This window comes from Varroa destructor, unplaced genomic scaffold (genome assembly GCF_002443255.2).
Source record: "Varroa destructor unplaced genomic scaffold, Vdes_3.0 BEIS01000004.1, whole genome shotgun sequence".
Lineage (NCBI taxonomy): Eukaryota > Metazoa > Arthropoda > Arachnida > Mesostigmata > Varroidae > Varroa > Varroa destructor.
In genome coordinates this window covers 31181210-31252894 of record NW_019211457.1, presented here as the reverse complement: position 1 = coordinate 31252894, position 71685 = coordinate 31181210, and the positions used below count along the sequence as shown (strand labels likewise).

At 39.2% G+C, this 71685-nt stretch overlaps 6 protein-coding genes and 2 long non-coding RNA genes across 17 annotated transcripts in view; 3 read left to right on the top strand and 5 right to left on the bottom strand.

Annotated features, from left to right (window-relative positions):
* Positions 1-10694, bottom strand: part of LOC111248549 (uncharacterized) — a 35669-nt gene extending 24975 nt beyond the window's left edge. Inside the window, exons 1-4 of one of the 8 annotated variants that reach the window (XR_015325853.1) lie at positions 9303-10694; positions 8378-8563; positions 7712-7759; positions 2373-7050 (exon numbers count right to left, since the gene is read on the bottom strand). Coding sequence is in view for 2 of the 8 variants with exons in the window: in XM_022801010.2 (XP_022656745.1) it covers positions 578-646; positions 8378-8429 (121 nt within the window). In the remaining 6 variants the exon portion in view is untranslated. Of the gene's footprint in view, positions 1-577; positions 647-2372; positions 7051-7711; positions 7760-8377; positions 8564-9302 lie in introns of those variants that run through there. The other 7 variants (XR_015325855.1, XR_015325852.1, XR_015325856.1 and 4 more) reach the window with 7 other exon arrangements.
* Positions 10695-36339: 25645 nt separating this feature from the next.
* LOC147756081 (uncharacterized) lies at positions 36340-40170 on the bottom strand. 2 transcript variants are annotated; one of them, XR_015325862.1, is made up of 3 exons: positions 40061-40170; positions 38295-38369; positions 36340-38008 (listed from the first exon to the last, which is right to left on the bottom strand). It is a non-coding gene; the product is annotated as an uncharacterized LOC147756081 (long non-coding RNA). The 2 variants fall into 2 exon arrangements; XR_015325861.1 differs by lacking the exon at positions 40061-40170 and adding an exon at positions 38809-38979.
* On the top strand, positions 38605-39522 carry LOC147756082 (uncharacterized). Its single transcript, XR_015325863.1, has 2 exons — positions 38605-38743; positions 38974-39522. It is a non-coding gene; the product is annotated as an uncharacterized LOC147756082 (long non-coding RNA).
* A 6654-nt stretch (positions 40171-46824) lies between the features above and the next one.
* Positions 46825-49970, top strand: LOC111248741 (uncharacterized). Its single transcript, XM_022801611.2, has one exon. It carries the CDS (start codon positions 47311-47313, stop codon positions 48415-48417), a length of 1107 nt encoding a protein of 368 aa, XP_022657346.1. The 5' UTR covers positions 46825-47310; the 3' UTR covers positions 48418-49970.
* On the bottom strand, positions 49447-54674 carry LOC111248742 (transmembrane protein 9B). Its single transcript, XM_022801612.2, has 5 exons — positions 54208-54674; positions 52672-52758; positions 52256-52348; positions 51847-51947; positions 49447-50847 (listed from the first exon to the last, which is right to left on the bottom strand). The coding sequence occupies exons 1-5, from the start codon at positions 54387-54389 to the stop codon at positions 50687-50689; spliced, it is 624 nt and encodes a 207-aa protein (XP_022657347.2). The 5' UTR covers positions 54390-54674; the 3' UTR covers positions 49447-50686.
* Positions 54675-57532: 2858 nt separating this feature from the next.
* LOC147756080 (RWD domain-containing protein 4) lies at positions 57533-59506 on the bottom strand. Its single transcript, XM_086986254.1, has 3 exons — positions 59153-59506; positions 58360-58558; positions 57533-57966 (listed from the first exon to the last, which is right to left on the bottom strand). Exons 1-3 carry the CDS (start codon positions 59231-59233, stop codon positions 57680-57682), a joined length of 567 nt encoding a protein of 188 aa, XP_086842380.1. The 5' UTR covers positions 59234-59506; the 3' UTR covers positions 57533-57679.
* Positions 59507-60347: 841 nt separating this feature from the next.
* On the top strand, positions 60348-62841 carry LOC111248743 (pre-rRNA-processing protein TSR2 homolog). Of its 2 annotated transcripts, none has more exons than XM_022801614.2 (3): positions 60348-60629; positions 61208-61504; positions 62111-62841. In XM_022801614.2, exons 1-3 carry the CDS (start codon positions 60591-60593, stop codon positions 62255-62257), a joined length of 483 nt encoding a protein of 160 aa, XP_022657349.1. In that variant the 5' UTR covers positions 60348-60590; the 3' UTR covers positions 62258-62841. The 2 variants fall into 2 exon arrangements, with proteins under 2 accessions (XP_022657349.1, XP_022657348.1); XM_022801613.2 differs by having other exon boundaries at positions 60352-60734.
* Positions 62842-67278: 4437 nt separating this feature from the next.
* Positions 67279-69600, bottom strand: LOC111248738 (elongation factor 1-alpha 1-like). The gene is made up of 2 exons (XM_022801606.2): positions 69444-69600; positions 67279-68775 (listed from the first exon to the last, which is right to left on the bottom strand). Exons 1-2 carry the CDS (start codon positions 69496-69498, stop codon positions 67442-67444), a joined length of 1389 nt encoding a protein of 462 aa, XP_022657341.1. The 5' UTR covers positions 69499-69600; the 3' UTR covers positions 67279-67441.
* Positions 69601-71685: the final 2085 nt, after the last annotated feature.

Genomic DNA, 71685 nt, shown 5'->3' with positions numbered 1-71685 from the left:
TCCTGCTGCACCATTGATTCGTTGCTATGGGATGCTTTTGGCATCGGCGCTGTTGTCTCCTGTCTGGCAGGCTGGCGGGCGTTTGCTTAAGAGTATGCTTTCTGCGTAGGCAGTCCGCTACTACTGAGAAAGATTACCTACGCCCATCTATCAAGAACGTAACAAGACTGAATGATTCATTATTGAGCCACTAACTTTTATTTAAAGCCGCCACATTCGTAAATGGACATTTGTCATAAGAGTAAACAACGGATCATTTCTGATTCCGAATGAGCGCTACGTTTTGTCAGCTGTCTGCCCATCAGAAAGCTGATGGCAGAATGAAAGACAAGATTTGCAGCGTCTCCAAAGAACTTCCAAGAGTACGGTAGTCTGCGTAGCAGTGGCCTATTTCTAACTAGGGGCGAGCTGTGTGAAGACGACGTTAGACTAATAATAACTCAAATTGCGACTTAAATTCAGTTTTGTTGATTCTGTTAATTAAAACACTGGTTAAACGGGGATTCAGCACAAGGACGTGTCATGGAAGAAGGGCTTTTCTGCTAATTTACATCACATTCAGCGCACGTAAACGTACCTCTTTTTCTAACTCGACTGCTGAAGTCATCGTATTTGTCCGAACCACAATGGCATCCAATCATAGTTCCTGCAAGTTATGAACTTGTCCAGTTTCTGTATTGTAAGCAATAATCATTATACCGTAATATTACCGTAATAATACCGTAGATACAAGCAAACGTATCCTAGTCAATGAAACAACACATCCGGCAATAGCCGGAACGAATTATTTAAATTTGGCTAGGGATTAGATGGATTTGATGCTGACAATTTAGCTATTTTTCCGCTAGGTGAACCTTGCGTAAATTCAGTACGTTGCAGTGCTGTATATATAATATATAGCAATAGTAAGGCTACAGGCTAGTAGCAAAATTGTCGCATAGGACGATCTTGATACTGCTTGCCGATAAGATGCCAGCACAGAGATGGAGATTAATTGGGGCCGGATATCTCACGAAAGCCACTACGCAATGAGATATTTGACGATACCCTCAAATATAGATTTCATCCCAAAAACACAGACATCGCTCATAGTCCACTTTCGAAAAAATTTTCTGATCTATATGACCACAAGCTGCATCTTTGAGTATAGCAAATGTTTCGATACTGCCATTAGGCATTGCCTCAAAAGCCCTATTTCTTCTATCACGAAACGAAGTGTGTCTACGTCGGGTTTCGACCTTAGACCAAAGTGGTCACAGGTTTAGTACTTTGCAACAAAGTCACCACTGAACCATCCTGACAACGGTCTCTGTACGCTAATGCTTATATCTTCTTTATTTTTCAGTTTTATACGTAACTGTTCTATTAGGTATAGTATGCAAATCACGTATCTTCCAGGGGACGATATGATCATCAATCAACGTATTTCCTGTAAATAAAGCATCTCGTCATGTCAGAGTGCCAAGAACGTAGCGATAGGCTAAAACCGTGTCACGTTCGCTATCATGCCTGTTACGCAAGAGCATTCGAAATCATTGGTGGAGTAGGAGAACGCTGTAGTTTTTTTTCGGTTGAATACGCCACGCACAATTAGCACTATTCTGTGAAGGTCACAGACCGTTTACAATAGATTGTTGTATTGCTTACGAGATCCGCATACATCAATAGGCTATATATTATCAAGTGGTAGATTGACTGGATAAGCTGCATTTCATTACCAACGTGGACGTGCCTTTGAGCCAAAAGTTTGCTAGACGGCGCGTACCAGACAAGTGCTATTGACAATCGCTCCCTTCAATCATCACGAAAATTAATAGGAGTACGTTATTGGCAAGTTTTTGTCTGTCTACCCGATGACGCTACTTTAAAACGACACCTCGGTGTGTAGCGTTTCCCTATCATTTTTTTTGATGTCGTTTTGATAATCGATCGTGGAATCGTTTCTCATGCTTCGACAGAACTCCAAACACCAATTTTCGGGTATAAATATTTTCTTTTCGATATTTTGTTGTGTTCTCTACATTGTGAAATATCTGATGGAATTCGAATTGATAGCTTACAAATAGGAAAAAACAAAGTAATGTTACATTAAGAGCAACAAAAAGTACACTGACTTTCATCAAAATACAGACAAAATGAATTACAACGGAAGAATGCCCCGGCCGGCTCCATTTGTCAAAATAAGAGATAAAAAATCAATTAATTTTTTAACATGTCAACGCGACAACTGATCCTGAACTAATCCTTACCTAAGTCGAAGCAGGCACGGCAGCTTTCAAGCGTCAGTCTGTCAAGTCGGCTCCATCAGAGACTGTGGCTTGAGGGCAGACGACAACCCAGCCCGCGCCTTACTGCTCTGTTCGGCACTTGAATCAATCAGGAATACAGCAAACAAGGGTGGAAGCGAAAAGGACCCAACATTGATACTTGAGAAAAAAATGATTCCACCAGCGGTTGTAAAAAAAAAGTCCATATAACAGTTTGTCAAATTTATATCAGCTAAATAAAAAAACCGAACCAGCCTTAACCTAGGCGTCAATTCGCGACAGGCAACTGAGAGCACAAATGGGTTAATTCTTGGAGCATTCCATCTCCAAGCCCAACCGAGGCCTCGAGTACTGCGCATAACTTCATCGACATTTAGTTTTGACAGCTTTTTTATACGACACGTTCATCGCTGCCACCTGCCAAGAACTCGTAGTCAGTGAACGTTATATTTTACGTACCTATATGGAACGTGTTTGGGAGTCATGACGGCGAGACAAAAAACGCCAACAGTTTCTGCACACGCTGAAAGCAAGTTCAAACATCTACCCTGTGCGGTTCAGTTTCAATGAGTACCCCGAGCGATGTCCCCATTGTGGACGAGAATATTAGTTCCTTATAACGTTCTTCTTTTTTTATTGTTCGTTGACCATCCATATATATATATATATATATTTGAAATCTTTGATGGCATCATATAAGAGATGCCAACTAAAAGAAAAGGCGTTGAATATGTATTGATTTCTTTAAATAGAAATCCAGAGGACAATGGCGAAGTTAGACTGACAGAAGGAAAAGAGGCCGTTGCAACTGCCACACAAACTTTCTAATCAATAGAGAGATTTTATGAATAAGTGCAAGCCTTTATAAGGCTACACACTTTGAAGACTAACATCCGAAGAGAACTTATCTAGAATCTACTTATTGCATAGGACACGTGATACTATATTTACGAATGCTACCAGGTGAAACGTAATGGTATCTAAATCAGGCCCGAACTTAAATAGTGTCAAATCGGTTAATCCTAGCAAAGAAACGGACACAGCGCCTGAATTACCTGTCCCTCTCATCGCCGCGACAATCGATATTGCTCGTTCACTTCCACACACTCAAGCCAAACATGGCACTTAACTATCGAACTACTTACTAGCTAGAGTGACTTTAATTCAAACCGTAAAATTTACATTGGCAGTACATCTGTTTACGTTCAGTGAACCTCAGCAGACGTAACACGTTTAAACCACAAACATTGACGCCAAAATTAGGCGTCCTATAGTGACGTACGCAGCCACGGATTATCTCGAAACCCAAAAAAAAATTTGTGAACAATGTCTTTGGCGAGCTTCCGACGAACGCGTTGTCGAGACAGTGTATCGTGAAAATGTTTGATAAAATGCTCTTCAATGGCAATTACGTATTTTTGGTAATTGGCATTGGCGTATTTGAGGTAAATGTATCGTAGGGATTCGCTCTCGATACGTTTGTACGAATACTAATCTCACTAGAGTATTACGGATTAACAGAAAGAAAGAAAGAAAGCAAGCAAGCACGTTAAATGCTCAATCCATCCAATGTGAAATTTACACGATATAATCAGTAACACAAATTATCTTATTACACCCAACTGCGAGATTTCCCACCTCGTAACACCAGGAACCTTTTTATGTCTGGAACTTTTCGAATGCTGCGCGTGTCTACTTTAGCAGGTGACAAAAAACTTCGGTAACAAGATTCATTTAGCCCCGAAAAAATCTAGAAATAAAAACTCCAACTAAGTTAGCATAACGACCTTTTGATAAGGTACACTATCCAGTGTTATTATATGGTGCTAACAGAATGCTCATAAGCTACATCGTAACGAAGACGCGACCTTTCTGCCTTGATACGTCCCGCGAATGCACGGTAGATAATCCTCTATTGACATGAAAAGCTGCGCGCGTCTCACTGGGTGGCTTGCCGTAAAATTTGCTATAAAAATGCTATAAAATGAAAACTCGATTCAATAGCTTATTAGAAGATGTATCGCCGCCGCCGCCGCCACCGCGTACTTTTAGCGTATACGTAGAGCAACTTGCATTGGTAATGTGCCTTTGAGCATGTCATGTATGTTCGTTAATTTCAGGTAAAAAACCAGACAAAATTGCTACGTCATCGGCGCAATTATGCTGTTACTGTCTGAGACTATTAATCTTAACGTACATCAGCTGGCAGTAATGGCTGCGCCAGCTTAGCACTGGTAGTCTCGTAATTTTTTAATCAAATATAATTGCTTGCGTTATGAAATGCATTTCGTCGTCGTGTTCACAGTCTACCACCAGTTTGGGGGGTCACGACCCCACGCCGACAAACAGTTCGTCCTGGCTTGGCAATTTTCCACAGTTTTAACCGTAGCCTTGTCCAACATTGGTTAACAAGTCGAATATTGTTAACAAGTAAGTACCGGCATGTCATCAATTGCCTCCCATATCGCTAACAGTTTTGCAATGCACAAAGTGGTCAAGACGCTATTGCTCAAGTTTGCCAGACTGCGCTGTAGTTACATCAAAAATCGTGCCCCCGATCGCAATTTCACCCAGTCCGTTCTCTTCTGTTCATCGTTGCGCCCTTGTACCGTGCTAAACATTTGAAGTAGGCACTCCTTTTTTTTTTTCTCTCTCTCTCTCTCTCTGTTTACTGGAAGTCGTTAGTGTTTATTGACACGGATGCGTAATCTTTCGTCTGCTCGGATCGATGCAAGCCCATGCCTTCCTATGGTCGGTTTGTTTACATCAAATACATGGGAGAGTATTAGCGACATGAGTTTTACATCGATGTACATTTTCTACTTGAAACATTACCTTTCGAATAGAAATCAAGCCGTTCTATAGTATTTAAGCACTATGGCAACTTGGTCGTGTCGACAGAGGTCTGTCACTAGTGTTATGACTATTTATTTCTAGATTACCCAGCCGAACATGCACAAGATTAGCACGAAGGTAGACACTGAGGTGGCTGCTTTGAAACGATGTTGAACGTAAATATAAAACATAAAAATTGAAATATTTGCTTTTTACGCCATACATGATCGGTGAGAAATCAATTAGAACATTATTTTTTTTATGAGCTCATGCGTTTTTTTCAAGCAGGCTTCAAGCACCAATTCCGCCGACTGAAATAGAAATACGCGGCACGCTATTTGTTTGATCTTCACTAGCTGTACAGGAGACTTTTGGATGGTAACAAAATGATATTTAACATAAAATACATGGAGCTATTAGAATGATGAACTTTATATCGAGCCGTATTTGTTTGCTTAGTGGATAGAAAGCCTTTTCGATTGTTGACAATTGTTAGAGCCGAAGCTAAAAAGTAGAACATATCTGATGGAAATACATAGCGTTCTTTTCTACTGTCGCCTGGTATGCAGGCTTATACCTTGGTGAAGATAAAAAATCGTTGAATACCAACCTCGTTTAGGATTCGGATTTGCCCCTGCATAAGGAACACCTGTTCACTTTAATTTGGTTCGATTAAAAAATATTTCTCCTCAAAATAACTAACGTGTTCGACGATTCTATCAGATTTTTCTACAGACAACCATAGAGGTGAATAAGCTGTCTCAAATTTTTCATTTATATACATATTTAATTCTATATAAAGAATTTAAACGTCTTCAGTATAAATTGAATACTATCAATACGATAATGCTTTTTGGGAAGAGGTCATTGCGAATTTCATCAAGGTGGTCACTATTGCCGCTATTGCAATGCAACGGGGCAGACAACTTAAATCTGTGCTTAGAGGTCGTTTCAAGCTGGATGGGTCGATCCTTTGCCCATATTTGAAACGGCTATTTCACTAGGACATATTCTGCAATCAGCAACTACACTAACTTACATTACTACATGCATTCCGCCCCATCACTTCAATGGACGGCCGCTCGCACGCGAAACCATTGAGGCTCTTACGAAAACAAAAGAACGATCTCCTCTCATTGAGTTTTTCCCTATGTACGAGGTTCGTCCTATATATATGTATGCGCGGATACATCCGATTGATCGAACTTGGTTTCGGTTAAGATCTTTTGTATTCGGATGTCTGTCTGACGTTTTGCCTCTTTCAGCGAAAAACTATCAGAAAGTTTCGCACATAATGAACGCCGCGTCTATGTAGTGGATTGTATAATCTCTGTTCTTTACATTGTTGTACTGGTACATGTCATATGCAATTAATATATAAAGACTGCGGTATGAATCTTATAATTCTATTGAAATACAACGTTTTAAACCTACACAAGATCCGCAGTAACCAAAGATTCAAAATGGTTGAGATCCGTCAGTTTAATTCCGTATATGTATATGTAGAGAAAGTCTCCATTTCACTACTATAATCCTTCATAAACGGCCTTCATAATTCTAAAAGGCGTAGTCGACGTTTTGATATTATATATTAAGAAAATGCACGACGATCATGTCCATTAGATGCCTGCAACCATCCGTCCATCTTGTTTACGTCATATCTTCATATGCAAAAATAAAAATGCTGGTAAACGAATAATTATGGATTTCCAACATAGATATATATATATCGGTCTGAAGCGTGACGCGCCTTTGCTTCGTGCGCTGAAACTGAATGAGTTTCTAGATTGAAATCTGCGAATGTCTCCACTTAAGAGAATAGCGAACAGAACTGAGAGGCAAACAATGCCCCTGTGGTCATTGTTGTCACAATATCAATCGTAGACGTAAAAGCAACGAGTAGGTATTATCACGTAAAAGGCAGCTGGGTATGGATGTTTGTTATAGTCTAAAAATTAAATCAACAGGCAGCCAAGAGCAACGAATCAGAAATAGCAAATTGTCAAGTAAAATTTTGTTTAATCACAGAGAATCATTGCGTCTGCGACGCGCTTGAAACCCGGTCTATGTAAAATGATGTCCATGTAAACTTATATCGCAGACGATAACAACAGCCGGCTGAGAAAGACGAAAATACTGGGTAGGAAACAAACAGAATGCCAATAAGGAAAATCGCCGGCAATAGCTAACCATAATATGGAATATTGTGTGTTGTCAGCCGCTTACAATGATGTTACTTGTTGTGTTGTGCGGACACACAGTATACAAGGGTCACTTGAACTTCAGGGTATTTTATTTGGCTACAATAACCTTTAGATCTACCTATAGATAGGTTGACCGGGTCGGACGGAATTTGGTGGGAGAAGATTTAGCTAAATTGTATTTCGGACATATATATATATATAGTATTGTTGCTAGAAATCGACATGCGTCTAGCACGATAAGTCTTCAACAGGAACTTGAGTACACTTGAGGCTAGCTCATTCAGATTCAAGAGAGGTTTTCTAGATAAGTTGCTTCAGACGAGAAGGAACGCCTAGGTTGCGTCCTTTTGCCGATACGCTTTGATGCCAAATAGTATTTATTCTCGTACGCATACATTGGTATACCTTTTACATATTTGTTGACCGTACTGGCGCCCACTGGTGATATCTAAACTAAACATAAACAGATATCGACAGCAACAATGACAAACAAAGACAAAGACTCTGATGCAGTTAACCATCCAGCAAAAGGCTGCGATTATGTTACATTTTACCAAAGTACTTAAAAGCAATTATAGTTGAACGTAGCCTATGTGAAAGACTAGGGCTCAGTTCAGCTGACCGATTCGATTAGGCCATTAGAGAGCCTTAAACTGGAGCACACGTCGACGCAAATTATTATATAGGGTGCGTTCTACTTAGAAACACTGCCGGTCAAAAGTCACTTCAGCCATTGTTATCCAACTGGCAAATTATGGCTCTTTCAGCAATATCTTCAAGCAAGTGTTTACACGCACGAATTTCAATAGGCACTTAGGTAAATATCGGCAGCTTTCATAGTTGGTTGGTATATATGTTTATATTTTCTCCGATTTCTAAACAGCTTATTATGGTTCAAACACAAGCTATCTGTTGCGCTTAGCAACGATATACCTTTGAATATCTAACTCGAAAAGTGCTCTCTTCTAATGAAGCTTTGTGTGGATACATATAATGGACCCATATATTCTCAACAGTCGAACATGCCATATACTTAAGGCCACATACTCCTTACTAGTTTTCGCCACTTACCAACAGCAAGCGTAGTGACAGCCAACGTCGAAGTGTCTCCTGTGGCTGGCATGACGTTCTTAATCCAAAATCCGGCAGATGTAGGCAGCTGAAGACTCCCCTATTTCAGTTACCGTCACCGCTGCAGCCGTTGTTAGCGGCACCAACGTTGCCGTTCTTAACAACCACTTCTTTTACCCCTCACCACTGAATGGAAAGAGAAGAAAGAGGAGCCTCAGGGTGCGCTCGATTACGGCTCAAAGACGCTGCGGCCGCCAGCCGGCAGCTGATCTATAACACGCCACGACCGATGATGGCTTAACGTGTCTTACGGCGATAGCTTTTATCAGTGGCCCTTACGATACGCTAGGCGTTGATCGACCTTGCGTTTCGCGCACCACTCATTGAGCGTGTCAACAAGATATGTTCCGCACCGCACATATCACTACAGTTGCTATTGATGCTCTTGTTGATGTGCGAACGACTTTATTAAATATGTCGGAACCACCGTCCGTTCGACTTCATTCGTCGATGGATTCAATTTGTCGTTGAGCACAGCGAAGTCCGAGAATGATTGGCAGCCTATACTATATATATACAGCCAGTACTATATTTATCGAAGACCCCTCAAGCGATAGAAACGGGTAAACAGGTTAGGTAATACACAAACACACTGATACATAGACGAACACTTCAATACAGGTCACTGTGTCAGCGTACAACTGAGTTTATTCCCATAGCCGGTATGAGTTACCTCAGAATCTTCAAGTATTTTTAGCTATGCGAATGGTTCCAAGGAACATAATGTGTTGGGAAGGGCCCGGTTGCTTTGAAGAGTGCCAAGTAAGCAGTACAATATCGGCTGGACAAATAGTAGAAAAGTTATGAACGGTTAATACGAAACAATGATAGAAAATGGTTATCAAACCAATCGTGTGTAATTTACCTTTTTCTTTATTGCTGATGGTTGTCAATAGCGTTAGGCGTCAGGGCGTTAGGCTGAGTCATTGGAGATCGGACGTGAAGTTTCTGAAAGTAAAATTTCGGGGGTGCTGCCCCTTTCTACAAGTAACATTGAGTGCCGATCGTTGAACGAAGAACACCATGGTTTATTCTCGTAGCTTATCCACGCGTAAGTGATTCATTTTCGCAAATTCATATTAGCATTACTAACGATATAGCTACATAAACACATAATACATTGAAGATATATAAAGCATTCGCAAGATCAGGCATTGCAGCTCCGTCATTAACTATAGGAAAAATGGCTGTAAATCGTTTCAGATTTGCCAAACAGTTTTGGTTCAGCTTGCGTCGAAAATTAGTCCAACGCAATTACATTTAAGTATATTTAACAGGGGCCAACAGCCCATTTCTCTAGGTAAAAATAGACAATTGGGACACCTACCAGGTTATACGGTAACTATCATAAGTAATAGGCACGTAAAAATTTTTTGCGAAGTCTCTTTCCTCAAGCTAAAATTTTTTGAACGTCAACTCATTCGTTGGTGAGAAGGATAGTAACTTGCGCACAGTTCATGTCACGTAATTTATGTTTTTAAATCAAACAGAATTACAATCAATAAAAACTTTTCACGCAGTCTACCTGACAAACGGGTCAGCAGGACCAACTATGGACCACGTTCTTCTACCAAGAACTGGACCGACTTGCGTATTACAGTATCACGAATCAGTAGCATTTGTTTATTTACTCAGTGTTCGTCTATGGAGAATTCATAGCGCTGTGATGTCAAAAACGGGACAACAAATGGTAGAACTCGATTCGTCTTAGGTGCAGCAAGGAAACACGACAGCGCCACGCCTCCTTCCCAATAGAGCAAAAAGAAAGAGTCCATTGGTTGAACCACAAGAGACACTGACTATTACGGGTACTGACACGATGCCGCCTGCCGGAAGCCTGAGTAAAAACAGCTCTTTGCTCATTTGAAAGCCTCTGGCAAGTCTCCGGTAGACTCGGGTGGCTCAGTCGGTAAGCACTGACCAGACTCAAGCCGCGGGCTTTCCTTTCATTTACGATCTTTCTTTTCTAGCGTCCACCGAACGCCGCGATCTTTTCCCGTCCTATTCACCAACTTTTTGCGTCTGTAGCAAGTGGTGCTGACCAGCGGCGCCAGGTCCTCGGAGTACTCTACTAGCCACAGCATATTCACACTAAAATGTCGTTTTAGTTACACTGTTATATATATATATATATATATATATATATAGTGTATACAGGACCTGCAGTGGTATTCGCACGATCTTTACTTTTTGTTTCCCTTGTTCTCCTTTACTTCGTGTTTCTTCCAGACTATTCTCCAAGTGAAAGCGACTCGCGTTAGAAACGTTGCACACGGTCTTTCTTCCTAAGCGCCTCTGTTCATGGCGTGCGGTGATGATCTTTACAGCTGCGTTTATCCAGCGCTTCTTTTCCGTCGTCTGCTGGGGTAAATCTTTTGTTTAGACTGTAAATAGAGTTAAGCTCGGTGCGGGGACGGAAATCGATTGCTAATGTCTGATGAATTTGATGGCTGCTTATGTTAATTTGCTGAAAAAGTTTCCCGGCTTTGTCCTGGATTATAAGTACCACAGGTCGTTGAAACAATAGACTGGGTGGGGCAAAATGAGACAAGCAGAGGAGTGCAAAAGGCAGCGTATAAACATTTTGAGTAATTTCTCGACGTGTACACGTTTTCTTGGGTGAATATTCCCCTGTGTTTCACATCGATGACGATTTGCCAAAGCAATCAAATCAGTAGAAGGTAAAGGAGAATGATTAGTGAAGTTCAAAGTTATATCAAAGAAGCGTAAGTATGCTGTTGCTAGGTTTCCTGGGTTTGGCAACGCGAGCACAGCTAATCAATGCATTGGAAAGGGTGCTGCTCTTTAACGTTGACCCATAAAAGCCTGTCCCAGTACTAAGAAGTTGGGGAAGAACGTTCTTCGAGTGAATGAATTGTGCATAAAGGACAGAGAAGGAATTGAAATGTGACCGTTGCTACAAAACAAACAATGAACTATAGGAAAAGTTACTGCAATTTGGCATTACTAAGCTAAAATGAAAACTTCCGACAAGTAACCGATCAGAACAACCTGTGTGTAATTTCTAATGTAATATTGGCGAGATTTTAGTAAAAGGTCGACTAATACAAACTCAGAGATTGCTAGATTTCTAATTACGCTAGTTATTGAAGATTGGAAAAACCATCATTTTTTTTGTTTAAGTCAACTCATTAAAGTCATTAGCTACGATATCGTGATCGTTCTATATGATATCTTGATGAGAGAAACGTTTGTCAACAACATCCAATAGAGGCTGTTTATTTTTTGGCCCTTTAAAATCATCGAACAGGGAACTTGGTGCTTGCTTAAGCCTGGACGGCAAATGAAAGTCGTGTTTCATATAGTTTTAACAAGACTTTTTGTTACAGTTTATTAATGCTTCTTTATATGAGATTAGTTCAAATCAGAGCGGGTATCTTTTGCGTGGAAGGTAAGTTTAACCAGCAAGAAATACTAGAAAGTGGACAACACCAGCTTTGTAGTTTACACTTAATCAGTGATCGGTTCCTCTCGGCTTACTTTTTGGGACCGAAGGCAAGGTTCAAGGTTAGGATGATATGGCGCGATGTCTAGGGATTTTTTTTTATCTTCCGCCCAGAAACAACGAACTCGTCAAATTAGACACAGGTCTTGAGTATAAAGGTTGTCCCAGCAGCCTAACAAGCAGTCTACTCAAATTTCCTTTGTACATTTCCAAAGAGTAGAAGAAACGAAACAAGGAAATACTATACGAACCATTATTATTAGAAGGTAGATGAAAAGAAAAAGTTTTACAGGGAAAATAAAAATAGCGATCCTAATCCATTCTTAACGGATTCAGAATGCAAAGAATACACTCGTAAACCTTTATTTGTCTACCCTAAAAAAATTCATATAAGTACATGGATCAATTGAAAATACGGTTAACCGAAACAGAAGAAAAAATATCCATTGCAAAACTTAGCGTACTTCCCTCAAGCTCAAGGAAGCACGCAAAGGCACCTTATTTAGATTGAAGTACGTGCTCTAAGTGAATTAAGTTATATTTTGTTGTTGAAAATGGAATCTCAGGTATTAATCAAAATACGGTTAAACAAACAGCACAAAAACACTTTCAAGGTTGCCAGAAAGAACGGCAAAACTTCCTAGCGTAAGTTCGCTTTGCCTTACGTGTACGAATTAATTTTCCTCTGTCCTGCAGTTTCAACTACATGGCCCAAGAGCTACTTCAAATTTCAATGTATAGCTATATAAGTATCACGTCTCATATTGCCCTAAAGTATTGTTGGAGGTTGGCTCCTGGCATAAAGTTTGTTTACGTATGCCTTCAAATCTAAATTGCCATGTACCCCTTGTTTCCACAGTTTATTAAGCGAGTTAACTTTTAAAATATAGTATAAACCTATTCTTAAGCTGTAATTTCCTAGAAACTGGAACAATGCGTTGTTTCCATTACAATATGGGTGTCAATGCATTACTTTGTGTATTTAAAAGAAGCATGCATTATATAGATCCGATTTTCTAGTTTCGGGTCTATTCATGTTTCACATCTGCTCATATTTGCACATGATGAGACATGATAATTGGTAATTACATACGTATCTGGATAGGTTGTGTGGGTCTCTAGCTCTGCGGCCTGTGTGGCCCAAGTTGGTTACCCGCTAAAACAGCTCCCCTCTAAAAAAGTAGAAGAATAAATAAGCTGTTCGCTGACGCAGACGACCGGAAAGCCATGCTTGACGAAGCATCAGGATCAACTCCTGCCAGGAGAGAAAGAGAGTGAACTCATTCCATTGCGTTCAGCAGACCTAGTAGGCTTCTGGGTTTCTTTCTCCTTAAAACATTATCTATCAATTAGTACAGCTTCAGCCAGTTTTTTTTGCTAGAGTCTAACATCGTGGGGACAATGAGTTGTGAGGATATAGCCGAAAAATGTAGTTACATGGTGCTAGACAAAGGTAATACCGTAAAAACATAACCTTTTATGAGGATCGAGGAAGACCAACAGAACTTGTGAGCAGAAGTGAATCTACCTAAAACAATAATCAAAAAGCAGCATTATTGCCACTGTTAGTAGATGTCATATTTGCATGTGTGTAAAGTGACTATCTGTTGCCTTTATGGATGGATCATTGTGACAATGTAACAACATCGAATTTAAAAATGCACACAAAAATTGATTTTCAAAAATATTGTGTGAAAAAATGATCTTAATCGAGTAAAGCCTAGCACTGCATAGCCACACAAAATTTCAGTGACGACAAACAAAGAAATATATACATGATCAAACTATCACTTCCAGCAACGGAACATCCAGTTTGGGATTCACTTACACCTTTGTTTAAAACTCACGAGAACTTCTATCTATTAAACACGGACGCTTGTTTTTTCTTTTTACGCTCGTTGGTAAATTAGTCTCTTTAGCACGAAACCATTACAAAAAGTATACGGAAATACACACAATAGGCCACTATAGCAATGAATAAAATGTATTTTATGACGGAACTACTAAGCTGTAGCATTTTTCAACGCAGTGGTTGATTTACGAGCCTTCGAGATCCCGGACTATATAATAAATATGTTGCCCTTCACGCCCGGTACCATCGGGAAACGTTACTGCAGAAACAAATCCCAGACTGCATTGTAATGCATGAAATGCACATTCTAAAGCTAAACGGATTTTACCTGAAACAGCAAGTTGCATCTTGTTGATCGAACGCTCTGACGTCAACGTGTTGGCGTCATCAAAGCTTCACCAGGATATGGTCTATTCAGCCGATATTATATGCTTCCTCTATGAAATTCAATATCATAAAGGAAGAAGAACGTCATTGACCGTATGAATTGACAGGAACTGTAGTGCCATCGACGAGGAACATATCGGACGCGGACTGCACAGGCAACTGCATCGTAGCGACCGATTTATGTTAGTGGATATTAACACTTATGCCCACGCGAGTCCTGCCATAATATTTTCAGCCAGTGGGTCACTGATCATTAAATGAATGAGCAAAATGTGTGCATAAATAACTTAATCTTGATTAAATGTGTACATTTATTCGATTGGAACTATTTGGGCAATCGTCCACGATCTCAATTTGATCCCTATGCGCTATCCGATTCCAGGCCTATGGGAGAATTTTTCGAATTTCATTTCGATATGCCCATCCTAAACCGTAAGCGAAATTAAGCGCTAAACCGGCTTCAAGTTCGGATCTTAGGTTAGCTAGGGAATCTCTTGCTAGACGATGAAGCGGCGGTTGTTAGCGTAAAGCACACTTAATTTTCTCTATTTATACGCATAAACGCACCTTTCAAATAGCCCTCTTTAACTATGATAGGATTTTACAGATTGAATGTATCTGAACGAATATGGGAGACTCTAGGTTTATTATGTTTGACGTAATTTTGATAACGAAAGCTTTGTCGTGATGTCAGGAGCTCCTTTTCTTTTTTCTCGACTGTAAACCCAAACGACTCAATACTGCTGCGTGTATTGCCTGTGTCAACGAATAAAAATTAACATAATGATATAATAAATATGTAATATAATATAATAATGCGATTTAAGGAGACGTTAGGAGGAGAGAGAAGTAGGACTGCGTGCGATGATAGTGCCATTAGAGATGGAAACTCTACTAACTAATACTGAAGCGGGCTGACATTTAGAGAAAAAATCAACGCTTTTTACGTGTGGGATGATAGCGAAATACAAATGTAGATGGTCCTGCCAGTTTCACGACATTGAGACTGGAATCATTCAGCGATGATATTCCCCAAACGTAAGGACTAATTTTCAGCGTGCCAGCGTGTAGCAAGTGTAGGAACGGTAGGGGTCTCATTGATAGAAGCGTACAGGTGCAAGACGGCGTGTTTACGACGATTGTGATTTAAGTATATGGCTATATCATTACGGTGCGTCTTCATAGCTATATATTATGTTTGTTTAATGTTTGTTATCGGGGAACATGACAATCTTGTACGGTTTTTGGGACTATCAATGAACGTAACCATGCCGGAAATTTTCGATTTTTCGAAATTTTCGGACCGAAGCTAGGCGCATTTTCACTCTCAGTGTACAATACACACATAGCAACGGTTTCTATCGTGAGCCTTACACTCTACAGGTCATGCTACGGGCTTTTTCGCAACCATAGTGTTTTAATAAACATATTATGCAAAAAAAAAAAAAAATTATTTTTTAATCATGTGTTGGATAGTCAACTGAAGTTTGACTATCGAACAGCTGTGGTGTGGTCTCCTTCAGAGATATGCCATCTGCCTATTAGTCTGTGCCTTTCACTCTGGGCAATTGTTCGCTTGCTATAAAGAGTGTATTTAAATGTGAATGTACGACAAAGTGTTTATAACGATGGTTAACGTCCCAACGCCACGGACTGCTCAGAGTTACAGTAAGGCAACTGATAACGCTTAAACACCCATGTCTTAAATGATATTTTCTTCGGCCAAAAGAGTGAGAGCTTTAGGCAATCTACCGTTTAGCCCTATATATATTTATCATATCTTTCATCTGTGTATATTTAAAAAAAAATCGCGTACACTGTGATGGTCGGTGACGTTAACGTTGTTAGCCTGTGACACTTGTATGTATTCCTAAAGTAATAACATGAACGCTATGAGATTATCAAGTTCTTTAGAAGCATGCGGCCTTCCCTTAGGTGCGTTTGCTACAGGCACTCGTGTTTCTGTGCGCAGTTCACTTAAGAAAATAACATAATTACGCGAAAAAATCGAAACATATTTACACTGACACAATGAATACATATTATAGTTTAAATATTTTTCAAGCACTCGTTTATTCAACAGCTAGTAGAGAGTGCAAAACCTTTATAAAAAAAAAAGCGCAGATATGATAACGCTTAAGAACACGTCATCCATCAATATCTCATGCACTACACAAGACTTCAGAACCGGCAACGTTCAGCGGATATTTTACTCCAAACGGATTTGATATTATTGGTTTAGTGCACACGGAAAATCTAAGCTCGAAGTTCTTCCTTGATCCCGAATCACTTCAGCCAGATGTTTTCTGTAGACGCCGACGAGAGTGTTTTGAAAAGGGGCTGGCCACTGTAAGCGATTTTCGGTACTTGGTCAAAATCCTACAGCATTTTGAAACATTATTATATAGCAGTTATGAGTCGTTTAAAATATCAGAGGTTGATGCTATTCCTCTTCTGATACTTCGACACAAAAGACGGCCAAATATGCCCTTCTAACTTGATACGAAACTTTTCGAATTTGTAGGAACTGTATCAAAGTTGAATTAGAACATTTTGCCTATGCAGTCAAGTTTATTGATATATATATATATATATATATATAGACAATAAGCGTTAATAACCGAATCGAGCTGACCTACATACTAAGTTTAAAGCCACGATGTCTTTTTATTCAGTATAGATAGGTAGAAACAAAGCTAGCAATGATAATGTAACACTTTTGCAGATATCACGCATAAGTGTTAAAGTTCAGTGTGCGTGAAAGCAAACAAAGAACAATGTTTCGCAAAAGGGATAATTCGCATATTTTCTGTAGGATCCCCATAGGACATTTCCTACAGTAGTTGTGTGACTGCAGGCGCGCATTAGTATTTATAAAAAGTATATATATATAACCCTATGTAAAATAATATGATTGAGTCTTCCATACGGCCCACTATGGTGCGTTTATTTTAACATGTGGTAATAAGACGCAATTTTGAAACTGTCGTTTGATTTTTTCGTGCGGCACAAGCTGATCCTGAAGCGCATTGCACGTGTTTGCGTTTGTCCTGGATTAGATTCGTTAGGAACTCACTCTTTAACGTTAAACAGTACTTATGTTTCTAAATACATTATTCTCTGATGAGATTCAATTTATTTACGGCACTAAGTAGCTAGAGACCTGATGTAAACATATACCAAGTTTAAAAATCATTCAATTTTATCCGTTCCCTAATTATCTCTGGAAACCAAGTAGTTTTTTTTGTGTTTTATAATGTGAGCAGATATTTTAAAAGTATGCATAATAACGGGGGATATATACTGATAGTGCGAGGGGAAATACCAGTGGGAAATTTAGTAGACTTTAGCTGCTTCACTTCAAGTGCAACAACACAAAGGGCTGAAATAAACAAAAGGTTCATAAATAAAAATAAAAACATTTCCTTACATTGTATATATGACGGCAAATAAAATATTTCGAAAGTTTCTAACTGGAGAAATGCTAGAGAAATCCTTACTATATTATATTATTATTATTATTATTACGATTAGGTTAAAAAAAGCTCCCGTTCAAGTCTACAAATGGCATAAGTGGCGGGTCGGCTCATTGTCTTTAGCTGAAACATTCCAGGGGGCGTGGTTCCTTTCAGTTGTTGTCGGTCGGCTGCTACCGTTAGAAGTGGTGATTGTATGCACCCAGTATACATATCCGCCATTATTTTTTTCCACTATTGTTGTGTTGGTAAAACTGCTATCAAGAACGAGGAGAACTGTTTTCGAAGCTGAAGGAGAGCGTGCAGTAAGTGTTACCACTCGTCAGTTCTGGTTTAACCGTTTTAGGATTGAAGATTTCAACCTAAATAACAAACAAGACTCTAGACGATTTCGAAAAGCAGGTGACGGCAAGCTTCAGGTATCCTTTGAGCAAAATACGGCGCAGTCGACCCGAGCTGCACTGCTGGGACATAGATACCCAGATGAATATTATCAACAGTATAAATACATTACGAAAGGCCGGACAAAAGTGCAGTTCTATTAACTCGGTGAAGGTGACAAAAAACAGTCCGAAAATATGTTTTTCGTTGCTTTCACGACAGCAAAGAACGTAACTTCTGTTTAAGAACGGCAATTAAAGACTGATCTTCTTGAACAACTCCAAATACAAACCAGAATGGTCAGACCCTGAACCCCTCTAATTCGACTCAACGAAGAACTACCACAAAAAGCTGCACCTCTGCATATCGTGAGACGAGAAAAGTGTTGCACTATGAGCTATTTAAAGCTCTGGAAGAAGTTATAGAAAACCGTCGCGTAAATTAATATGACAGTCTAGGTTATGAACGTGACGAAAAAAGCACTACTGGCAAAGGGCAATGTAAATTAGTATTTCGAGATAATAACTACAACAATACACCGCTTACTGCTTTGGTTACTCAGTAGCTGCTAACGGACCTTCAAAGATAAATTCTGAGCCACCTGGCGTACAATCCAGGTATCGCTCCATAAGGCTATCACTTGTCTTGGTAAATGCAACGAAGCCATGAAGGCACTCACTTCAGAACAGAGGCGTCAAATGAGTTCACGAATTGATCGCTTCCAACAATGGAGCCCTTTCTCTTCGCCTCAACTGCTGAGAAGATAGGCGAAGATCGTAAAAAGCAAATAACATTACTCTGAATAAGACGCGTTCACTTGTTCACGAAAGTTGCCATGAATTAAAGTGGCTAACAAACAACAGAAGCTTTTTTCAACCTAATACTGTTGAGATCTACTAAGGGGTGATTATTGATAAAGTTGGCTATTAAGCTTGTTGTAATCAACAAAGCTTTGCTAAAGCAGCTCGATGATTCAGAGCGAGATTCAGACCTTGTTGTAAAGTGTAGCAATCATGCAGGCGCCATTATCCACTATAAGCAAAGCCATCTAATTATGGTTATTGAAGTTCGTGAAAAGTGTTGAATAGCATTAGAATGTGAATTCTTTTTGCCACCGTTGACTGTCAGCATCTACTCTCTGTATACTGAATCACCACGGATCTTACCCATAAGGTGTTATCACATGTGTCAACTAGAAGGGGGCCGACCGACGACATAACTGGTCCGTTTCGGCTTCCCACAGAACCCTGCGAAGAGCAGATTTACGTAGCGGGGTGTCAACCCCAACGCGAAATTCTGTATGCTATGTTTCTTTTCATCGGTTGTTGGCTATCCGATCTGTCCGATAAGTGAGATTTGACCCACGATGCCTGTGCCCCTTACACCTGAAGAAATGTACGAAACGTGTTGTTTGTTGCAACGGTTACTGCATCCGCCACTGCTATTTAAGCGTTGTTTTATGCACGAGACTTGGCAGGTGCTCGTTATAACCAGTTATGATCCCTGCGACAGCCGTACCAACATAGATTAAAAAAAATCACGTACCAAAAATCGTTTTGGCCCCCAGCGCGTTCACTAGCATAAGCACAGAGTACGCAAATGTTGACGACGCAGTAATGGGGTTTTATTCTCTTATATGATGTAATTCCATTTGCTAATTTTTTTATATCCTGTTTGCGTGTCTCCTTAGGACATTATAGACGATACTCAATAATAAGTCAACGATATGAATTATTAGAATTATCTAGTTTTTTTCTCTTATCATGACGTGTCTATGTCGAGTTCTACTTTGGTAATCCTCTCCTCCTCAACGGGCGACATAGCCATCTTCAAAGAATGGCATCCAATAGCGACCACTCGTTTATTTAGTTAGACTGTCAACGGTATTATATTTAATCCCAAAAGCTCTCTTTCCAAGAATACTAGTACGAATGCCTGTTATTGTCACTGTTATAACTAGCACTCCGTTACGACTAAACATACATAAGAGGCCAAAAAATCGAAAGAAATACGTTGGCTTTTTCTTTTCAATAAGCACAATAATTTACCCTTGAACGCGGCTTGTCAGAGTCGACATATTTCTTTTAGGTTATGAGTAAATATCGCATATAGAGGTAGCCCAGGTTATTCTGTACTGGCCATGTGGATTCGTATAACCCATTGAATTCGCTACTGTTGTCAAGTTACTGGACGTATAACAAACAGAGAAAATGATATGGCTCTCAGTTCCAGATGGCGCGCGAATTTATACCAACAGAGAGACGCAGTATCGCGTTTATCTTCAAACAATAATAGGATCATTCTAGTAAAGAGGGTGCGATCCTTAACGTGCAGTCTATCATCTCGAAGGCTACCGTCCCAAGAATGTTCTTGGAACGTCTGAATAATACGTCTGAATAATAAGAACGTCTGAAGCGGGATTTGAACTTGGCGCCGTGTGGCACTGATTGCTTGCGTAACGCTAGTGGCTGGGGACGCTGTGAGAAGCCATGTTGTGTTCGTAAACTTCAGCGCTTCGCTGACAGCTGGAAAGCTGACTGATATCCAAATTTCGGAGAATTAAGCGTCGGATACCGATCGCATCAAAAAAGATCTTAAGGACTTGATCATAATGGACGACTCGAGTATCCTCTCAAAACAGGCATTGGCATACGTGTGCATGACTATGAATAATTCATTTGATGGGCTTGAGGTTTTAGCGTTCACGTCACATTTGATGGCATTCCCTTATTTGTTTCTTTGAAATTATAGAAAGAAAAGGTTTACTAACTACTCGATAACAATCATCATCGTCGTTCAGACTTGCCATGCACTATATGCACGATGTGGATCAATAAAAAATGTAGTGCGTATGCGAAGGAGGTTCTATAAAGGTGCTGATCTCTGAAAGGAGTCGATGAGATAGACTTCAAGATATTTCGATCGTTCTCTGGATAAATTTAGTAATATTAGAATATATTTATAATGTAGCCGTTTTCAGATGGTCAGAAGTGAGCACATATACAACATTCAGTGACCCCTGAAATATAAATGGCAGTCGCGTTAATATAGTTTGGTATCTACGTAGCATAGTAACAGGCTTTTTTTTTTTTAAATTAATGCTTTAAATCTTCTTTACCTTTCTAACTTAAGGCTTTGATTTGACACGGTCGTCTATAGATTTATCAAATCATTACAGATAATAAGCCAGTTTTATAATTATGATTTTAGGATCTTTCTGATGGTTAAAGAGCTTATGTGATTATGATCGCATATTTTTAATACCATGTCGAAAAATCCGAGCCGATTTTACAAAGTGCACAAAAAAATTGGAATTTTTTCTTTATTAATGAAACCGGAAGAAGCCCCTAGTAGTCAAAGTAGTAACCGTCATGATCTATACTCCTTATTTACTTACTTGTAAACCTCTTAGCACGTAAATTGTAGCTTCTTTAGCTTCTGGCTTCTTTAAATTACTGTTCTTTAAGTTTACTAGCTAAAGACCTGTATATCAAACTAAAAGTCTCCAGGTAATAGCTCGCATTACTGCACCTGGCTTGTCTAGAACGTACTTTATTTATTTTTTCCGCAAATTAACTAGTCGAAATTAGTGATTTTCCGCTATTTAGCTATACATAATCCTTAGTCGCTCCTTCATTGTGCTAGTAGCGACATGTTTCAGTCTTCAGTGAAAGATCATTGATAGTACATTATATAAAAGCCGTCTATATTATGTAGTATCAGTGATTTGTGATGTTATCGTCTACGCATTTCATTGTCCATGCTATCCACAACTCACGGTGTTGCCAATCTTTGGAGAACATATAATTTTTTGTTATGTCGAACGAGTTATAGCCTTGAAATCTAAGCAGGACTTACGAAGTAAGCTAGCGGTTTTTAACATAGTGCCTCTAGTATATGCGACATTGGGCTCTTTATTGATGAACAACACGGGTTGACCATTGAGCCCAGTAGAGGTGTTTATGGACACGTTTCAGAGTTTACCCCCCTCCGACAAAAAGCGCGCCACGTCCTAATGTAAACTGGGAAATAATGTAATTTTGTGTATGTTCGCATTTTTTGCTACATCTAAGGGTGTGGGATTCAGGAATACTGACATGTTGAAGATATACACAATTTACATCTTGAATCTTTGAAAAGCTAACATGTTTATGTCTGTATATAAATGTAATCAAATATATAATTCATACAACGCATCTTATTTGAACAACAGAAATTGTTCTCCATATTAATTATTCCGACGTCTAGGCAGATTAATTCAGTTCGATTACTGTTGTAAAACTATCTACGCTGATGGGTTGTTGAAGGGTGTCGCAGACATAAATCCTCTTCCTACAGGCAACATCAAAGACGGGTATGCTTTCTTTGAAACCCAAATAATCATTTCCATAAACACAATTTCGTACTCAACGGAACTCCTACCTAAGAATACTAATACATTTTTGGCAACCGGCATTGATACTTCATATCGGACCACTGCAAATTGAATGTATTTGTACGAAGTAGATTTTTTTTCTTTAAACAATCTGTAACAAACAATTTAAAAACAATCTGAAATTTTTTCTAGAAGAAGTAAAGGAGACATCAATTTTTAGTGAAAAACCATTTTTAAATCTGCACATATATATTTTTTGAAAGATACAAATAGCTCATGGAGGGCAGGGCTGTTGTCTGTCCATGTCACCACTGGAAATTCAATTGTTTAAAAGCATTCGTTTTCAACATGCAAATATTTATTTGGGATGAGATTGTGGTAAAATTTTCACACACTTCACCTCTGCCAGTGACATTAGCACAGCTCACATTGCCTAAAGACTATCTTTACATTGACGATATCGAGGCATCTTAGAACATGACTTAGCTGAACCTTGGATAAGTTTAGGGACCAAATTTATAACCCTATTTATGGAATTTTCGTAGTGTTACTCAGTCAACCTCACAGATGCAGCAGCAGGTAAACGAATAGGATAGAAACGTCCTGTAAAAACCATCTGTCGCCTTAATATCGCATGCGCACACCAAGTGATCTCTTGTTTGTCAACATCTAATGCTGAAGTAGAATCAGGGTACTTCGTACATTGAAGTATCCTGCAAAGCACTATTCTAGCTCCTCGTTGTTTGTTGTGAATCGCATAACTGATGCACTATTGGCAAACAAAAACGGGACAGTATGGTGGTACAATTATGTTACTTTTCTCACAAAGGTATTTGAATAGGATGGTTTCCGTGCAGTGCCCCTTTACACAGAATCAAGAATAAGAACCTCCACTGTGTGAATTATTTTTTTGAAACACTTCTGCGTCTATCCGGCACCATGTCCCTGATGGCGTAATGTCGGCGCAGGCTAAAGCTTCGACAAAACAACTGTCGGCCTCCCTCGAGTTCCGTCTTCAGGGTTAACTGTCCGAAAAAGACCATGAACGTTACACCTTAGTGAATAGTAGCGGTAAATGAAAATGACTGTTAAATTCAAATGTGTATGTGTGTGTGATGATATGATTACCTGCATGCAGTGTCGACCGTAATAGCGCGATCGATTACATACATAAAACATGATCTATTACAACCCTGTGCGCTAAGAATTGCCCAACCACAGATTCTTCGATGAATATCAGGTTTATATTTATTGTTTGAAACAAACAATATTTCTCCAAACTGTCAGCTTTACGTAGTCGTTTATTACTAGTAGGACGCTTACCAATTACCAAATGCCAACAGAATATATCCGGGAAATACGAAAGGGGTCAGAAGCTGGCGAACTAAAACATGTGTTTCTCCGTAAAAAAAAATAGAATGTTTCTGTTACGTTCAACGATAGTCATTCAACGTTATTCAACGATAACATTACGTCATTTATAAGTGAGGATATAAATGGGATATTTTTTGCTATTGAACTAATCAAATGTGGCATATATTTCCTCAGAACGACCGATATATCGGCTTAAACTTGTACGCGTTGATTATTTGGACATTGTCGACATAGTTATTCTACAGAATGCTCGGACTGAAGTTTTATGAGTATCATTCGATAACTTAGACATATTTTTTTTGCGTATGGTGCGTAGTCTCAGTACGTTGTGCTTCAAGCTGCACAACACGTTGAGCCAATACGATTATGAAGACGTGTTCCCGCATTGTTCTGCTTTTTCTTCATCAACTTTGAGGTTCTCGCGTATTCTCCACATAAAGTATTAGCGATCGGGTCTTACTTCTTAGTTCGTTCTTCAGGGTACTTGAAAACTGGCCCCCATATGATTCCTGAGTATTCTAAATCAGGATGCTTGTTTATGGATACAGTTAGTTAGTCCTTGATTTTGATGTGGAGATTTTAAATGTACCCCGTGCCAGTTGATTAGAGACAATAAAATGTTTGCTTTATTGTGACAAGTGTCAAGCTCTTAGGTTTTTGGAAGAACAAACGTACCAGATCAGCCATTTTAGAATCCACGTGTTTTAAGCTAAAAGACTTACGACTTACGAGTGATGGTCCCCTACCTATGAAGGCTGTTTAAAAATTAAACATTTCCATAAATACATGTTTCCTAATGGCATTTAACAATTACATGAACTAAATAAATAACGTAAATAGGACAGATGCAAAACACTATCACTAGTATGCCTATTTTACTACATTTTTTCCACTATTCATTATATGTACAATCTGTCCTCTTCAGATATTTTTCTTCATTGTAATGAATGTCATAACGTAGATTTTCTTGTCATGCAAAATCGCATCTTCTTATTGTCGAAGACATCATCTTCATCCTTAAAAAGTGTTTTTGGTTTTCATGGCCAGCTTGCCAATATTTCTGGTTAATAATTCTACACATATCACGGATATATACAGAGCTGTCAATTTTGCTGAGGAGTTTTGAAAGTCGGCTTACTCGTCGACCCTGAACTTGTTCGTCAGCCAAAGCCAATGCTAGCTATTTGGGTTTCTTTAGGTAAGCCTTAGTGGTAAACATCATATCTAATAGTTCATATTCAGAGGACTATTCTGAATATATATGCTCGAGTGATCCTGTTACGTGTTGTCTGTCAATCGCGACGATACAGGTCGTAAGGCAAATAATTTAATCGACACATTTGTGAGGGATAGACGCACGCATTTTACAGTTGTTACTAAGTATTAAGTTGCAAGATTACTTACAACTGGTTATCGTCGTGCTGAATTATCACATGTTGCGTTTTTTTATTTGTGGTAAATCTCTACGGTTGTGTAGATAAGAGATTAAACAGTCTGCGGTAGAAGCTGCTGGTAACCAACTTCTTCCTTTTTAGATCGTCCGATTCCTAATTTGCCCTAATGCCATCATACGTTTTCCATATCGTTTCGCAGCGCACAACATCGACACGACACAGTCGAATAGGCCACGGTCTTTTGCTGACTAATATCTAAGGCACTAAATAGATAGCCACTGTCAAGTCTGGCTCATCTTATACGTAAAATAAGTTCTATTCTCGTTCCTCGTGAATCTACATATGCCATAGTATTTTCAACAGGTCTGTTTTTATGCATTAATATCATTGAAAAAAGCTCGGTTGTTTCCCGATTCAACCGATTAGGTTATGCCTAAACCACTATTAACCTGAATAGAGAGTCTGTTGCAGCAGCTGTTGCACTACGGCATGTTTGTCTCGGACCTTGCAATATGCTCTAACCGCAAAACGTTACTACTTCAACGTATCCATACAGGTACCAAATGTAATTTTTGAAAGTTTCTGTATGCGTTACACGTTTTTTTGATATATAACATGTGCGCGAAATACTACATTGCCATAACGGAAGAGCCTGCTTATCAACCTGTGCCTTAAAGAGAAACCGATCCGTTAAGTGATGTCAAATTCTCATGGATTCTACTTGTAGTAGTAGTAAAGTAAAAAATATTAAAATTCGTGTCATTACCAACCATGATAAAATCTTGAGATAACTATACCCGCAGGAAAAATTTCGCAGACTATTCGATATATGTTTTAACTCGTAATATGGGGTCTTCAGCATACTTCATGACTGGTTTGTCGTTAACTAGCCTACGTCTATATATGTGAGTGTGGAAGCGATCAGCGTGCGTGCGACTACGGATAAAGGCTGCATAATCTGGTACGCCTGTTCCATGGAAGCCAAATTTACTTATGATAGATCCCGAACGATTTAAAACTGCGAAGACTAAAAATATTTTTGATTTGCCAATGGTGGCACAATTCTACTTTATAGGCTATCGGTCATCTTGTCCTCACACAATCTTACGTTTCTCGTATAGAGTAAATCCTAGTTTGCTTGTATTCAGTGCTTCTTATGGCGGCTCCTCCTTGTTTCCTCAAAGTTTGCTGACACATTAAAGATCACAATCATCATCTTCGTAAAAAGTATCGTTCTCTATTGAAGGGGATGCTTTAGTGGGTGATCGCTGTATTGCTGGGCCTGTTGAACTACATCTATTTCAAATTGCGCTAAACAACAAAATGGTCCACCGCTATGGTACGTACCGCCTCTGGTTAGAACTCTGCCAGTTTTTCTATTTCCTCAGCTATTATTTGTATGGCTCTGCTGAGCTTTTTTTTACGAATTGTGCCTCCATATGCCTTAGTAGGCACTTCGGATCTTGGCTACTCAGCAGGGCCAATATCGTCATTCTCAGATTTGTTTGCATTCGTTCTTACTGACAAATAAACACTGGGTCTCTCTTCAGACTATCGCGCATACCGTAAACACAAGTTTGTGGCAGCCACGTGTATTTTGTCGTGTAAAGTGGACGCTAAAGTGGTAAATCACATCGATGTACTTCTCGGAGGAACTGATTGGCACATTCGTGGGGAATTAATTACTCCCAGAGTACAAAAAGCTTTATACATGATTGTCGGTAAGATCCTTGAAAGAAAGGACTTGTCGCCGCACGTTGGTGCAATGTAGAATATTGTGAACTTTAGCCTAATAATTTCGTTTATTATACGACTATTTCCAATGAAAGTAACGCATAAACTTCTTGATTACTTACCAAATAGATGTAATACGAAGTTTGCCTCTCAGATATTCGTCGAGGTCGTTGGACGATTACGATACGAACGGGACGTGCCACGGGATCGAAAGATTTCGTTGAAGCTGTCCTTCAAGTAAAATCAGCTACTCTAAGCTCGTGGATTTCTTCGAGAGTTGATCCCATTAATAACCGTTGTTACTTATGATACGTCGGTTGCACCACTTACAATGCTATTCCAACCTTTAGCAGCACGTCCCCACCATCAACAAACGATCCTCCACGAAACTGACTCAGTCATAGGGGGCAAAGACTGCCTCAATCGAGCATTTGGAAAAATGCTTTTTACAAACGCATTCAAAGCTGAACTCTACAGAATGGTTCCCGAAGTGTCGCACATCACTCGGAAAATCACGGCTTCTGCAACACTCACAGGCTATGACCTTCCAGCTGGCACGAACATGATTGGTTTGCTGCATCAGAGAACTGGAATACCTATAATTTCAAAAATCCAGAGATGTTCGAACCGAAGTGATACCTTGGCGGCTGCAACAACTTCAAAAAGCTCCAGTGTGGATGTGTTTTCGAGAGGACGCCAAGCCTGCCCTAGAAAAAGCTAACAACTATTAGCATTTTCATATATTTAGCTAAATTTTTTTAGCACCTTGAAGTGCGATTAGTAAAAAAAACCACACATTGAAATTACGCGGGTCTAGCGGTTTCATAGAATTGGAAGTTGCTTACCAGAAACTTTGTTTTTTTTCCGACGATCTAATACCCCACCTAGACGTTATTCAAGATCGTACAGGAGTGCGTTGAAGAAACGGGAAAAACCCGGAAAGCTGTGTAATCTAAACTGGAGTCTTCTGAGGCTTGGGGAAACTGCTAAATCGTGTCTGGCTTAGCGATACAACTAGTATATGGCCTATTTAGTCTGTAAGTATAGCTCTCGTTACACTAAACATTGTTTTTTATGACAAGAACAAACTAGAACATTGTTCATCTTCAGTGTCATACAAAAAGCAATGAATAAAAACCAGTCATCACTTAGAAATTTTTCCGAAGCAGTCGAGTACATTAATCTCATTTATCGCTTAATAAAACAGTCCGAGTTATACATAATATAGTAAATTATCTTACCTGGGGAGAAAGAGTAACGAAATAAAATTTCTGGCTTCTGCTCTAAGACTTCTATCGCTATCTTCTGGCTTCTAAAAAAACAAATACACTATACAAATATGTCCATTCTGTAATCCGGCTTATTTTTATTCTATATGATGATTTTCTTAATATAAAAACAGTGATAGTCTTCTCGAAAAGCTAATCGCGAACTTTGTGGCCAGGTCGCTCTTCTTTATGGCCAGTTTAAGGCTTTACCAACTTTGAGCATATTTTCTCCGCACTCTATAACCGCGCGGCCAAGGCAATGGGGGTTGTGCTATGAAATTGCATCTATAATAGGTGTGCGTTTTTCGATGGCTAGCTCTTTTCGACACTAGATTATATATTCACACCGTTTCGAACTTAGATAATCTTACTGATTCATAGCGCTACCCGCTTTCTTTCGACAATTAGAAAGTGACCGACATTGGTGTGTCCGTATCAAGCCTTTCGCTTCGTCGCGTCGTGCAAATTCAAGATCTTCCTTCGGCAACCTTGTCATTAGCAGAATTGAGATAAAAAAAAAAACATAGATATATGTAATTTTCGTTTATATATACAATAATCAGATGTTTGTTGAAGGATAAACCAGCATAGTGGACGAAATTTTGCAGTTAGGCCAAGCAACGTATCGGCATAATATACGTGAGCCGGCAATGTTGTTGTGGTGTGACGAATGTTGGCAGGGAGTTCACCGGGCATCACCGGGCAGGCTGTTGCTATTACTACTATTTGATTTATATCCTATTGAAATTTATACGTTATACGAGTATGCTAGCGAGGCTGTCATACAGGTTCCAGAAGATGTCATCCAATTTAAGGAGAGCACGTTTGATCAAGATATATTCGAATTTCGAATAATATTAGAATATGTCATATTTAATAACATAATAGGCTACCCCGGTGCATTGCAGCCTTCTTTGTTCAATTACTATGTTTATTAAGATTTGTGCTGGACTGCCAGACATTGTACCAACGTAAACAGACAGAGTGAGAAGTAGTATATTCCTTAAATTTATTGCAGATATTGGCTCGTACTCGTAATATGGTTTTGATAAATCGGCTCTGAGCTTTTCCGTTTATTTGTATTCTGTTCTATATGACGTCGTAAATAGAATTTAAATTTATACCGTTATAAAAAAAAAAGTTCTCGATTTACTTTTTACACGGGTAGCATTCACATACCGGCACAGTTTTTTTTTTTTTTTTCATTTCCTATATCATCAGTGGTTTATAAGAGCATAGGCGTAGAGTTATTTACCAGGTTTTAATGGTAGTTTTGCTATGTTTCCGCGTAAATGAGATTTATATAAACACATCTTAGACACGATGCTGAAGTCACAAAAAGACCTAACACAAGTGTACTCGGTATAACCATTCTATTAAGCCAGCTAATTATATTTGCCGCACACATCGGTCATTCAAGAAGAAATCCCACTGATTTTCTTGGACCTAACTCTGGTAGAACTCTAGTGGATATGGTAACGCTGAACCTTTGAAAGAACGCTCCTCAAAGCAACTTCATGCGCGAAGTGCATGTTGTATTGGTCTAACCCATAAAAAACCCTTATCTGGTTTACTTTTTTTTATTACTCTCCTCCGGTATGATTAGTAGCACAAGTTAGGTCAACAAAAGCGGAGACTCAAAACGTTATGAGATATAAGAATACGGAGAAGCTTTAGGGTGTCTGGTTTTTCCACGTCAACCTGAAAGATAGCCACGGTGAAAGACAGTGATTTACTGGCCCATCAAATCGTGTGATATTGAATACAATTAATAGCGTCGTAAGAAGTCATCAAAGTCATTCTTTGTAGCAAATCGATACATCCATTAGAGGTCGTTTGAATTCGGTGTTCCATTTATAACAATCCAAGTAGAGCCAGCCCATTTACGTGATTAGGTTATCGGTAGAATGAACATTTGGTCGCTGCAGAAGGTACTACGTTTGTGGCGGTGTGAGCTGCGCTGACAAGTTATCGAAACCCAGCGATTTTGATCAATTCATGTTTTTCAACTGCAAAGACCAATTCGATGTCCCCGGAGTGAACCACCAACTTGATAGGGATTGTCATTTTTAAAAAATCTGTAGAAAAATAGCTTATATTCCTTGTCATTTGACTGGTAAGGCTAGTGATTTTCCTGAAGATCTACAGAGGGTAGCTGTGGTCTATGACCGACATCAGTTTCTTCTGACTGTTTGCTGGTGGACAGCTAGAACAACGTGACAGTTATTTTCTAATCATTTTTTGCTTAAATTTTAAAAATAGTGATATATTCGTGTAACTTTCAGTGGACCACTTTAGAATGAAAATCACATGCTTCAATTATCAAATTTTATACAGTAAATAGCCTCGATAGATGAATTAGATGAGCAATTATTCTTTATCTCTGCAGCTTTTTAGAAGAGATTTTCCCTCAGCAGATAACAAATAGGTTTACTTTAGTTAACATCAATTATTATTTGGCACCCAACTTGAGACTCTGCAGCGCGAACAACAAGTGTTCCTTTCATAGCAACTTTATAGCCCAAAGGCCTAGTCATTCGTCAGACAATCGGCCTACGAGAAAAAAATTGATGCTACTTTATAAAATAGCTATCCTTGGCAACTTTAGCCTTTCGATACGTTTTTCTTGCCACTACAATACAACACAGTGTTTATTAGATGTACCCGGTGTGAGCGAAATGCTTCTATGTAAAAGTAGGTAAAAAAAAATTAGATGCACAAGCCCAGATTACGTTTCATCGATGACCTTTAATAATCTCGTTTATGAAACGCATTTGATATCTTTGAATATCAATTTATTTGATTGGGGGCCGTTTTGTTATCAAATCAAAATGTTACCTTGTTAGCTAAAATTATTGATGATGATGATCGCGAATATTCGGTTTATTGTAACATAATAATGGTTTTTTGTTGCAATTTTAGCAAAAAACCAAATGGTATATATTCTTGCTGGCATCCTGTTCACATTTGGCCTCTGCTTAATCAATGTATATATTTCTTTTCGCCGTAAAAGTGCCAATGTACTTTTTCGTATATTTCATTACCTTTATTTTATGATTCATTTTTATATTAACAGATATACTGTTTCTCACTTAGCTAGAGAAGAGAGAAAAACATGGCGTCAAACAACTCGGCTAGCAAGCTGTCACAGGTTTCATTTGCCAGTAGTCGGGAAAGGCGGCAGCTGCCGTACGAAATTTCGAAAATATGGTTCGCGCTTAAGCTATCATCACTGATACGACCTTTACCGTGTGTAGCATACCATTGTCGTAGAAATGCACTACTTTATCTTATCTGTCAGACTTTTTCTACTGTATAGTTTTATATGCTCGACGTAATGGGCAGTATATAGATTCTTGGAGAGCATGATGTCCCTATTGAGCACTCTGCTAGATTCTTCCATTCCCATCAAATACAAGTAGTCTTTTTCGTACGCAACGAAGATTAATGAGGCAGGTGTCCAAAATTACCGTCATGTAGTTAGATAACAAATGCAATTTTATTAATTACTGTTAAATCCTAATTTACTTAATTGTAATTAATAATAAAACTTAATAGGAAAAAAAATGAAAACAGATAATGCGTATACAACACGAGATACGCTATTAAAGTTAAAGCACGAAAGGTATTTAGTTTTATTAAAAGACTAAAAATTATGAGTACCCGTATTCAGGCAAAACGCGGTTAGTTTCTACTGAATAAACATGGTACGGGTTTACAAAATTTATTATAACAGCTCCACATCGTATTTATCCTAAACTTACATAACGATATTGAGCAGCTGGTAGCTACAAAATAAAGTTGTGCGCCACAAGTTCTAACGTTTTGATTTTTCCTAAAAGAAGTAAAATTTTTTAAGTTCGTCTGACAGGCTCACATACGACACCGCTAGCTCCGCCGGCCATAACCGAGCAAACACTCAAATAACAACAGGGAAAGCGAATACGCTTTACCAGACCAGTGTCTAAATTACTCAGTCATTATAGGTTAGGCGGCATCATACGTATCAGTTAGTTTGAAGTCGTAGCAGTGATTCCAGTCCTAAAATAAGGATGTTTTTCCTGTCAGAGCGGGGTGGAAGTTCTCATCTTAGTATAAACTAAAATAATCTAATTTCTGTGACTCTAATCTTTTCTTTTTTTTTTTTGAAAAATTCCGCTATGTTAAGTAGCTGGCCTCGGAAGCTATAGCAGACAAGGCAGCTTTGTACAGGCGTTTGGTAAGATTATGATGGGATATTTTATGTCTGTTTTTAATTCATTCAAGTGCAAATTAAGTATTGATATTTTGTAAAAACAAAAATGCCAAATAATTCTTCTAAAGAAAAAAAAATTGAACGTCTTGCGACAGTCGAAGGAGAAAATTGTTTCGCTTGGCAGGAACAATAGGACAAACACTACTGTTTGGCTTGGGAAGCGTAAAGTTACGCATCCTCTTGAATGAGAAAATTCAACTCAGTATGGTGTGGAAGGCGACTGACTTACACAGAAACCACTTATCGCAGTGCAGCTTAAAACTACTGGCGTCACTGATTCGGATATCCGAATAATTCGATTATATCCGACGCATGCTCTCCAACCATTGAAAAAGAGGCATAATTATCAAACCTTATGTAATAATAGTACACAAGAAATTATTCCAGCAAGTGTCTGATGTTTGCGCTCGTTTCTAGAGGCCTAGGGATTTTAACGAAGGCCGAAGTCAAAACGAAAACGCGTAACCAGGAGGAAACAAGACACGGTTTCATCCTTTCCTATGAGAGCAGTACCGATACGCTGTCATTCGTGTAACAGTGCTGTAAATTCTAGTTTTTACTGCCGTCGTGTCGTTCGTTGCTAGACAAAGAGTTCCTTCAACAGTAAATTGGATTTCATTATTTATACAGTAAGATGCCATCTCTTTATTTCGGAATAAACCCTGTACATTCAGAGACAGTCTTTTCAATTGCTTAGTAAGAGATATAATTTTTGGTAGCTGTGTTCCATACGCAACAACTGAAGCTTAAAGGTAGGAAAATAGAACTGAGAAAAAAAAGATAATTTATTTCATAAATGTGATCATATTACCACTGCTCTATTTTTTGTGAGTTGAAATCACATGGGCCGCTCGGATCAGCCGCAATTGTGTTCAATGAGAATCGTTACGTTAATCTTTAGGCATGTGTGAAGTTTTTTAGCCCAATGGAGCCATCTTCTCATACACGAATTTGTTACATAGGCATCAAAATTATTATACAAGCCTATATAATCCTGAATTACTCACTCCTACAATCACAATGCGATCTCGGATGGAGCTGACGAGAGCACTGATTTAAGACAGTCTAAAATAGTCTCGGAATAACTTCAGGCGATAACTAACGAGCTCTGCAGTTACAAAAGGATCGTATCTTTTGAAATTTCCTGTGAGAGATAAATAGCTTACAGCTAAAATGGTTTTCCTATGCAGATCGTCGATGTACCCAATGAAAGATACTGTACCCAGTTTAAACCAAATTTTCATTCTAACCAATTAAAGAATTCAGATAGACTATCGATTTCACTGTCTCAGAACCTATTCGAGTCCTTAATCATAATAGCTGAAAGTAATACCTAGTATAGTGTTGCATCAATCAGCAAATCGTTACCCCACCTATGGTACTCAAAATAACACTAAACTTAACAGATCTTTGAAAAAGACCCTACTTGGGACAAAGGATGAATTAACCGAGCAAACCGATATTCTGGCTTGTCTAGTCGATAAAGCTGAACTATGATGGTATGGAGACGGTTGGTCTCTAAACACTGATTATCAACTAAGGTTTCCTTCATATGGCGTTACTTTCGCAAAAATAAGTTATTTGGTTGAATACGACCGCCTTACGCTTTCTTGGTTTTCCCCTTTAGTGACAGTAGCAATTGTCGCAACAAAGCTTCTATGTTATAAAATGGGGACCGTAAGAGTCAAAGATTGTTTTCCGATCAAATAAAGGCCGAAATTGGCTAAACATATGCTATTATGAAGTTCGTTATATAGAGATTACATTGTACCTAGTAACTTCTTGCGCTACTATTTCAACTTCCAGACAAGCGCACACAGCCGAACTCAGTCAGGTAACAATAAGTGACACCACTAGATTCCACTAATAAATGTTTGAAGTTGTAAGTTCAGCATAGCCGTTAAGTACTGCCTAAGACGGCCGGTCCCTAGCACGAAACGGAACACACTTACATTCTGCTTCGAATGTGTACTTTCCGTATGCCCTTAAGTTCAGCAGGCAAATGCGTTTCCACCGTATCGGTATAGGGATGCTAATAGTAATAACTTTTGTTCTTGAAAGATGGGAAAAATATCAAAAATGAAAAAAGCAATGCAAACGGTTTCTTCTGCAAATTTGGCCTCGGTTATCCCCGGTTTCAGACATAGCAGTCCTTCCGAACTGTAGTAATTCCTTCGAAATTAAAACGTATTTCAAAATTGTACTGGGTTTTTCATACAGTTCTGCGCCGATAGAGTCATCTGAATAAAACAGTATTGGCTAGTAAAAATCGAAAATGTCGAAAACTCTTTTTAAATTAACGGTTTCAATTTTGGTGTACACTTTCCTCTTTTGTTTTGTTATTAGATTCACAATACCGAAAGTCAGCATTGTCATCTAACGGAATCGCCTTCCGCCGAAGAGGATGCCTTGGTGCATTGTGGTTGTGCTGTTGATACTAACTGGCTATATTTATTTTAAAGTACGTTACACAACAAGAGCTGGTGCGCCAACGTGGTACGCACTTCCTCTTGTTGGAATTTTGCCAGTGTTTTTATTACACCAACCTCTTTTCAAATGGGCCTTCCGATTTTTGACAAAAGCAATGCTAAAGGTCTGCCTGACTTGGCTACTAGTTCGAATTAATGCGATTCAAGAGATGCAGTTGAAGAACAACCGTCAATCCAGACCATCTGCGCCATTTTTTAACTTTATTGGATCTTTCCTTGCTGATAAAGAAACATTACGTATACTTTGATGGCGGACATCAAGAACTCACATCTGCTCATCGTGAGCATCGAAAACTGTCCGTGGCAGCTATGTATACGTTGTCACGTCGCGAAATGGAAGCTAAGGTGTTAGACATAGCGGATGTACTTCTTGCGGTAGCCGAGAAACGCGCAGGACGTGATCGGCATATTCATAAGTAACTTAATTTTGCCAAAATTCAGGAAGTCGTTTACATGACAGTGGGTGCAACTTTTGAGAAAAAACATGCTACAACATGTGGTAATTTTCCAAAATTTTGTGGTCAAGTTTGCCCCGCTCGTCATGATGATACTGCAGATAGTTCCAGTAGGAATCCACTGGAACTATCTACAGAATGGGTCGCCATCTACTTAAACTATATAATGCAGAATTTTATCGTCGAGTCTTCGATGAAGTTGTTAAAAAAGCTGCAGGACCAATGAAATGTCCGAGAGGATCGAGCTGACGCAAAAGACGTTATCGAATCAGTTTTACGTATCCTAAATATCAGCGAAAAATTGTCGAAGAAATCGAAACGATCATCGGAACAAAGCCTCCCTCTCTCGACCACTATGACGAAATGCACTTCACGAAAGCATTTACAACCAAACGATTTAGACTGTTCTCTCCGGTACCCTATATATTTCGAAAGTCGACAGCCCCCATGACACTTGCAGGCTATACCATTCCGGCCGGAATCAACATGACTGGCTTTGTCCCTACCGAAAACTTGAATCCTCAACGGTTTGACGATCCAACGGTGTTTCGACTAGAACGGCACCTTGAACCTGCGGTAAATTTGTAAAAAAGCCCTACGTGGACATATTTTCCAGAGAGCAAACAGCCTGCTATGGAAAAATGATTGGCACCATTAGCTATTTCACATTCTTAGTGAGGTACTTGCAGCATTTCGAGGTAAGGCCTGCCAAAGGCCACACTGTTAAGTTCTATGAATTCGACGGCTTGTTGGCGCCCGAAGTTCCTCCACAGAAACTTCGCTTTATTCGACAACCAAATGCACCGCCTATCCGTAACGCGGAGCTGAAGACCTGAATCTACGAACTTCTCACGGACTGCATCAAAGAACTAGATGAAACTTGGAAAACTACACGGAATTAGCCTACTATTAATTGATGATATTTTACGCTGCATAAGTTAGCAATGTTGAAAGAAATATGGCATTCATTTTGTAGAAGTAAGCAAATGCTCCGGCTTATCACTTTCGATCCATAACGAGGTCTTTATGAATTTATGTCATAACATTATTGCTCGAAGTTCTTTGCCTTAGCACATCAATTTAACCAACGTCCGTTAATTTCCACACTTTATATGAACAATTTTATTTCCCATTCATGTGGCCGAATTTCTTCTTGATGATTTCCGTAGCATCTGAATTATTACGCAATCGTTCGTTGGAATCTCTTGGTCGTTCGAATCTTCGTTCAGATTTATCTGACTACAATCTGACTTCTTTCACGCTTGCACAGCAAATGTGATATTTTATTCTCCCTCTCTTTGGCATAATCCCACACACCCTCTATAATATAATTGTATTTAGTTTTCCCAATATTAGAGTTAAGTATACCTGCCCTTCAGTTCACGAAAAGGCCAGACGCCGGGCAATTGAGATAGAATTCCTTTTTAATTCCATATCACTTTCTGTGTTCCTTATTAGTTATCAGTTTACCTTTCCTGTTCATCTGCCCGTTCTATTTCCATTTGACAGTTTTGTCTGTTGTTTTTCTTGACTCAGCTGCTACATTACACAAAAATAAAATGTTTTGATTTTCAATATCAGGCGTATAAATATAAGGAGTCAACTGCAACAAACAAAAGTCATGGAGATCAGTTGAAAATTGACCAACTTATAAAATGCTATCAGGACCTTTGATTTAAAAAAAAAAAAAAAAAAACTTTGCTTGCAATACCGTTGTTTCTTAATGAATAATCGGCCAAATTAAGGTACTAGGATAACAGATTTCCGTGGAAACCTAAGGACATAATTCAGAGCGTTAGATAGTTAGTTTCGATTTATAAGTCCCCGTGAGACTGCGTAATACTATACACATAAAATAGCATAACTAGGCTGTATAATGTTGTGAAATATAAATATCTCACCTTAAATTGTGTTATACTTATATCTGAAATCAGTCTCTGTGTACAAAATCATTATTTTTTATTAGTGAGACTGATATGATGCAACTTTCCTCCCGTCTGGGTACCAAAATACTAAAAAATGCTTTGTATGTCTAGATCTTTTTCGTCCTTCTTTTGCTTACTTTCTAGCCATTTTTCCTCTGATTATAATAAACAATAATGAAATAACCTCTTCGATATGGCATTATTAACCTATCTTAATAGAAAGGGTCTAGATTTTTCTCTAACAAACGGTAAGGTAAGCGTGCCAGTAGCTTCTTTGCAGGTAATTCGTACTCCTTTGTGCCACATCATTGCTACCATAGATGTTTGGTCATCTGGATAAACATGTGCTTATGCCTGTGGACGCGTCTGCAGGGTGCATCAAGCAACCATCTGACACGTTCCTTGCATCGTAACAACACCATCTTTTAATTCGGTTTCTATAAAAAAAAAAAAAAACGCTTCATAGCACTTTCTATAATCGGATTTTAACCATCAACCATACAATGCTAAGGAAACCAATCGTTTACAGAAAAGAAGAGTGTTAATAACCAGATGTGTTTTACGAATTCGCAGCGAGGATTACATTGACCTTTTCACCATGTCCTCTCGGGCGTGTCGAACTAGTAGGGTGTGTCGAAACAGACAGAGATGAACATGGTGCGCATTATCATCTAGAAGTTTTCGAGAGCCAATTGATCAGGTCCATGCTATATCGTTCAGCTACGAAGAAGTAAGCTCACCTGTAAACATACATTTTGCAAACATTTAATGGATGCACACGTCTATGTATACTGTTCTCAGTATAGTTTGGCATCGAAACATCAAGCCAAAAGATGTTTTCCTACTGGATGGGACCACGTAGAATCGCGCTTAAATCCGTCTGCTACCGCAATTATAGGCCGCTGTTGCACCATGATTGGTAACGCTTTAATGGACAAGCAAATATATCTGTTTTTATTGTTCTTCTAAATAATAAAATGCCTAGAGCAATCGTAGCAACGATAGATATCTTAATCAAACACTGACCTTTTCAACTTTGCGTCTCCCACTGTTTACGTCCGATCTGCCACGTTACTATGATGATCCTTGCCAACGTTGCCACTAACGAGCAAAAAGCAGCAATCAACTGATTGTGAAACACGGATGATATATTGGAGTGTGCTACCTCGAGCCGACCGGGTGCAATGCGTCTAATCCCATAACCCTAAACTACCCGTCTTTGGTGGATTTTTTAATTGTGGTGGACGATACAGTTATTAAACACGGACGCGTAGACAGAACGTTGTTGACATGTCGATAGGACTGAAGCGGCATACTATACGAACACCATCAGACATATATCGTTAAAGTAACAGACTGCTAAATTTCGATTAACGGCATTACATAACGTGGATAGTGTTATGACCCAGCATCTCGGCCAGAGCATGCTTTACGCATTGGACAAAAGAGCGGCTTGCATCTGCCGGAAAGGAGTGGTAACGCACGAATTTCTGTTGTCACTTTCAGTTTGTCATTCTAATGCTTGCTCCCGTTTACTTACGCAGAGCTAATCTATCCTGCATGTTTCCAAGGGCAATCAACGGATCGATATATATATCGTTGCGTCCATATACAGATGTATCTTTTAGTTAATCATTTTCTAATCTTTCCGTAGGTTCACGTAATAGTATAAAAGTTGTCTTCAATGACTGTATCGATGTGATAGGTGGATGTTGGTCCTTGCGCACCCGCGGCTTGATTACTCGACAGGAACTGAGTCAATGTGTGGGCCATGTGATACAATGTAGCTGATACAAGTCTGAACATTGAATCTCGCTCGTCAGGCTGTGACGTAGACTACGCTATAAGAAGTCCGACTGTACCAAAGAGCAGTTTTCTTCGGGGTAAAATTTGCTATCGAAGCCGCCGATCTTATGAAGACACAAGTCTAGTACTGAGGGAGTGCATACCTCATGTTTCCCACTTATACACATGGACACAAATAGTCATAAATGATTGGTTTGTTGGATCGCATAGTTGATTGCTGTGTCGTATGGGTTTGTTCTGGAAGTGAAGATAGTAATTACAACGGATGGCAAACTGCTTGGCCAGAGCCGAAGCATCTATGCCCATTAAAATGTAAACTTGCGTAGCGTTCGCCGTAAGAATCAAGAGCACGGAAATTCACTCGTCAAAATAGGTGACGAAAGGCCAATATGTTGTGAAGTAGAGACAGTTGCTCGTAATAAACGTTGATGAAAATTTATAATAATCATCTTTCCGTATTTCGAATAAGATACCGGGGCTCTTCGCAAGACGTTCCCATTTAGACACAAGGGTATTGACGAGTTCAATAAAGACTAAAAGAAAAGGCACCTGCCAATCGTTCTACGTGGATACAGCTAGACATGTCGGAAATGAAAGCTGCGTCTATTACGATGACTCGTTATTTTTTCGTTTCTCGAAAAACCGAACGCGTGCGGTGTGTATAAAAACACCAGAGATCTCAGACATGCTCGTAACGTCTCACCTTGTTCATCCATTGACTCCTATAACCGCATTCGGAGTAGAAGCCTATCGACAAATGGTACACGACGAAATTATCATCAGTCTATCAATAAAATGTTTAGAATTGTGTAAGCACCTATACATTTGATAAGGTTCACGTACTTTGAGCTTTTGGAAACGTCGTAGACAAACTGTCTAATGGACGCAATTACACATATTTTACATGATTTCGGAAATCGCGGGTTCTTTCATAATCCGCATAATAATAATAAGCAAAAGAAGAAGAAGAAAAAATAGTGTGATACCTCACAGCATAGCGTTTACGATATTCACGTAGTGCTATCCTGTTTCTGTTACGCTATTATTTATCACAAAAAAACTTATCACCATATGGCTGATGACTTCAATAAGTGATTTATGACTGGAGATCGTTCGTGACGACGTATCTATTGCTTGTTCGGTGATATAATGCAAGGAGTATAGCAGTGCAGCATGAACTTCGTGTCGCAGAACCTGCCACATGCTTTGGTAAGCAGAACGTTGGCGAGACCCGCAAACAAACAGTGAGCTTGTTCTGAACTATCTCCAAGGTGTGCTTTGCGTTCCATGTAATTCTACTTTACTAAAAAACGTAGCTTTTGTTTTTGATTTTTTCATTATCCTTAAAAGGTCGGCTTATAAAGCGTTTTCAATACTTACAACTTAAATACATTTTTGATATGGTATAGGGGAACTTAGTAGGGGTATACTGCGTATAAAATACCCAGACACAAATCAATTTCATTACTTAAACCACTGCTATTGGGACTAACAGAATCCGCGTTTTTATACATACATCTGAACGTTCTTCACGCATAAACGTTACTTATAGATGCAATCGAGCGACTGCACTGGGAAAGCCCGATTTCTGAAAAGTATTGGATTCAATATAAAAAAAAAAGCGGTTCGTCGTTGGATATGGTGTTGCGAGTTTTTGTCACAGTGAGACACTTTGCCTTCTCAACGCCAGCGACGCGTCTGAAGGAAAAGCGTCCAAACTCTCTTCACAAATTAACTATCTTTCTTAGATTGCGCGGTTACACTAGACAACACTTTAACGAGCAACAACAGTGAACTGTGATGACAATCAAACATGTCGACGTCTAGGTACACTATGGACTTACGTTAACTATTGCAAATATTTATTTCTAAATATTTGCAACGGTTAACGTAACAGTTTCTTCTCTGGGGCAGGCAAAGTGTTCGAGAAGAGATTGCCAATCGAACCCACCGCTCACTAAACGTCCGCAAATTTATTGATTAGTAACTTAATTATTATACTCAAATTATAAACAAAGTCACCTATATGTCTATAATATGGAGTTTTATATATATGCTATGCGTAGCTCAGGCAGAAGAATCGCAAAGTGAAACTATGAACTACGGAAATATACGACCAGAACATTATGGGTCGATGCGATACTATTTACTGCCGCAAGCTCAAGCTTATTTGTTTTACTAATAGTAGCCTATTGATATGAAATTTCACTGAAGATATCCCGTTCATATAACATTGCCGTAGTTTGTTTCAAGCTTTTTTTTGGCGAATTAACGCATATGAACCTATCGAGAGCAACTTTCACAAGCGTAGATTTTTCTATATAATTTTTTATTAATTAAGGAGATTTGAATATTATTGAAGACATTTTCAATTAGGTTAAAGCAATCCGAACACTGTATATTTGTCATATACTACATGGGCAATTAAGTGCGATAAGCGACAAATGGATATTACGAAAATGTGTATGTTCGATGTATATATTATAACACAGTGATAACAAGAGTGGCTGTCACTTTTTTTTGCTTTTGTGATGGCCCTTGGAGGTTTTCTATCCGTAGCAACCATATCAACATTTAAAATTTTAAATAACTTCCTACTGATCTACCTCTCAGAATTCTAGATAAATATGCATGGAAAATCAAAAAGGATAACGTAATGGATGCTTAAAATTGCTGGTTGTTGCTTCACATCGGGGCTGAGCCCTACACTAATAGAACCGCTCTAGATAAACAGCCCTCTGCTTAGCCCAGTTGTACATTTCTTCGACCAGTTTTGCCGGTGGCATAACCGGCGAAAGAAGTTTTGAAACGACATTATCAAGTAATGTTCGAAAATCGCATGAGAAATGTATTTTTTAATTTCTTGTTCCTTATAGCTTGCAGTGTAAAGTGTAAATTATAAGCATTATCAAAGCAATTACTAATCGATGAATCTACATGCAGCATGAAGACGCTAATATAGCATTTTACCGATTCTTCGTCTGGGGGAAAAACTAAAAAATATTAATCTTTTTAGACCATTATTCTGCAGTTCAGCTTGATGAAATGTGGAGATAGCTATGAAAAAGACTAAACCAATACATTTAATTACAAACAAAAACAGTTCTTTCTTAATTCTTCTTTTTCTTATGAACTCCATATTATTTTCTTATGATCCAGAATGACAAATGCGCAGATTGGATTAGCAATCAAAAAGCAAGAACACATAGTAAAACAAATAAAAAGATACCGCTTTCGCATGGCCAAACTATTGATTTTTTTCTAGAAAGAAAACTTCTAGAAGTGGGAAACGATCTTTTCGATATCGTTTAAACCCGTTTGTCGAGCACTAAAAGTATCAGATGTCCGGGGTAGCGCCATGGCGAGATCCGAGCAATGGCAAGGTAATTCAAGGAAGCACCTTTCCGGCCGACAACGATCTAACCCACACATCGCCCTCGCACAGCATGAGATGAACGCTATTGAACAATAACTATTATGAGTGTATCCGCGCAAATATATAAAGAGTCACATACTGACGAACGGTATCAATGGATCTTCCTAGGCCCAAGCGAGTAAAAATGGTGAGGATTAGAACCCGTACACAAAGAGTGCAGTGAGTGAACAGCATCTGAAATGCCTCTCTGCGAGGCGATAACTGCATTGTTAGCGGGCTTCACGGGTGCTGCCTACACAAACTTTCACATAGTGTTAAGATGTTGTTGCTACGAGATATTGATGAGCCTTCACGACTAATGTTCGTTAGCGTTGTCAATAACTCAGCGAACATCTTCAAGTCTCTGACTTTATTATATCCGAACAAACTCTCACAAGTGCTGGTACGAAGTTGATTTCGTAAACATAAATGTGATAACCTAAGTGAAAAAAACGAACAATCGATAAGCTACTGCAGTCGGAATAAAACATCGAATAAAAATAAATGTGACTTTTCTAAATAAAAGCTACTTTTTTTTTATTGTTCTCCTTCCTTAGTGTAAACTCGAGCCACCGAAATATCATTTGCTAATACGAATATTTAAGAAAATTAAAGTTTCAAGCCCGCGACTGCGGTTGAATAGAACTGTTCTGGCTAATGTGATAATTTATTGGTTATTATAAACATGACACTACATCTGAACAGGTCAACACAAGTTTTTTAATGAAGTTATCTAATAATATTTGTGACCTTTAAAAGAGCTTCTAGTGTTTTCGGTGCTTTCGTCTACATGATAGTAATTGCTTCAGCAAGACACTTCAATCAAGAAATATCTTTTGACCACCATACAGAGCCGTTTCTAGGACCATTCGACTTTCCTCGCTTTAGAGGATCTTACGGGAGCTACAGTCCCGGAAAACCCCTCTCCTATCGGATACACAGAACATTTAAGAGGCCAAAGACCTGGGGAACTAACTGGACCGGGTTTCCACCACGGTTACGATGATGGCAACCATGGCCGAAGTTACAGTAGTGATTTCCATGGCTCTCCACCGTCATACGAGTTCTGTTACCATTTAGAGGTTGGTGACGGCGTTCACCGCTATAGTCAAATTTCCAATGGACGTAGTGCACGAGACCAATACACAATTCAGCCTGCGGATGGCCGAAGTCGCCACATGGAGTATGTTGCATGAAGGGTGGCCAGCGAACCAAGGTAGATATAAATGAACTGGGTCAAAAGATTCGGCTGGTGCTGAATGCCGATCAACGGCCATCGCTGGAATAGCAATTCAGTTTGGGCCTGGTTCTTCAAGTAGGTTATTACGACAGCTCCGGATATGGCCTTCATCACGGCGGTCCCGGCAACCACTTTAGTACTCACCATTATAGAGGTTGGTATGGATCTCACCACGGAGGCTACAATAAGTGGTGATCCGAGTACTCTCAAAAACAGTACATAGCTGTAAAATGTATATAGTTTGTGCACTTCTAGCAAGTAACTGATAGACCTACGGACTCCACCAAATACTGTTATTCTGAATGGCACGCACAACAGTAAAGAAAGCAGCTCATTTTTAAGCGAGGACTTATGACCATGTAAATGTGTGGGTATAAGTTAGTCGAGGTAATTATAAATAATGTGCGCTTTATTATTGCAAAGGCAATAAACTTGCAATGGCTTATGAACACCTATACAACAATGCATTTTGGAAAAGATCCAAAAACTTTTACGTCTACGAGACAATTGATTTCTTGGCTTGCACAAAGAGAGTTCGGTCGAACAATACATAGGAGGAATAAACACGTATAGGGGCATTCTCAGCAACGTGAATAATTGTCTTAGCGGTGACTCTGCGACCAATTATAGATGTACGTAGGCTCAAATAACAAATACTTGGGAAGACTGGACATGCAATAGCACTTTTTTTCTACTCCTAACAAGCTTCACTGGTTCAGCTATCAAATAAAAAAAATTTCGTACATTTAATGTTTTCGAATTACATCTTTATTACTACGTTAAAATTTAATATGTATTAAATGCCCTAAGTATTAAATGCTTGTGGTTTAAGGGGAATAAACACTGTATATTTGAGTCACAAAAGTGCAGTTAAAAAAACTTCCGCTTTTTCTTTACAGTGTTACATGCACCCTCTCGTTGGGATTGTGGCACTAATAAGCGCTAGAATTAGAACTATAAGGTAAGAAGATGTGAGACAAGGTAGATATACATCTGGAAGAGATCGCTATAATATTGTGTAAATAAAAAAATAAAGTACCGACTGGAAAACATGTACCACGTTATAATCTAAATATGTATATACATAAAAAAGTATGTTGTGACCGTCGCAATGGATAAGTGCTAAGAACGACGGACTCACGATCACGAGGTCTCAAGTTCATTGTAAGTTCATCGAAATATATGATTCCTTGTATCCAGTTATCGGAAATAGGGTTTAGCCCCGTGTGACCTATTTGCCTGCTAATCTTAGGGGTTCTTAGGCTTTCTTAATTTTCCTAGTTCTTAATCTTATTCTTATAATAGGCTTAGTCTTGGGGTTAATGTCCAGGCATGGCCAGACTTCGTTACGTGCTGAAAAGCAACCGTCTGATAGAATGTTCAACGTCGATACCGCACCTAAAACTCTAATCATAGAGGGTTTAAGCCGCGTGCATATCATTCTTTTCTTCAATTTTAAGATATTACGAATTGGTTCGCACTAGACTATGGGCGGTAGCGCCGACAGCAGACGTATTTTGGGCATAGGGATTTCAGCCTTTGCTGAGAATAAAAACAGTAGGGTCAATGTGTGAGAAATCCGGTTACAGATCCGGGAGGATTTACTGTGGGTATAGCATGTAGCTTTTACAAAACACACAAATCTGCAAGCAATCATAGAATAATTAATATAAGAATATTCATACAAAATATGCATTTATATACTTATTAGGTCTAGATGATTAACATCAACCACATATATAAACATGATGCTATCTGATAACGGGGCGATATTTTGCGAAATTTCATTTGTATTCGAGATGCAAGTGTGTTTTTTCAAACCTAAAACCGTTGGCACGAATATAGTCACTCGGGCCTTTAGCAGGCTATTCGTAGAAAACTATGAAAGATTAGAGAATTCGATCGGTTCATTGATTTGAGTTCGATTTTGGAAATAACCCAGCATACAAATTTTTTGCTCCGTAGAGGGTTTAATACCAAAGCCACCGTCAGCTGTTGCTACAAAAATTTTGGGAAGAAAATTTTAAACTCATAAATGAGTTCCGTTGAAGACTTACTGCAAAGACGAATAACACAGAGTCAAGAGGTCTCGGGAAATCCTACCTATTTCAAAGTTTGCAAATGTTAGCTTCTAAGTTTGATGTATGTAAAAATACTACACTTATTTCCCGTGGTCAAATCAATAGGGTAAAGAATGAATGATTTCAACGTGGATCAAAAACAGATACATAGTTGAACGCTTACTTTATTTTTCTTTTACAATAGTGAACCATTATTGCACTGAACTACAGCTTCCGATGAAAAATAAATTCCCTAAGATAATGTGTCAGTGAGTGGCTGAAACTGAACCCGCAGCACATCACCCTAAAACGAATGTACAATTGTAAAAGCTTATAGAATATGTTTGGTGGTCTAATGCAGGTTTTTTCCACTACAGCTGCACCAGTCCAGCAAGAATTGCAGTTAGCAGATCTCTGTCATTGATACCCGCCAAAAATCGTTCTCGCAAACCATTATTTTATTTGAAAATCTTGACAAATCCTAACTAGACAAGTCAATGAAGTTTCAATAACATTATGCTATTCCTTTTCGAAACTTCCTCGACTCTTGTACCCAGCAACAAAATAAATAAATTATCCTCGAAATGGTTAAAAGTCATAAATAATAATGGTGTATACTTCGATCGGAAACAAAAAAAACTCAGCCCGTGTAAAAGTTCAAATTTCCCATGTTACGTTTCATACTGAACGACCTAATAAATAGATATGTCAAAATTCTGATTTAGCGATATAGAAATTTCATGGAATTAGTATGAAATATCACGAAAAACGAAAGGAGCAAATGCCATAGCAGGTTACATTTAGAAGAATCGCATTTTGACAGTTTTCCTAAAGGCTTATCTAACTTTCAAGATGTCCTTGTTCGTACAATTATGTTCTATTCTGTTTTACGCAACAAGAACTTACTCCGCTGTAGACTTAGCTGGGCTCGTCGAACACTTAGCCAGCTTTTTCTCAGTTTTTCCTTAACTCTTGGATACTCATCGTTGAACCGCGTTCATTTCAAACGCAAGCAGTACACATTATACCCACATTTTCGAAATTAGCCGACATTAACCAATACTGGCACTACCTGCAGACTGCGCGGTATTTCGAACGTGTTTGAATGTGCTTCGCCTGATCGAACCAGAAATTGATGCTGCGCCGCTTCTACTTTTTAGTACACGTTATAGTCTGCGCCTACGCTGCGCATGTCATTCTTTAAAAACACTTTGCAGTGTTTGCAAGAGAAAGTGATCCGTAAACTTGCTGACCTTTCTATCAGTTTTGGTGTCTAATGTTGCGCTACAATATACCAGCTGTTTATTAGCAACTCCATGCGTGGACCCGGTCGAACAAAAATCCGCGCCCGCCGTATTCAATACGCTTTGAACAAGTTGACTGTCCTAACAGGGCTTCTGAGTAACAGTAAGAGTTAATTTCCGTGGATCCAGCGAGACAACACACGTTTGCGATGGCAGTATAATGACCTCCACAATAAAATTTTCGCAGCTATATTTTTAATAGACGTTACTTTTTATTATGTGGCGTAATATGTATAGTACAAATATTAGGCGCTACTTTAAACCACGGCACTGGAGTCGTGGCCTGGTAGATTTCACTGTTGCTACTGCAAAGTCTGAACAAGCGCTTTCTATACAAAAACGGAAACATGTTCCCGTACTACTACGAGAGGCGATTTCTGCGTTGAATGTCCGGCCCGATAAAACGTTTGTAGATATGACATTCGGAGCAGGAGGACACACGCGCGAAATTCTAAAACGCGGTGCCAAAGTCGTGGCCATTGATCGAGACCCATCGGTAGAAAGTATCGCTACGGAATTTAAAGAAGAGTTCGGGAGTAGATTCGACTTTCGAGTAGCGAAGTTTACTGAAATAAGAAATGTCTTGGCTGATGCAGGTGTTCCTGCTGGATCTGTTTCGGGAATCCTGGTGGACTGCGGGTGCTCGTCGATGCAAATGGACAGCGCCCGGGGGTTCTCCTCATCGAAGCCAAACTCCCCGTTCGACATGCGAATGAATCCTGCCGACCTCCAAGGCCCGACAGCGGCGCAGCTGGTAAACCATTTGAGTGCGGAATCACTGGCAAAAATTTTCAAAACATATGGAGAGGAGAAGTATGCACGCAAAATAGCCGACGCCATAATTAGCTATCGATACGAGATGAAGCAGATACGAACCATAGGCGAGTTCTGTCAAGTGGTAGAGGCTGCGTTCGCGCCCAGCCACTTTCGCACGGATATGATTGGTAGGCAAGTAAATCTAGCCACTAAAGCAATCATGGGACTACGTATCTTCGTCAACGATGAGCTCAATCAACTGAATCGCGGATTGCACCTTATGTACGATATTTTACATAACGAAGGTCAAGCTGTTGTGATTTCGTTTCATTCCCTTGAGGATCGAATCGTTAAGAGACACTTTTCAGGAGTTGATATGGATGAACCTGTTTCACACACTATCGCTCAAAAGTATCGGAATGCTGGGGCATGGCATAAGCCCACAGAGATGAGACCTAAATGGATTTCTATTTTCAAGGATGTGGTGACGCCTTCTGAGGATGAGATTGAACAAAATCCTAGGTCGCGTTCAGCTAAACTTCGGGGCGCTGTTAAAGTTCAAATCTAATAGGAAAGCTGTTTAAAATAGCTTTTTTTTTTGTTGTAGAACATCTTTGTTCGTGCAATGAGGATATTTGTTTCCAGATACTAGTTACGGCTGTGCTTCTTTAATCTATATATGCAATTGTAATTATAAATATTTAGTTGCTAAGTAAACAGATCTGTGATCTTACCAGTTGGCAATAGTGCGCCGAAGCCACATCTGTAATTTACTTGGGAGAACAAATTGAACTAAAGGCTGCGATTACCGCTCTCATCTCGAATAGCCATAAAAAGTAAACTCACGTAGACCATGTTCGCAAAGCATGCACTCTTCCAATAGAGCTTTTCTTTTTTTATGCACATATCCTTTATGTACATACATAAGTAATGACAATTAAACCTCATCGTAATATTAAAAATTATTATCACTAATCGAACCGCATAAATTTACCTACGCAACCCTTCGACTAACATGCACATCTTGCCATTCAAGAAGATATAGGTTTTATAATTGTGTAGTTGTGAATAATAAAGAGTACCTACTGAATGAAACAACTTTGTTCAGTATTTGAAGGTTTCGTCTGTAGGTACTGAAGCGCATCTAATTCAATTGTTGAGCTTCTCTTTCATTCTGTTTCGGTTCTACCCACATATTTGGTTGGAAAAATAACTCACGATATCCTCCAGTGTACTGAAACCACTCACTGAATAATAGCTCATCCAGCTAACACATTATAAAATGCGTATTTTCCATATTTTTTGGCTATTTGTAAAATGCAAATGATATACACGCCTTTTGACGACAAAAAGGTTAAGAAAAGCAAATTAAACAAAAAGTCTTTGAAGTAAAAGCATAAGCGAATTATTTCCTAAGGTTTTCCAACGTGTCTATGAATGTCCATAAGCTTAAAAATATTAGCAGAGAATCATTTTTGGCGATGTTCAAACAATTAGTGAGCGACTTAAGACTGTCTAATTAGATTATCGTTGAAAGCTAGCTTATTTCGAATACTTCCCATAGAGCCTTTAAGCCCTTATAGTGAAAATAACTCCCTTATTTAGGTCTACTTTTATTAGACATCTAATACGAATTTAATGGTTTATTATTACGATTACAGATCTGTTAACGGATTTTTATCCGTCTACTCTATACAACTGTCATATACCTCTGCCTTAGCACTGTATTGCTTTAACACAATTTACTGTATACAGTAATTTTCGTTACTGATTTGTAAACTGTGCTAAAATAAAATTTATTACATTGCTGAGACTGGGTAATATTTGTCGGTTACAACCTATTTACACTGAATACTTATTAGCATTCGTTTCAGCTTTCGCCAGTCACAGCTCACGATGAAATAGATTTCTATCATTGTAAAAAAACATATTAGCCGTTTGCTTTTACGTATTTACGAAACCTAACGGAAGCCACCGATGAATTAACCGCTCTGAATTCCTCATTTTCGTTTAAACTTGATTCACTGTTTAGAGCTGAAATTCACTTGGTTGTGTTAATGATTTTGTTAAATGTTTGAAATTAATAAAATAATGATCTGGAAAGAAATAGTAATCAACTCATTTTCATCAATGCTATTATCTATATTTCCCATTATAGTCTATTATTTTTTGCTAACTGATGTGTTTTGTTCTATTGGTTCACTTCGCAAAAAATAAATTATGGATTTCAAATATGTCGCGTTTAAGTAAGAAACTATATAATGCTTAAGCGCGCACCGGAACTCCTATGAGGGTGCAAGTACATTTTTGTAATATTATACTCTTAGTTTGCTTGAATATTCCGCTAATTTTCAATGAACATCTTCTGCCATTTAGACGTTAAATATAATTATAGTAAATTTCATGGCACCCAACTTGAAAATTAGGTCAACAACCGAACACTGGCGTACCTAATCTTAAGTTAGGCTTTTAAAAAATACTATTTCACCAAGTGATCTTAAAACGTTGCCACTCGCCACATCAATCCATATGCCGCTAGTTTTAAATTATTCTTTTTTGATTGATAAACAGTTTTTCAATAACATATTATCCTCTACGTATGGGAGAAGCTCTCCAAGGCTAACAAGACTCCGTTTGGTCATACGTTTCTTTGTTGACGTCCCTTGCGAAGAAGTCGTCTAGTGAAACTGACATTTCACAATTTTGAAGACGGAGTCAATGTACACTACGTTTTCGACAAATGATATTCAAAAGAGATTCATATAAATAATCGCCCAGTTTTGCACATTTCAACCGTTGCTTTCATAATTCACTAGTGTCACTAAACACAAAGCGGCCTAGTTTAGCATCGTGCGCTTATCGTAGATATTTCTTCTTTGCTCTTGGACTTGTCGCTTCCATCGATCTTGTTGTGCACCAACCTTGTCCAGAACTCCAGAGCCAGATCGTACCCTCGTCGCACCTCGTAACTGTAATTCACCTTCTGACGAGATATTACCTGGAAACAGGCAGAAATGCAGTATGAATATACATGCAAAATTGTGGCCAAGCCTTGTTCAGATTAGTACATCAGAAAATTGCATACATTTCTGCCGTCCATATATGATCCTTGACTGTTCATTCTTAAACTGTGCATACCTGGTATATAGTGTTCGTCCTTAGGAAAAAGGCCTTGTTTCAATTTTTTCAATATCAGTTGAATTTCTCAGTGAAAGGACGGTCTATTTTTTACTCCAGCTCGTTAACGGACATATCTTTCGACTTATTTGGTCTAAAAGGTCCCAATTAGAACTTGACTTCCAGCCAAGTAAGCACTACTTCCTAGTAGCTGTATAGAATATTGTTCAGTGTAACACATATTTCCTTCCGGAATTCGCTCGCACTCGATGAAATCCAGCTAAAATTTTAAAGCTCATGTCATAGTGTCTTTTCGTGTACCATTTGACAGCAGTCGGATAAAAAAGGCCTTCGTAAATAAGAAACTCGTAGAGCGGTTGAATATTTACCCTTCAAAATAACACTGGAAGTAACATCTTGGCAGTGATTCATAGAATAAGCCAACGGAGCCATCAGTATGTGGAAACTTACACGACTCCTTTGTACCAAAACAAAATAAAACTTCTAGGAACAATTTTTTCATAACACGACAATTTTGATTAACCGTTCACTCGCAAATTTGTTTGAGTGCTTGATTCATTGACAACAATTAATGCTATTGATTAAATAGCTATTGATAAAATTGATAACTGAATCCATCGTTCACTACTGTCTCGCCAGTAATTGTATCTTAACTATAAACGCTTATATATATGTATATATATAAATGCTTAATCGACTGAATAATTTGGTAAAACAAAACGCACAAGTCAGTGAATCCTTTTAGTGAAGCACATTGTATGTAACACCTAATGTAATTAAACATGTCGTATCAGGAAGCTCATTTATAGTTTCTAAAGGTAGTTGAAGGGAAAACGATCGGCATATATTGCACACATACCGTCATGTGCTCCAAAATCGCCAAGGTTTACATCTTCGTTCAGGTGCTCCTCGTACTTAACAATACCGCCTCGGCGCTTGTTTAGTAGTGGCTCTAAGCATCTGCAATATACCACAAAAAACGTCAATTATTATTATTATTATAATTAATATTATTATTCAATGTTACTTCGTCGCTTATTAAAATCGACAAGCGTACAACAAGCATGACATGCCCAGAATTCATAATATAAGTAGATATACGATAATCACTAGACCCGAATGAAAATAAGTAAATATCATTAAGATTCATCCCACAATTAAGACACTGATATATTTTTTGTTCTGCGTTATATTTAATTCGTTTGAGCCTAGCTCTTATATGCTGCTGCTTTTTTAGCACCTATGCTTATGTTATTTCCGAAACCCACCTCAGAAATGCCATGTAGAGCGTCAATAATGCAACTACACAGATGAGGAGGATTACGCAGACACGAATTGTCATCGTATTTCGTATCTCGTACCTGAAATTTCATTACTTTAGCAGTTACTAAAGAGTGTCATCATGTCTTGTTGGACATTCCCGAATGGAGTAATTCGGGTTACCTTAGATTGTTTTTATGCATATTTCCACAATGTCGCCTGCAGAACAATCTAGAAGAAAATGATAAAAATGGAAATGCATCCTCCTACTGTTGCTTTGAGAAAATTATGTGTCGTCTTCGATTACAGTTTACCATTATATACTTCATATAGGCCATAAAGTTCCACTCCTTTTGTATATGTAAAAAATTTAAATAAAATCATTTCATACGCTGAACCTTATGCACTTGTCATTTTGACTCACTTGCACTCGCATCGTGGGCAGAATTCAGCTGCTTTATCTCGTAGGTCGGTGTCCACATGGGGCATCACCACACCTTCGCAGTTACATCTGAAGCCATACAAATAATATTCATACAATGCGCATTTTTTCCACAAGGGCACTCTGCTCAAATATATTTCAACGAATATACTACCAAATAACTGCATAGAAAATAAGTTCATGGTTTTTCTGTAAATGAAAGGATAACAGTTCTTGTTTAATCTAATCTTTGTAATAGTAGTAAATTTAGTTGCTCGCATGTTTGACCACGCTGATATCGCTTATATAATATTACCTATTTCGAGCTTGTTCTATACTTGTGTGCCCTCAGCATGTCTAAAAGATTTTGCCAGTTATATATTTTTGACTGCATAGCTTATCCTTAGTCATTGTCACTAAGTCGGCTCTGACCATACATGTATTTGTACACTAATTATAATTATTAATCAGGTCATGTTAGAAGATCACGGGTGCTTTCTACGCATAATTAATCCCTCATAATATCACTGTAAGGCCCTAAGACACAATTTTTACTATTTAAAACAGCCTACTTTATGAGCTATAGGTTTTCCTGCTCTAGTGAGTATAAGACTTGTCCTAGACAACGCCATAAAAGTTGCTGATAAGGTCAATTCGCGTATCCAAACAGGGACGTGCGGTTCTCTATAGTCTAGTAGTAGGAATAGAAATTGATTCGTTGCACTGTGAATTTTACTGAGATGACAAACTGATGAAGTGCAATAGATGAACTCGGCCCCGTATGATCTCAGCCGATCCAACGCAATATTACTACTAGACCTTAAAGACGCAGATAAAACAGTTTAAATATAGCTATTTTTTTTTAAACCTTACACGCTTCAATGCCTCGTTAACTAAAAAATCATCTTGAAGTGAATATGAGCCAGACAGAGTAGAAGCAGAAATTGATACTTTTACAGAATAATGCACGTTTAATACGCGCTGACATATATTTGGTACCTCAAACAGAGTGCAAATTAAAAAAAACTAACACAAGTTCGAAGATTACTTCGCAAATTTTTTTTTTTAATAAATTGTTGTTGTCTATGAAAGGAAATGTTTTATATCAAACTGTCCAGTGCTTATTAAAAATAACCAAAGCAAAACCAAATACAGATATGAAGGTTGCTTATGCGAAACTGCTATAGAAATTAGCTGAATTTTTTGGATCGTGCAAAATCCTATGGGAAAAACAGCATCAATAGCTTTTTAGTTATCGTTGTATTTTATCGTGAAGAAACAATGATAACCTAGTAATAATTATAAAAATTAAAATAACACATTCAAACTAATTACAGACTGTACAAAGATAACAACTTGGTTTCTCCAAAAATCTAATGGTACCGCCTTGTGGATACAGCCAGTCTATTAGTATTTACCAGAAATGTAATTTTGAAGTTAATATTTAAAATATCTATTATAACTTGTTTCCATCGCCAATACATGATCATATAATAAAAACAGTTAGAAAATACCCCAGAAAAGCTTCGTCTGGTGTACCTTTGGGGAACTACATTTTTGATGTATAGCTTCCGATTGCTGCCAGATTGACTTCCAACGACTGAGGCGTTAGGGCAAATGCATTTACAACGAACGTCTTCATATTGAGCCCAACACGAGACTGGAAACGTTACCACCACAAATACGATCAAAAATAAATGATAGCTCAATATTTGCACCATCCTTTCAGTTGTATTTCTGAAGCTTCTGCCACTTGTCGACACCAAGAATCCAAAGAGATAATCTAACTACGCAATGTGACTACATCTGTCGTACTGATAACTGGCCAAACTATTCATAGGATTCGGTGAACCCGGACGCACAGGGTGGTGCAGAAACAAGACTGTGCAGTTACAGCTTTCACTTGTAGCGTTACTATACTTTTCGGTCTACATCACAGACCCAGTCAGTAACTAACATACACCAGACAGATGAAACACCGTAGAAGTCGGTTTGTGTTCTTGCTTTCTTACCAAAAACAATCGATACACAAGATAAACGTGTGCACTGTTTGGGATCTTGCGCGAGCGGAACCCAGCACCTGGAAGAGCGGCGAGCATTAACTGAACAAGTAACAAAAATGCTTGTGTCAGCAAGAAGAAAATATGTGAATTATTTTAAAAGAGACAGCAACACCGAATCGTCCTGCTGCACTATATTCGGAACCTATAACATATGGGAAATATTTTGCAAGAAAGATTTTGGCGAATTTCGAAGATAAAGTACTGATATCGGTCTGTTATCTCGGTCGGTGTTATCTTTTTTGCTGCTGTAAGCTTATAATAATGCGCACATTTTATTCCTTCTGCGGACGTGGTTTATAGAGGTTAAGTATGTATATGCATATAAAAAAAAAAAAAGAAAATATGCTTGTGTCCTATCACAGTTTCTAAATATGTTGCGTCTTTATTTTAGGAACGAGTAATAAATTCTCTGCGGTCAGATAACTTATATCCTACGAATTTAAATTCAAGATGAAGTTCCGTTAAATAATTAATAATAGCCAAACTGGTCTTGTGTTGCCCATTTAACCAATATTAGTTCAAGATATTGACACAAACTTGCTCTGACATAATGATAGCAAACCAAGAAACATCTAAGCATATTCTAACTATGCGGGCACTTCTAAATTCGTTATGCGATAAGACTTTTATGTCGATTCGTCAAAAATTGGATTTTAGACAGGGAAAAGTGACTTTAATAGTAGGGGCCTGGCCCTACGAAAAAATCAATGAAGCATACCGTGGAATATTATTGGGTTAGAATTATCTTTAACCTTCACATGCATACAACAAATCTAAAAAAGTGGATCATTTTTTGCATTGCATGGACATACCGAAGGCCATTTTTTTGCAGTAAACTCAAGTGGAGCGAGCAGTGAATGTCTCGCGTACCTTTAGGCAAAGCATATAAAAGTCAATCACGCTTTAGGTTGCATGAAGTTCCCCTAATAAACATTACTTTGTCCTCAAATATACTATCACAACACATTTTACTCATTGTACACTTCATTTACTAATGGAAAATTACCCAACCTAATGAACGAGACCAGAATTCACCGCTCTTTATGTTCTGGAATGTTTTGCCAGTCATAGAGACACAGCAGGTTTGTTCATGACAATACGACCTCTAACATATGCAGTCAGCAGATATTACATTAGCTTATTGCACATCACAAGCCAGGGAATCTAGCTAGTAGCGACAAGGTTTAATAAACTCAAGAGAGGGCAAAAATTGTCTCTCCACTATATCATCAAAATTTCTTTCAAAAAGAGTTGCAGTAAAAGGCTGTTGATAACGACGACGTGCAGCGCAATGAGTGTGGTAATACGATGCTTTTAACATATGCACACATACACACATTTCTGTTAAGCTGAATTTTATTCTGAGGCAACTCGCTTCGAAGTTTTCTATAAAATTCATGTAAATCGACGGCATTAGGTTTCATATATACTTGAAGTATGGTGTGCCATATATTCCCAGAATATAGATACATTAAAGAGTTTTTTAATTGGAGCAAAAAAAGCAGAAATCTATCGTGATCGATATAAAGAAAAAGAAACTGAAACCAGAAACGATCCGTGATCAATTACAATGAATACACTTTTTGAGAAAAAGAATTTCATATTTCTTTCAATTCTGAAAAAAAAACAAGAAAAAATTGAAGAAGTATTGTTACTACTTTCTGCTGCTACTGTTGTAATACTCGTTGGCCAACTCTCTAACTGAAGCTCAAGCGAAACTATAGTTTGGGACGCGCTCTGTCGTCGGCACGGTAACTCAGTATAATAATCATGAAAGGAGTTGATTATTTTGCTGACTTATCGTACAACAAACGTTCAATACGATTAAAAAAAAATTCTAGACGATCCGACTTTTTTATTTTGTTAAAAAAATTTAGTAGCACGAATTGTGCTGATTTCCCAACTTGTATACATCTCAGTTTAATGGAATCTAAATTATAAATAAACATTTCATTGATAGAAAAAAAAATAAAAGATATAGCCCCGTTACAAACATAACTAGAGCCTTGCAACGACAGTGTACTAATGCAACAATAAAAAAACAAAATTCCTATCATAATATCGCGTTACACTCCTTCCGTTTCTTTATGCAATTACCGCATCTAGTTAATGTGAACCTTACTTCGCTCGCCCTCACCATAAACAAAATGTCTAACGTTTATGACGCAAGTGTTAAAAACACCCAGTAAAACTTTTGCGAAGAGAGGCATTTCGAAAGATGTGTATACTTTCAGACTGTAATTGGCTCTGGTATATAGACCGAGTAATAGCGTGAAATAAGCAGTCAGTTTGACTCCGTCCAGGGTTTTGAATCTCTTTTTAAGGTGTTCATTTGATGATTATGTTAAATAATTTAAACGTAATGAAAACAGCGCACAATTAAGCAAAATTTAGAAAAAAAAACAAGAATAAAGAAATACATTTTCGTTATTTCGTAGGTTTGTGTGCAATATTCCGAGTACAATGGGTGTGTCGAATTGTGACGGTGTGCTTCCACGTGCACTTGAAACAAGGGTCGGAACGATTTTTTCAAATATAGCGTCTGAATGGTTAACTTTGTCGTCCTTTTTTGACTGGTTAAATTTATGCAAACCTTTCGCAAATTGTGTGAAAAGTTTTATCATTGAATGATACTTGAGCTTGCTTTAAAGTATAACTGCGAAATATTATGCGCATGTAGTGAACTTTAGTTGGTAAAGAAGAATCGATAAATAACCATAAATTACTACGAGGTTTGTGTTTAGCGCAAATGAGAGGAAATATTTAAGGGAACCCTGCGGTTAAAACAGAGAAAATACGCCTTTTTTTGTTTAAAATATTACAACGTAATTTATTCCATGTTGTGCATCATAGGGCGCAACCCACCCCAACCAGTACTACAGGCTACTAGTACCAAACAGTACAGAGTATCTGTACTAAATTCTGTTCCTAACAAGGTAGTACACCTTTTACCCCGCAGACCCACTTTGAAGTAGATGTTTGATGACGTCAACCCAATCGTGGCCACGAGGCAGCTCTCCACAAACGACTCGGCTACTGAGTTTCCGTTTTTGAGACTTCGTTAATTTTTCTTTTTTTGGTTCTTTAGGTGCCCCCCCCCCGGAAGTTGCAACTAAACTGTCTTTTTCACCTGTAAAAAGATCCTCAGTTACTGTAGATTTGTCCGGTTGCTCTGCCGTTAACTGATCGCTATTTTCCTTCAGCCATTCGAACAGGGTATAGGTCATTGGCATTCCTGGAACAGCAATTAAGTTCAACAACTTTCAGAAGTGGGTCAGCTATGTTTAGTTTTTGTTTAGGAACAACATAACCGCTCCCGGTTTTATCACTGCTGTATTATTTTAAAAGCAACTCGGAGACCACAGTGCTTAACAAATTAAAAGTTAAACTCGGTCACGAAACATTCTGAGCCTTGTTAATGATATTTTGAATTCGAGGAATAACAGGTGTAGGCATAGAATGGTCTTTCTCTATGACAGAATAAATTATACGCAAAAGTAAAGCTCCAGAGGGAAAAGTGGGCCCTATTTTAAAATGTTGTTTGTCTTTAGCAGATACTTCGATGTATCTATATATCGAAGCAGGTCAGGGAAGAGATTGTTGATAAAAAAAAATATGTTCACGTCACCTATATTGGCTTCGGCCTGCTCGAGAAGTTTCTCGCGTATCCAATCTCGAATTTCCTGTAGGAGATGCTTGTTTCCAAAAAGGTCAAGGTTAACTTCAGGTACCGCATTTGGATAGTCATCTGTCCACGTAATTTCTGCAACAAACGCTCGAGGTGAACCTTCTTCTCCGTAACGGTAGTGATATACAGTGGGGGATACCTGTGCGGATAACAAACCAACGGAATTCTGAATTACACAAATACCTTAGCAATGAATTAATAAGCAAGGCATGTACTTATGGGTAACTTGATCCGAGAAAGTTCGTTACTGCATCGGACACTACGCTGTGTTCGTCAGCGGCTGTTCTTCAAGGACAAGGCCTGAGAAGAACAGGTTATATTCAATGCAATCCTTTTTTTTTATTATAAGTACGCTTGTTGTGTAATAGATATCGTTAGCGTGGTTTGGACCCGTTACGCACGCCATTGGACACATGAGATTGTGCCGCTAATTGAAGACCGCCACAGATACCTATACAAAAACAATTCCGTAGCGCAAACCTGCATACTTTTTTTTAAAATGTTTATTGTTATTATAAATCGACAAGGAGCTATCACGTCTTTCTTTGAGACATACTGAATTTATTAACTTCTTATTAGTTGTTTACGAGTTTCTGGGTAACTATTACCAGTTCTACCAGAAGTACAAGCTATTGATAGCTATCATTACATAGTCAATCTATTTATTTGCTGTCACATGTTTTCCTTTACACTCAAATATAACAGTGAATACACCAAGCAAATTTGTGCGTACCTGCTTAAATAGCGAATCCCCTTCGTAGATGGACAACAATACTTCAGCTTCCTCTTCCTGTTCGGCCTTACACGAAGACATGGTGAAACCCCTAGATCAACTCTTCGTTCCAGAAATTAAACTTATCACTGAAAAGGATACGACTGCAATTATTACCAATGCAATAGCATAACAAGAATATCAAAAAAGGAAAATCAAATTATTCGAACGAGAATGCGCGGTGCCGATCGCGTAGAACGAAAGCTCGATTTGGGTTCTGTTGAGAAGCGTTCATTCGATAGTCATCTGTCTATCATGCCGTCCGAGTAAATACAGAGTGCTTCTTCAAAATCACCGCTAAAATTTAAAGCGTCGCACACGTTAAGGTTCATCAAATTCTATATTCTTAATCATAAAGGCAACCATTCAGGCCGGGGATCTCATACATAGAAAGCGATTTCTGAGACCTAATTCGGAAATCACAATGGTAACAATATTTTAAAACCTCAACACGTGACCGAGCCGACGATTCATTTTGTCTCCTGTACATAGATAAATTAAATCACCACTGTGTGATGATGCGATTAGACTAAAACGATGGATTTATAAAGCATTATCGTAAAATTAATTTGATACCAAGTACCAATAAGAATTACATTGAAGGCTTTTGTATTTTGTGGTGATGATGGTTAATAACTATACTGTTTAGAAAAGTGGCTCTTGCGTCGTTAGTACATTTCGTTATCGCATAACAGCATTAGAAAAAAGAAGTCAAAAGTTGTGTAGTAATTTATTTTTTCGAAATAGTAAATTGGCTATCGGATGCACACCTAACTATATTCATGGAAGCATTCCCAGTAACCTCTATAAAACGAAACTGCACCTTTAAATAAGTAAGATTAGCTCCTAGTGGCAAATACGGTTTCGTGTTAAATCTAGTTCTTTCAAGCTAATTTTAGTACTCAAGCGAGAACCTATCTTAGATCCTTATTAAGCATTCCAACTTAATGTCTCTGAATGCGTAGCAAGTGTTGGTCAATTATTTCTTATTGGAAAATCCATAGTTCTTTATGGGGTTATAATTTCTCTTCTTCTTGCTTAATAAATCTTGCTTATTCCTCATAACCATTAAAGATCTTCCGTCGATTTATAACACTACGAATGAAGTTATTGGATTTTACACCCCGCCAACCTCGGACAGTGACAGTCAGAAATCATTAGCGTCGTCATGGCGCACCACATATGCTACATGAAAACACGGCGCGTTGAAGAAAAACCGCGTGGGCTTTTCAGCCGGTCCCCAGTCTGTTCCATTCATTTTCCAAAGAGTGTTTTTTTCTGGCTATGCTATTTATGTTCGGTATAAATTAAGTAGACTGTCTTAATTTCAATACTTAGCTCTGCTTGAAAATCAGTGAGAGCTGGGTACAAACGTGTGACAAACAACTTCCTCGGGCTAATGGCAGCCGAAGCTATGGGCACGAAGCAGGCGACTAAGGTAATAGTGACACGCATCCTTTCGGACTGGGTTAGTCTTCGAATTGCGATAGAACAGGGTCTGGGAGGTAAAGACGGACCCCTTAAGGAACGCTGGATGGCGCAGGTTGGTTCACGAAAGCTATGGTAATGCAATCGACGTACGACTATGGGTCTCACTTGAATTTTTCTGTCAACCACAGCTGAGAATTGTGCAGATTTTCATATTTGCTGCTCTAATTACCGACAGTGAAGCATTATAAAATTATTAAATTGACCCACGATAAAAAGCAACACTCATAAACGGGAAGAATCAATATAAATGGCTATGTGATTATATATTGTTAAAAAATCTTAAATTTTAGAGATCGAGATACTGCGCTTTCGCATGTAACTCATACATGGGTGAGTGTGCTGATATGCAGATAGAAAATATATGAATTTTTGACAAATGCTACTTTGTGCATACGTCTGCATAATCTATTCTGGATGCTTCATGCGTTCGATTAAATCACGAATTAGCTCAACAATATTATTATATTAAGTATAGTTTCCTGACTAATTGCGTATTGTTTTAATTTTCTTCGATTCTACAATTAGGTGGTATCGGACTTTCTGAACAAGGAAACTGATCTGGACCCTACAGACGTCGAAGACTATTTAGCAGAAATCTTATTCAACGAATTTGACATGGTCGTAGAAGATGGAACCTTGCCTCAGATCGCATTTCTATTGTTGCAACTGCAAAAGATGTGTCAGCAAGGACGAATTCGAGAAGCGTTAGATCAGTTGCCCAAAGAGCGGCCTGCCATGCCCAGCATTCGCGCTGAACCAGAACCGGTGACTCCCGACAGGGAGATGATTGTGGAAGAAGACATGGACGCCGTTTCTAAGCAGGTCAGAACGAATGTTTCAGTGATATTTTCAATATTAATTCCTAGGCCTACAAATATTTTTGAGCGAAATTAGAAAACAAGTGAATACACCTTCATAAGCAATTACACAGATGCGTATATCTAATACTTTTTATTTCTAGATAAGAACAAACTCAAACTATTTTTGCTACCTTATCAGTACATAACATCTGTAAATAAACAGTAAAAGGACGATTTGCAAGACAAGGTTTCTACTATCAGGTCCAATAGATTTAGCGTATAAAGAAAACTGTTTAATTTGATAAGTGTACATTGATACATTTGAAAATAAGTTAATGCTATTGATTGACACAGCAATGAATATATAGTTTATTATATATTGGTAATTTTATCTATATATATTCATTGCATTTCATCATATATATATATATATATATATATATATATATATATATATATATATATGATACAGCTGAAAGTGAGCAAATCATTAGATTTGAACTTGTTATCAAGCATAAAGTAAACATACAGCCAAGGCGATACGCAAGGTTTAATTTGGCCCAATGCTGTTTCTGAATGGCAGAAACTTACGAATATGTTATGGTGTCCGGCTCTTTTTCTCTTTAAGGTGGCGTCATTGGCCACAGAGGAACTTCGACGGAAAACGAACGAGCCTGATGAAGATGGTTGGATTACCGTAAGAAAGACTGGAGGAAAACATCACCAAACTAATAATAATAATGATAACACGAATAGATATTTCACAGTAGGCTAATTATGAAAGAGAGCTGCGTTGTTTATTGTGCAAAATAAATTAATTAGTACTCAGTTTTGTTACTGTTACGCCGAACGCAGTAGTTGCCGAAAAAGATAAGAAAACTACAAACTACGGTTAGTTTTGTCTATATCCAAGATAAAAATTAAGGAGGCTATTTAGGGATAAGGAAAGTTGTCTCATGTGTTGCTGTCTTGAGCGGTGCTTAATATTTTTACTCAATCTTTTTTTTGTGAGATTAAGCAGAACCAATAATAATAATGAACTACCGCACAATAGGTAAGCAACTGTATGTGCAGCGCTTGCGCTATCAAAAAGTATTTATTAAAAATACATGCATACAAACTGCTACCACATCCGTTTGGAACAGTGATTGGGCTCATTGGTTAAAACGGTGACTCAATCTTCAATAATATCAGGGGTGATGCTGTCCTGGCTGAAATTGGTTCGACAAAATGCATAATAACGTTTATTTGTTAAATATGTCATATTATTTTATTATCCTTAATGTTTTGCCGGTAATAACTGAATGTATTTTTATCACTTATATTTGCTGGAACTAATAAAATGTACAGCACACTGAATACATGATGTAGTGTAGAACTTGAAAATGCTGGAAGTGCCTCGTATGTGCGCCACCTGCTTGCGGCGTTCGTCAATTTCAACGCAATCTTGGACTCGCTGCTCAGTGAGAAGATGCTTACGTAGGCCGAGGTAGGTGTCCCAGTAAATATGATCAACCTGTTCGCTGCGATTCCACGAGTGCACAGAATAGCGATCGACAATGGAGTGGCCAAACTCTCGCCCTTCTCACAGACAACTAACATGACTCAGTGGGACAATTTGAGTCTACTCTTATTCTCGGTGATGCTAAAGGGCTCTCATAATCAAAGAAGAGAGACGAGAAAATTCGTGGAAATCATCCTGCATGTAGACGATGTAATGATATACGGGACGAACAGGTTTCAAGCGCAGCTAGCCTGGCTCTATCAGTTATAAGTCTGGAAATGACCGGAAACCTCACCAAAGTAGAGGCAATGAAATTTAGAAGATGTGGCAGGACAGCAGGTACTGACGGATTGTATTCCGCAAAGTCGTCTTCTGCCTTTGTTGACCGATTTTCATCCTTGAGGTTACTATTCGGTTGTAATGGCGGAAAATTCACAGCTCACGTCATCGAAGGATGCCGGAAGGTACTGCTGAGGCACAAGCGTCATTTGGGAAGTTTTCACAGTGGAGAATTTCAAATATTAGATCGTGTCAAATTCTTTGTCTTCAAAAGAGCTCTGGGACCACACATAACAACTCGGGAATTTATTTTTATTTTTTACCCGACTCGCTACTGTTGTCCGACAATCTACGCCGTTTATATGAGCTGCCAGTAACAGAAACGTTACGAATAAGCTCTAGAAATTGAAGGCGAAGATTAGCGGAAATCGATGAAAAATTCTCTGCTTCGGATACGTTGAAGAACAGCAGGTAGAAAAGGATGAACTGGCTAAGCAAACATGTCGTCGCATTTTTTGCGGCGCATAGGTTCCATTATATTCTTTAGGGAACCGGGTTCGGCAGTACATGTGTACAGACTAGATGCGGGGAATTGTGATATGTACCGCATCGCTCGCTAGTCATGGTACCACTTTTAAAACATCTAATTAATATCCCCAAACTACTTTTAAAAACTCTACAAAACTCATATTATCTGTATGACACAAGGTACTTTAATATTTCCATATACGTCATAATCATAGAATATTGTGTTGTTTACCTGTTTAAAAGCATTTGAGTAAATGAAAATTTCAATCAATTTTTTTGAAAAAGAAACATGTAACGCTACGCAAGTAACCTCTGCGGTTACCTAACAATTATTTCTTATCACTAGAGGAAAAATACGGAAAGTTACATTCAATGTATTGTGGGCATAGCTTATCCCAACTGTCTTTTGCGCGTAAGGCGAGATTCATCGAAAATGTCGTGAATGTCAAAGCAATCTGCAAAGATTTGTTTTGCTAAATTTCTTCTGGTCCTTTTTTTGGCAGGTAATTAAGCTTTGGCCACGACTCTTGTAGAAATGGAACAGACAAATGTCTTCCTTGAGCCGACAGATAGTAGTTTGGCGTTTTCAACTGTGAAGCGAATTGATATAACCCGCACATTTCCAAAATTTAATTCTATCTTTCAGGGCATATCTCTCTATGTATCACTAAACAAAACCTTATAAATATTATGCAACTGGTCCCATATTTAAGTTGCTGAAATATTTGTCTACAGATAACCATGGAAACATTTTTCAGTTTGTGCTAGAATTTATAGCAAAGCTTATATATAGTTCTTATTTGTAATTTCAACTCACTGCTTATGATAATGTACTTACGTGAAATGCTGAAATAATATATAGATTGAGACTTCTTTAGAAATAACGTTGCTAGAACGCGTTTTTTAGTTATTTAAGACCGCAGGTGCGCATGTTAAGGTAGAAAATAGGGATTAGAAGCTATTATATCATTGATGTCGCTACTTTAATGTTGACACTTGCTATTACGAATTTGATTGTGACGATGAGTACTACCGACAGTTAGCCGTGAATTTGAAAATTATCCCTAGACAAAGGATATACAAAAAAATACCTGAAGCTAGTCTTCTACAGAATCAAGAATATTTTTTAGCCGTATTCGGCACTTACCACAGTGATTTACACAGTTGCACCCAAATGTTTAAAAATACGTTTTGAGTCTATCACACTGAGCTTTTATTATTACGCCAACAGGATACCATTACCTTCACTTATGCAAGTTTTATATATCCTGGCGACCACTACTGTTATCAATTACAGTTTGAACACGGGACGGAAGCTACCATTACCATCTGTATCGAAGCCTCTAGTTGAGACTACGGGACGTTGCTTCTAGTTTCGCCAATCATGCATAAACACTACAGAATCTGCATGAATAAAGAAAGCCACATACATCTGTACCGGCATTCAACTGATACGGCATTTGCCAATTTAAAGTGAATACCCAACATCAAGGCGTAACGCTATCATGTGCTGTGTATACCAATATATACTGACGTAGGCTTACCTATACACTACATTGTCGGCCGTACTTCCCTGGTTTCGCCCAAATCACATGAGAGTTTTCTTTAACTCAAATTAAGCGTGTATCTCCAAATAGCGTGTCCTCCTCATACGATATGAGCCCCCCGTAAAGTTTTAACGCGTAGTGAAAATCCAAAGCAGGCTCACGCTTTAGCCACTTAGATACACATTGAGTCAAAATGTTTTCTTTTTCGTGCCCTTTATTTACCTGTTAAATACTCGCACTTAACTCGTACTTATTTTTGTTGTTACGTTATTGTGATACATTTATTATCGTAATGCTTGCATATTTCCCTGCCCTAATATATTGCCTTAATTTCGCCCGCAACCCGTGCAATACGGGCCTTCCGTGCACTGGTTTTTTCAAATCGACCCTGCAAAAGCATTCGGACCAAATGTTTTGGCCTGTTCTGGTGGTTGTTCATTCCACATTCTGTAAATCCGACTCAGCAACCAGTTAAGCAGTCATCACTGAGTCACTTAGTTTTATGGTAATGGCCAACTGCTTTTAGCTATTCTTTCCTCCTTTACGGTATTTTGCGCGAACGTCTCACGTTCTTTGCACTAACACTGGCTGCGGTTTTCGGCGTCTCCGCCATTGCCATCATCAGTTATCTCGGGTGTTCCGTCTGCTCTCATCGTTGACGCAATCTTCTCACCGAACGCCGAGCTCCGCTTGCCGATGGGCTCCGTCGCCGCAGAAACATCACGTTTAGTGCAATGTTGTCGCTCGGTACGGCTGCATGAGCAACCATTAGCGGCCGACACACAACCAAACGTTTTCAGTAGTGGTGCTAGCAGCAGTTATAATCGCAGCTCCCTCGATACTTTACATCTCAGCGTCCTCACTGTTCGTCTATATATGTAGTTACATAGAAGGTCAAAACTATTGTCGCTGTTGCTGTCTTCAGCCGGAACATCGGGGAGTATCTATCCACACACATTCATACAGATTTACAGACAGGCTCATATTGGTACTCACAAACACATACAATGGACACATAGCAGCAGCTGTCGCCGTTGACGTTACTGTCGACCGCTTCAGGACGAGTTACCAGCGACAGGTCATAGCAACTCACGCCATTTTTCGCTGCGTGTTATGTCACAGCCTTTCAATGGGCTGCTGCTAGTACTGGAGGAACTGTATGGTGGTCCATATTGCCTGTCCAATGACTAACCATGATGGAGAAAATGATTCAGCAGCGGTCGACTGCCGACTTCCAATCGGTTAGCTATCGACATTGCTTGTCCGCTATGTAGCTACTGATTCAGCCTACGGTAATCAAACTATTGATGAAGCGACAGCAGCGCAGGCGACAGACGGAGCTGAACGCCTGCGTTTCCACACAACAATGATTTATGTTTATGCAACGGGAGAAAACACACTGGCCTGATATGAAGAATCGGACAGGTAGATATTCTACGAGAATGATACGAGTCATGGCCGTGTTATGTGGCCTAGGAGACCTCTCTAGATATAAACGCTCACAAACGAGAAATAAGATGCAGGGTGGCTATTAACTCATGCAGAATCCCATCATTGCATGATAGTTGAGCTATTTCGGATAATGGACATTAGTTTAAAACGCTACGAACGCCTGCAGAATATACTTAAAATTTACCGTACATTCGCTCAGGCGATGTTATTGTAATGCCAACAGAATTCCACGTCTTTCATCGGAATTAAAAATTTTTAACAGATTACCACTCAGATAAGCGACTCTCAAGCGTAAGGGTTACGAACTGAGCACCATGCGTCACATTGTTTTTTGTTGGTCATCGCCAAGACAAACCTTACACTTCCGTCGACCACGAAAAGCGCTACTTCTGCCATACCACTTTTTAATGAGACAGTATTTATGACGACTATTTCTACTTTTCTAAGTTTTCGAACTCCTACTATCATTAACAGAAAAAGCATTAATGTTCTTACAAAAATTTATTGTTTTTACAACAAATTAAATACTCCAGCCTTCCATTGATCGGCCGAAAAGATAGCACCCAAAGGATGGGGATGCCATCCCTAGATGGCGTATGGGGTACCCTGGCCTCAATGGGATTTTCTAGTTGGTTGAGGCAGGATTCATTTACTTTTTCTTGGCGGCCTTCTCAGCGGCCTTTGTCACCTTCCCACCAGAAACTTCCTTCACCTTGACAGACTTAATAACACCTACAGCAACGGTTTGCCTCATGTCACGTACAGCAAAGCGACCGAGGGGAGGAAACTCTGTGAAGGCCTCGACGCACATTGGCTTCTGGGGCTCGAGGTCGACGATGGCGGCATCACCCGACTTGATAAACTTGGGCATGTCCTCGAGTTTCTTGCCAGAACGACGATCGCATTTCTCCTTGATCTCCTTGAATCGGCAGGCAATGTGGGCGGTGTGGCAATCCAGCACGGGCGAATAACCGTTCTGGATTTGGCCTGGGTGATTAAGCACGATGACCTGAGCTTCAAACTGTCCGGTTTCCTTAGGGGGATGGTCCTTTGAATCACCGCAAACGAAGCCACGCTTCAGTTCCTTAACAGAGACGTTCTTTACGTTGAAACCAACGTTGTCTCCGGGTCCGGCTTCGGAGAGAGCCTCGTGGTGCATTTCGACCGATTTAACCTCAGTCGTCAGGTTAGATGGCGCGAAAGTAACCACCATGCCGGGCTTGATGATACCGGTCTCAACACGACCGACAGGCACTGTGCCGATACCACCAATTTTATAGACGTCCTGCAGGGGAAGACGGAGAGGTTTGTCAGTGGGTCTAGTTGGTGGCTCCATGACATCGAGAGCCTGAAGCAGGGTCTTACCCTCGAACTTCGATCCCTTACGCTCAATCTGCCATCCCTTGTACCACGGCATGTTTGAAGAGGGCTCAAGCATGTTATCTCCAGCCCAGCCGGAGATGGGCACGAACGGCACGGTGGCGGGGTTGTAACCGATTTTTTTGATGTAAGACGACACTTCTTTTTTGATTTCCTCGAAACGGGCCTCCGAGTAAGGGGGCTCAGAGGTATCCATCTTGTTGACACCAACAATCATCTGCTTTACACCAAGAGTGTACGCAAGCAGAGCGTGCTCCCGAGTCTGGCCGTTTTTCGAGATACCAGCCTCGAACTCGCCGGTACCGGCAGGGCAGACAAGAATGGCGCAGTCAGCCTGCGACGTACCAGTGATCATGTTCTTGATGAAATCACGATGTCCGGGAGCGTCAATCACGGTAACATAGTACTTTGGAGTCTCGAACTTCCACAAAGTGATATCAATAGTGATACCACGCTCACGCTCGGCTTTAAGCTTATCCAGCACCCATGCATACTTGAAAGAGCCTTTGCCCATCTCCTGGGCCTCCTTCTCGAACTTCTCGATGGTGCGCTTGTCGATACCACCGCATTTGTAGATCAGGTGACCGGTGGTCGTGGATTTACCTATAATCAAGACAAAACGCAAAAGCGACAAGTGGCATAACTAAGGTGTGCGTGACACCGGAGGTTGAACTCTAATCAACCGGAAAAATAAGGTGTTCTCAGATTTGAATAAGCGAAGATATTGGAACAACCGGTAACTAAAAGCAGTTTTTGATCAGTGGAATGTTGCGGTTTACTAGAAAAAAACTACTAAAGGCCTTCGCATATGGCCTTGTAGGGTTAAGCTGGCGCGACGCCATGCCGATGCCACTATCACAGCCACCGTCGGGTACTCCAGCGGCGACATATATCAACGTGGGGGACTAGGCCTAGCATGATCATAAGTCAATTTCCCACAAAAATCGAAAAACACAAACACCGCTAACACCTCAATAGGACAAACACCACGTCGCAAATACGCTTGACACCACTTTCAATCAACTAACGAACGAATAATAGGCTTGAAAGCTGTCACGGCGTGGGTGCCGGCTCGGCGTGGTCGATCCGATGTCGAAATCCATGGCCGGCCAAACGCCCAAAATACAGGAGCCAATGTCACACGCACAAAACACGGAAAAAAACTCGCCGTAACGTCAATTTCGTCACGTTTCGTGCAGATGGCGTAGCACACACAACTGTTTGACGGTTGCCAAAGCCAGCCTTGGCCGCAGGCAAGTTAGAAAACTTACCGGAATCGACGTGACCGATAACCACAATGTTGATGTGAGTCTTTTCCTTGCCCATGTTGGCCGTTAACACGTGAGACTGACGTTCACCAAGAGAACGAGAGGCGGAGTGAAGGCTTCCAACATGGCGCGCGTCCGTTTTATACCGGTCTCCGCCCTCTCCCACTTGAGCAGACGACACAGCCAATGTAATTCTCTAATTTGATAGAATAGAATTAATGAATTCGTTTGCAAGCCAAAACGTTTCGCTTGCTGGAGACTCTGGCGAGGTTGCCAGTCCATCGAACTATGTCGGCTACGGAGAAATTGCTAAGGAAAAGTTCAAAATCACCCCGTTACCCCAGCGCCATCTGTTGGCTGGAGCAGCAAACCCCAGCAACGTGGCCGAGCTGCTTGCTGGATAATGAGCTGACGGCTAGCAGGGCCTGCCAGTCGTTTGCGTAGGCAAAAAATCTGTTGCTAGTTTTGAGTCTACCTTCTTGGTTGCCAATTGTACTCCTCGGAATCCTACCCGCGACGCCGCTGGTAATTATCCATGGCCAGTAGGCACCACGTTGAGCACAACAACTCCCGACCATCATTAACTGCCAGCACAATCGAACCCAACCAGCTTGAGCTAGTCTAAACGTGTATGACGAGTACAGCGGACTAGGACAGCCAACTAACCGCATTAATATCTAAATCATATCCACAAACGGTTCGATTTGAACACAACTGTACATATTAACAATTAGTTGCATAACTAGATTAATTTCAAACATATTTTGATTGACTGCTGTTCTATACCACTGAGGCAAACACGGAGCGCCACCATCTTTATAATAGTAAGAACCTGTGGAGTTTGTTGTTCTCACAGCTGAGCCACGTTGGCAGGGCTTTGAGACGGAATCTACTATAAGTTTGTACATCATTTCTCATTATATTGTGAATTCGCCTACCATGATCTCAGGTTGATTGGAAACAACAATTACTCACCCGACTAATATAGCCACTGACATCCACAATGAACTGAGTCACACTTCGTCCTTGCAAACAAACAAATTCAGATAGCCTCTTAGCTTGCCGTGGGTTTGGTTACCATTCTTAGTTACCCATAACGATGGGGCAGTGTCAATTATATCCAATGCTGACGGCCCACACTATCAGTGTTTTCAACGAACTTCTTTCGTTTAGCTTCCCCTATGTCTGGAGCGATCGTCTGAACCTGTATTGTGTTTAATCTATAAAACTAACAGCGAGCTACATACGGTTAAGGGATTTGGTAGGTAGCGCTCGATTTTTGGCTACTTCGTTATCCTGTAAGTAATTAGATGCCCTCCAAAAGACTGCGTTTCTGGACAGGAAGTAACTATTTGTAAAATATGGATTTCTACTGTGAATGTGATATTTTACTTCTCTTCGTAACTGACAGCGTCTACTTGCAAACTTTAACGCTTTACAATTATCGAGCTGTGAGCGAAATGGGCCTACCCGCACTGTGCCATACCGCCACAGAACTATGCGTGTAGTTAAACCGGCGTTATTCAAACATCTTAATAGAAGCGGAGGAATATGTTTCCGTTTTTATTTACCATGAGTATTTTGCCTGAGGCAATCCACTTGCTTGTCGCGCAGGCAGGTGACCATCGAATACAAAACGCCAACCCCCTACCAGTGTGTCCGATGTCCACTGTTATTTCGAACAATTTCGAACACATGCGTTAGATTCGCATCGCAGTTGTGTTGCCGACGGTGCTAGTTCATTTTTGTTATTGTTGTTATCGTTGATACTGCTGCTTGTTAGTGACGTCTGCCTGTCAAACTCGTTGGTCGGTAACTTGCTTGCGTGTGAACGCTTTCTACCGGCAGCGGAAACGTTGGGCTGACCACACAGCAGTGGCACGACGCCAGATGTCAACGCCATCATCATGGAGCGCCGACAGCATCTCCGTATAAATAGGCTGATGTCGACGAGAAGCCCTCGTTCTGAGTCCATCTAGCCGTCGCCCAAAGCCTCCGTAGCTAGTTCGATGAAAACAACAACAAAGCCGTGCCGACGCGTCTCCTCCCCTTCGGCGAAAATTCTAATACTGCTACTGACACAGTGAAATCAGTAGCAACAGTTTGTTGGATGGATAACTAACGGCTGTCGTATAAAGTTTTTGTTTTTCCTTTAGCATTGTTTTGTTATTACAAAGAGCAACGGCGGCGCGGCAGTAGCAGAGTGAACACGACGGCAACGCTGCGTTGGCGGGTGCTACCGGTC

Excerpts from the sequence above, each read along its gene's own strand:
- LOC111248741 (XM_022801611.2), top strand. The coding sequence starts at position 47,311 with ATGTGGCGTAATATGTATAGTACAAATATTAGGCGCTACTTTAAACCA.
- LOC111248742 (XM_022801612.2), bottom strand. The coding sequence starts at position 54,389 with ATGGTGCAAATATTGAGCTATCATTTATTTTTGATCGTATTTGTGGTG. Across the intron at positions 52,349-52,671 it reads TGCCCACGATGCGAGTGCAA|GTACGAGATACGAAATACGA; the intron begins GTGAGTCAAAAT and ends ATGAAATTTCAG. Across the intron at positions 50,848-51,846 it reads CGATTTTGGAGCACATGACG|GTAATATCTCGTCAGAAGGT; the intron begins GTATGTGTGCAA and ends GCCTGTTTCCAG.
- LOC147756080 (XM_086986254.1), bottom strand. The coding sequence starts at position 59,233 with ATGTCTTCGTGTAAGGCCGAACAGGAAGAGGAAGCTGAAGTATTGTTG. Across the intron at positions 58,559-59,152 it reads GGGATTCGCTATTTAAGCAG|GTATCCCCCACTGTATATCA; the intron begins GTACGCACAAAT and ends TTATCCGCACAG. Across the intron at positions 57,967-58,359 it reads GCAGGCCGAAGCCAATATAG|GAATGCCAATGACCTATACC; the intron begins GTGACGTGAACA and ends TTGCTGTTCCAG.
- LOC111248743 (XM_022801613.2), top strand. The coding sequence starts at position 60,591 with ATGGCAGCCGAAGCTATGGGCACGAAGCAGGCGACTAAGGTAATAGTG. Across the intron at positions 60,735-61,207 it reads AGGAACGCTGGATGGCGCAG|GTGGTATCGGACTTTCTGAA; the intron begins GTTGGTTCACGA and ends TTCTACAATTAG. Across the intron at positions 61,505-62,110 it reads TGGACGCCGTTTCTAAGCAG|GTGGCGTCATTGGCCACAGA; the intron begins GTCAGAACGAAT and ends TTTCTCTTTAAG.
- LOC111248738 (XM_022801606.2), bottom strand. The coding sequence starts at position 69,498 with ATGGGCAAGGAAAAGACTCACATCAACATTGTGGTTATCGGTCACGTC. Across the intron at positions 68,776-69,443 it reads TATCGGTCACGTCGATTCCG|GTAAATCCACGACCACCGGT; the intron begins GTAAGTTTTCTA and ends TCTTGATTATAG.